Here is a 72,089-nt window from a genome sequence, read left to right on the forward strand (position 1 = left end):
ACTTCAGGGTTGCCTCACCACAGCTTCTCTGTGCTCTCAGAGAGAAAAGAGAAATACAACTGCTGCCTTTTGCCCCGGATTGCACTGTAGATGGCACTGTGAAACTAAGATTTTGGTAACAAAGATGTATTTTACAGCACCTTTGCAGACGTTAATTGCAGTGTAATGTGGCTTTCTTTCTAGGTCCCCGAAGTGAAGGAAAAATTCTGAGATGCAGAAAGGCTTATTTGCTGCTGCAAATGGGAATCTGGAATAACTATGAAAAACACACTGAAATAATTGTGTTTGACTGGAGCAAAATTCTTGCAAAGTCCCCAAGGTAAGAGCACTTTTTATCTTTCAAATGACACTGAAGATTCTCTGTTCTGGTTAGCAACAATATCCACTTGAATCCAATAGAGAATGAAGGCTTGACATTTCTGAAAGCAGCAGCTCACTGGCGCTGAAGGGCTCGGCACCCCTTGCTGCATCTGTCTGCCAAATTTCATTTTTTCTCTGCCTTTTCAAAGATCCTCTTGTATTTCTTTACATTAGCAGGCTGAAAACTTGTGTCCTGTCTACCTGCAAGGCAGACTAAAATCTGCAGATATATCATTTGGATGGTACTGGATGCTTTTAGCAGCCTTTCAGTTTGGATATGACCGAGTGGATGCTTTGTAGTGATACACTTATTCCTGGAATTGAATGCTCTTACACAGGGGTGAGGTTATCCTGTAAACCTGCTGAGCCCTGGTTTCACATTCCTTGTTTAATGTCTCAAAAGAGTCCAACTCAGCTGGGGAATACTTTTGAAAATAGGTTAGTACAAGACCATTTCCACTGGGACCAGTTTTGCTGCTGCTCTGGGAATGGTGGGAACACCTGGGTCCACTAAAGTGCTGAAAGAGCAGCTGTTGAGCACATGATGCGTGATTTGGGACCTGTCCATCATCACACCTGCCCCTTCCACCAACTCCCACCAGAAATGGCATGTTCAGAATGCCTGGGGTATTTAATTCCACAGGTTAAATCCAGGAAACCTGGAGGAAGGTTTCATGGTGATACATCAGAGTGACACCAGAGCTGGGGGTATCCACTGATACTTGGATGAGATCTGAGTGTTTGCATTTAGAGCAACAGAAGGATTGGATTGGAAGCTGAGCAGATGATGACATTCTATTCATGAGCTGTAACCTGTGTGTTTCTCATGGAGAGGCCAAGAAAACTAAGGTTAAATTCATCTCTCTCCTAAAAACAACAACAAAAAAAGGTTCAGTCACCTGGGAAAGGCTTGGGTGACCAAAATCTGAAATGGTACACTGATTTTAGAACTTACCAGACAGTTTTCTTAGGATAATACTAGACCAACAGCAATAGTGACATTTATGCTGGTTTCACAGTGACTCAATGCCATTAGCTGCAGTGACATTATGTGGTTCAGCTGCATGCAAGAGGTGACTTTGGTTCAGCTACTCTGAATTAGCCTGGGAGAGCTCCAGAAGAGGGGACTTATAGGGTGGGTGAGGAGCAGTGATATCTTCATCTTCTGGGCTTCACTCTCACAGGAGTCTCCCATATACAGCTGTAAAAGGCCATCAGGGTGTTTGTTCCTGTGTACAGCATCGAAACATATTGGGGTCAAAACAGAGCATCTTGTTAAAGCCAGAAAAGGTACCCTCTTGCCAAATCAGTGCTTAAAGTGTGGCTTCTTTACATAAAATTTTAATTCTCTGAAATCTGTAGATATGGTGAGCTGTTTTTTTTTTTTTTTTTGCAATATTAATGTAATTTTAAAAAATATTGTAGGCTGAAGGTGCTGGGGTTTGCACCACTGTATTTCTTTCTATGGTGTAAACCAGAATTTGTTGCTAAAATATATTCACATGCAGCAGGCTTCTGGTCTCTTAACTTTTGATATTAATAAGTACAGTTTTTATTTGTTTGGGTTTAATCAACATTTGCAATTAGAGAAAAAATATTGTTCTGCAAAGTGTGAAAAGGGAAATTGTGTGAGCAATTTTAAGTGAGAAAACATGGCCTCTGGTTTTGTTCATTGGTAGATGTTTATCAAATTTAAGCAACATCCAAGTGTGTCACCTGGTTGTGACAGTAGGGCTGTTTAAGGCATGTGTTGCTGGGGATATCTTTTTTTAAATTTATCTCTTCAGCACTTGAACATTGGATTAGCTGAGTAGTCTCAGTTTTTTTCAAGATATACAGATAAACTTTTTTAGAAAATACTTGGAAGACTCATAACTGGAATCTGCAGAGGAAGAGCAGTTCCCAAAGGACATTTTGGTGCAAATAAACTCATGATAGGCTTGCCCAAATCCCAGTGTGCTGATTAACTGCAGACTAATGTCACTGCCATGAAAACAGTATTTGGTTCAATTTATGCAAATCTATAAATTGCCTTTAATTAATTTGATGTATTCCTACTTGCGGAATTTGCTGAAATTGTGGAACACAGTATCTAAGGGTTCAAGTACATAATGCCCATTTATGTATCATGCAAGCAATAAATCATCATAACTCAGTTTAAAAAGATGATTAGATTCCCTTTCTATATGATGAATGGCATAACATAAGCTATTGAGGGATTTAATTGTAGATATTTGCAGAAAAATTATGGAGGATTTGGGATCTTAGTTCTAAGAATAACATGAATAAGAGTAACAACACCTTCTTTAGAGCAAATGTTTTCTGAAATGCAGTTTCCCACACCCTAGCAGAGAAGTGAGTCCTTGCATGTTTGACTGAGGTGCTGCTTCATGAGTGTTTTACCCTCAGCAAATTAGCTGATCTCCAGGAAATCTCCCAAATATTGTGTGTTTGGGACACCCAGCCAAGTCCTGTGCATGGCTACAGGGGAGTTGGTAGCTTTAGTAAATATGTCCTGAGAAGTCTTAAGTAAAAATGACTTTTTTTTTCCTGCCACTGGGGGAGATGTAGTTAAAAAATAATAGTACAACTCATAAATATGTATGTTTAAATTTGAATGTGGGTGGGTCTTAATAAAAGACAAAAAACCCCATCCCTTATCTCAGATTCATGGAACTGTATTGCAGTCATAATGTGTTATTATAAACACGTGTTTGTGGGCAATGTGATGTGTGCTAGACGTTGCTTCTAATTATAACATGTCCTTAACAAAGAATTGATCTCAACCAAGTAATAAATATGATTTTGTGTTTGCCTTGCAATAAGCCACATTAGTTATTCTTTTAGCTTTTCCTTCCCCACACCGTTTTTATGTTATTCCCTACTCTCATTGTTCTTTCACTCAACTGCTTCCTTTTCTGCCTCCAGGATGAGATTCTGTGCCAAATCAATGCTTCTGTCTGACTGGCTCTTTCTGGTCTATGTGTTAATGGTCTGCTGTAAATTGTTGTCCGCCTCTAGTCACCATCCCCGGGGGCACACAGGTAGGAGCTTTTAAACTCATTATGTGCTACTGAGACCAATTAATACCACTTGCAGCATGTTAGAGCCCACTTTCTAGCAATGGATAATTGATGAGGCTGTTGACAGCACGTTATAATCAGTGCAATAGGTTAAAAATACACCACCAACAAGGAAAAAAAAAAAAAAAAGAGTTATTGTAAGTTTTTATGGCTTTTCTCTAGTTATTTATGTACTGAAGCTCGCCAGGGGGTTTTTGGAGTGACTTGATGACTGCTAGGACTTTGGCATTTGTTTGTGTCATTTTTATCCTTATCCAAAAACATTCTGAGATGTATCTTTATCTTCACCCTCTTAATCCTGTTATCAACTGACTTTACAGTGGTATCATTTGCTCTGGTGGGCAATAAATCGAAGCCCTCAGACTCATGTTAGCCACTTCTTTCACTGACTGACACAAATTCTGACCTGTGCTTAGATCAGCCTCTGATACTCTCCTTCTTTTCCTAACTGACATTTAAGGGGATGCACAATTGTAGTAGGGAAATACCTACCAGGCATGATGTGTTATCATATTATAAATGCCAGAAAAAGCTCAGAACAAGCTGGATTGACTTCCAGCCTGGATTTTTGTAACAACATCACTGGTAGGATCATGTAGGCATCAGCTTGAAAGCAGAAAAAGATGTGCCAGTGCTAATGCCAAGGTATCTGTGCAAGCCCTAAGTAAAATGGGATAGCTGTGCTAAGACTGTGCCACCTTTGATCCCACTTTAACTTTGAACAGCCCCTGTCAGTGCTGCTTTTCAGGAGAGGCCAAAAGTCTGGCTGCAAACCCCACAATGGGTCTGTTCTCAGCACCATACACAGCTTCATGCTGGCTTGGGGATTTCTGCAAGTGTTACTCTCTGTGATGTGACCCTGTTCTTAAATCAGGTGCTACTCCTCAAATCCATATGCAGTGTTCTTAGCTCTGAGCCAGACTCTTGTGGGTCCAGGTCTAATGTTGGCATCCACTCCCCTCAGGGCTGGGAAGTGAGGATGCATTTGGTAGAGGCTCCATCCTCCAGAAGAGACAAACTATTGATCTCTTTCCTGGCTGCTTCCAGTGGTTGTCTAGGCAGGAGCTGAAGGCTCCTCCTGAGCTCACCAAAATATCTTCAGAACTGGCAAGCAGGACTGACTGACCTGCACATGGCTGCTGTGTCTCTGAGAGCTACAAAACCTCCTCCTTGCCTTCCCCCATCACCAGCTCTGCTTCCCCTGGCTGTGCAGCACTCACGTTTGCTGTAAAATACAGCCAAGTTTATGGAGAGTAACTGCATTGTGAGGCAAAAGCCTGGGGAGTGATCCCAGTGAATGCAGTGGTGGAGGATGACCCCTAATGCAGCTTTGTTCTGGGAATTAGTTGTATCCCTTCCACGAGGAAGGGGGTCTGTGCACAATCACAAGTTAATAGCAGAGCATTTCAGAGCTGGCTCTACAGAAAAACCTGGAAAAGAGCCTTCTGCAGCTTTTGTTATTTGGGGAGTGGTCTTGTCAGAAGAAATGTTATTTTTGTCCTTTCAAGATTCACTTTGCCTGAGTACCTAAGGGAAATACCTACAATAAGGCAGCAGTGATCTTGTGTTGTGGGTTTGTATGATGAACACAGTGTATTCTGTAAATCATGACCATGTTTTTTACATAGAATTTCAGAATGCTTGTGAGCAAACCGTAAATTGACACCAAGAACTCTTTCCACCCTATCAAAGAGGTACCACAAAAACAGTCAAGTTGCTTGACTTTAAGCCCATTTGTGTGCTCTGATTTCTCTGATGAGCTAAAAGAAGGTTCTGCTCCTCATCAATAGCTTGGTCCAACTGTGGAGCTGGTTTTCAAATGGACACCCTTGAAGCTGGAGCCTTCATGTACATTTTTTAGACTATGCTGTCCTGTTCTTCCCCAAATGTGATTTTTCCCTCCTTTGCACACTGAAGTGACCCCCATCCCACTTTGATTCCACGTGGTAGATGAAGCAGTGATCCCATTTTTGATTCTCCAGCTCCCTACATCTGACTCTTGGCACCACAGAGGCTTTAGGGGTCTGTCCTCGAGGGGCCTGTGTTTCCCAGCCTCATCTTATCTTTGCTGCCTGACACAACACATAGATTTGCCTTCTAATGGATAATCAAATCTCTGATGGAATCTATTATGTGAGCAAGGTGCTGCCTTGTTCATCAGACAAACAAATAATTCAGAGCTTTTAGCAGAGCCTGCTTTGTGGAAAGCAAATAATTAGCCTCATTTATTTCATACAAATTAACATGTTCTTGGGGAGCAATGGAGATAAAATTTTTGCAGTCAGTAGGCAGCATTCCCATTTTTCAAAGTAAAATGTCCTGAAGCACATTAGAGGGATGAATCCAAGCCTTGGGTTCAGCAAAGGCTTTGTCCTTTAGGTCCAGCAGCTGCCACCTGACAGGTACCTGCTGAGCTGGGAGGCATGAGGGACCCAGCCTGGGATGCTTTGAGAGGAGCTGGTTTTTAAGAACAGGTTGTGTCTGCTCCTGGCAATCAGTGTGCTTCAAGTGATGGGCTTGACATCATCAGCACTTTTAAATAAATGTGTACTCACTACAGCTAAGAAACTTTATTAACTAAGAGTAGACAAGAGAATTTAAGATGAAAAGTGGGAATCAACTTCTTCTTTTCAAAATACTGCCATTTTAAAGGAGCCTAGTCTGGGAAAAGACAATTATTGACCTAGGTCATGCTAGATGGTGCCTGAAAAAAAATTACATTTGTCAGCTGTCTGCCCTATTCAGGCAGGCACAGAGGCTGGATCTTATGGACCAAACCTATCCTGTTCCTGAAAAGTGGGAGAGAATGGCATTGAGAAATCCCTCCCACAATGGAGGCATCTTCCCTGTAATGAAGTGTAAGACAGACCTGGTTCTTTGTTTTGCTCTGTGAAATATTAATCACAAATATCCCCTTAAATACCTGTCAGAGGAGAGGTCAATCCTGCAAGCCAATTCTGCCTTGCTTTGGAGCAGTTTGGATCTTGAATCCAGCTTGGAGGCTGCAGCCTGTTTTTCATTGGAACAGTCAATTGCCCTGACTGACAGAGGCAAAAGGCAGAGGTGGAATTTTCCTTCTCATCACCATTAGATCACTGAAGATGCTGCTTGTGCAGATTATTTTAGCAGCCTCCTTGTATATCTGTGTGGAGAAGAAACATGAGAATATTCATGAGACTTTGTTTCTGTGAATACCCTTCTGAAGAGTTTCTCTTTTGCCCTGACAATAACTAAGGGAAGCATAAGCACCAATTTTACTACTTTTTTTCAAAAATGGGCAGTATTTCAGGCTCTTGAGTACCTAATACCAATATAATGATCAATTCCATGCTGTGCTGGATGAAAGAACATACATTTAGTGCCAGAAAAGGTTTGTTTCCACCTCACTGCTCTAAGTCACAAATGAAGAAGCATTGAAAAGACATTTTGTCAGGTCAGCTCATGTGAGGGCTGGCCCTGCAGACCCTGAGCTGGCACAGCCAGCTGAGCAGTCTCTGCCATGAATTGCTGGTGCAGCCTGGCTTTTTTGAGACTGTTTTACGTGATGATGCTCACCTGCAATGCTTCCAGCTTTGCTGAAGGGTCTAAATTTTTAGGCAGAATGTTCCACATCAACTGCAGTTTTCAACAACTTTAAGGACTTCTTTTCTCTACTTTCAGGGCTTTATGGATAGATTCTGTTCCCACTGGAGTCAGAGGAAAAATTCTTTACTTACACAGCCTCCAGGATTTAATCTCCTTAAAGGAGAGCTGAAAAATTTATATTAGAAATATTGCTGCTTCCAAGAAAATAGGGAAAACCCATGCTGCTTGTTCTCCCTTTATTTTGGGGTTGGAGCATCGTTTTTATGAGATGGATTCCCGTTTCCACCAGAGGGCCCTGCAAGGCTGTGGAAGGGGCTCCAGCACTGGCTTCCTCCTGATTTAAATCCCAATTCTGCATTTTGCTAACTAGAATTATGAGTCCTTTGTATTTCCACGGGTCAGACATGGTTACTGCACAATAAGCTTTAGCCCTTTGTTCTATTTAACTCTTTTTATGTCTTAATGTTTTATTCAGTGTGCTGTTTATGTGGTTTATTACCCAGCTTCTAAATATAGGGTAGCTACAATATACAACCCTGACTGTAATCTCTTCAAGTAATAAGGTAGGGAAGGCAATTCACTTGAGAAATAGGTTCCCTTTAAGACAAAAAGGAGCAGAATTCTCTGTGTGAAGTTTGCTGGTGTACTTATTTTTGAGGAGAAAAAAGCATAAGAAATATTTATTTTCATTTAAATTTTTTTTCCTTAAATAACAATGAGAGCTTTTGATATATATGGCAGACTTTGACAATGACTTCAAATTAGATGCATAGCTATGCTACCAGTAAGTAACAGTTCAGTGTTGATATTTTTTTTTTTTTAATAGGGGAAAAATGTAGCTTCTGGTGTAATTTTCCAAGAATGCACACTTTAACTGTGTGGAATGTGATTGCATATGAAAAGATTTGTGTATTTGTGGGAGCCGAGGGGTGGGAAGGGGAGAATTACAAACTAGTAAATGTGCAGGCTGATGTATCAAAAGTCATTGTTTCAAAAGGGGGTGTGGAAATTCTGTAATAAAAAGGAGAGAGTCTCATTTAATACAAATGGTCAAGCCCAGTTTGTCAAACTGTCAAGCAGGAGGCTGATACCAAGCTCTTTCCTGCAGTGAAAAAAAACAAAGTAACCTTATTTTACAGCCATAGGGGAAAGCTTGTGAAAATATTGTCTTTATTTTATTCATTTTACATTGATACCATAATTTTTTTTTTTACATGACTGCCACATGCTGTAAATTATAATCTTCATATTCCATTGACCAAAACTCTAACTAAAAAGCTTTCTTTTCACTGTGTCTTTTCTTTTAAATCTACTTCTCCCAAACTTAGATCGGATAACAGAAAAAAAATATTACATTGCAAATGGATTGTCTTATGCTAGTGTGTGACAGAAATGGTTACATAAGTGTGAATCCACAAATAGAATGGAAAAGATCTTGTCCTTGGTGTTCACTAAGTGAAGTGGTGCAACAAAAAGCTCTGTTCTGGGTTTCCATGGAGGTCAGCGTGCTGAGTCCTTGGGAGGATGGATGCCAGAGTGATGAAGGCAAGAGATTGAGATGAAAAGGACTTGCATCGAGTTTCTTGCTCTGAAATGATTAAAAGACCTGCCTAAGATGAAGTCCTGACCCCACTGAAGTGGGAGTTTGATTCTTCTGTCATTTAGTTTCCAGCCCACTCCGGATGCGTCTCAGCAAAGTTAAACTTCATAGTTATGATTTTATTAAAGCTTAAAGCAGTCACTCACAGAATTCACCACTGGCAAATCACTGCCATTTTGAAGGATGGAAACTGTTTTAGGGCCTGTTCTTCTATTGATCCCCACGTCTGTGCTCAGTGGCTGGGCTGCATTGCCACAGCCTCCAGTTCCATTAATTGTGACACCAGTGCAGAGCCTGCCCCCAACCTAAAGTTCCATTTCAGTGTAATTGTAAGGCCTTTCATCCCAAATGGGTGGCTGCACAGGCTTGAATAAATGTCCATGGAAATGGCTAGCAGTTTCTGGTGATTTAGACTGTCTGGTTTTGTCTGTGCTACCTGATGAAGGGTGGTTCAGAGGCTGCCTAGGGCAGACTCTCCATGGTGGCTTTCATTTGCCCACACCTGGCCGTGGGTGGGTCCAAAATGTTCACCTTGTATTTAAGAGCAGGAAATCTGTTGTCATCCTTGGCTGTAGCATCCAACATGCCCCACCTGTGCCTGATCCACTCAGACTCCAAGTGCCCAGCTCTGATCTCGTGCCAAGCACGGTGCTCTCCCCTCCGGAGAGCTGCCCCTCGACTTTAACCTTGAAAGTTTATGGGGTTGATGTTCCTGCTTTCAAGGACATCTTTGAGCAAGCACTTCTTCTTGGAAACCAGGTGATGTTTAATTAATAATGGAAGACCCTGGAGATGGATTTTTTTTTTTTAACTAACATTTAAGTGTTTTGTTGGCAGAGCACCTCGGGATTGCTGCTGGTAGCCCTTTGCTGCAGCTGTTTTTCAGTGTTTGGCAGCATTCTTGCATTCCTTCAGGAGAGTGACAACTGATAGCAGACAATGGATTCTAAAGCAGGAGATTAAAGATGTCTTGTAGGCTTCAGCAGCGTAATCTCTCCTCATCGCACTGGAGATGGAAGCTACACCTGACATTCATTATCTTCAAGGGTGGCAATCTTCAACAATACCTCCAGAAATGCCAAAAGTTATGAGTGAAAAATTCTAGAATCAACAGTTCTGTTGCTTACTGATTGGCCTGCCTTTATTTCTTTCTTTCTTTTTTTTTATTTCTACCAATTTTTTCTCCTTATGGATATCATACATATGCCTTGCAGTCCATGAATGGTCAGTAGTCTTCTGATATATGTTGTTATTTTGAGAAATAATGACCAGGTAAGCATGAGGCAAGATTTCTCTTAGCTTTATTTCCTGCTTGCATCCTCCTGATACCAGTTCTGTTTTATACCTGTATTTCCTTCGAGTAGCATCTTAAGATGCAGTGAATATTTTGGAATAGGCAGATTTCTTTTGATGTCTTTTTTTGCACAAACAGACACAAATTAGCTGGGGTGGAATGGCAGGCTCTGTGTTTAGCAGACCTGGAGTGTGTTAACAGCTGTTTGTAGGGTGCTGCATCACGTTGGCTGGTTTTGCCTGATAGCAAAAACAAAACTGTGATTGTAAAGCAAAACTCAAAACGTACCAAAGTAGTCTTTTGGGTTCATTTTATTTTCAGGTTGGGTGTAAAACCTTAAAGTATCTTTTGTGCTGTGTATCTCCCATCTTCTACAGCTTCCTTTCTTTTCTCAGGATATTTCCTTCTTCATAACAGGAAATAAGGCTGATAGAGAGCAGACACTGACCTTCCTTGTTTGTGGTGTCCTGGATTGTCTCTGAAAGGGACACGAAATCTCTCCTGACTTGCCATGTGGAGGAGGTGCCCTTTTCAGAGGACATCTTAAGACTGTGTGTCAGCACTGACACTTGTTACTAAGTTTTCTCAGATTTGTCTTTGGAAAATATAATTGATTGAAAATATTAAAATCAAGTCAGAATATAACTTGAGAAAAGAGCATATGATGTCAGCTGGCTTAACTCTCCCCAGCAACATGAGTGTCTGGCATGAATTGTGGCTATGCTAATGATTTCTGTCCAGTGAACCCTTTCAGCAGATGCTGGTGTTCTTCCAGATGGAAAAAATAAAGCAAACCAAAAACAACAACAAAAAAACAAACAAACCAACCCAACCAAAACTGAGTCAACTGGAATTTCTCATCTAAAAGAGTTTGAATGGAGAAAGAGGTCCTTGCTGTTCTCTACATGCACTCTATTAGAGTTAGTAGTGTTGTGTCACTGAGGAAAAAAATGTAGCTGATAATTTTATTTTCTGTGTTTCTAAATGCATATTGTTTAAAAAAAGTCTGATTGCTCTGCAAGGATTATCACTTGCTTGGTTGGGTGTCCAATTCTGTTGTCTGTTTTTAGGAATGGCTGCTGACAAAAGAGTTTAATAATTTATTTGCATAGAGTTAATTTTTCAGCCTTTGTTCCTCTTCCAAGGTTTCAGAAATATGAAGACAATATAATGAGTTTTATTATCAGACCTATGTTCAATGTTGTTTGAATTATATAGAAAAAAAGCAATAGTTTGATATTTCATTCAGAAATACTATGACAGATGGGCTATTTTTCTCCCCTCACCACACACTATTTTTACTATTTTATTTGGAAATACAAAAGACCCCACAACTTTGTGTTGACATTCTTTAGAAATTGAGTAAAATTGCTGCCCTCAGCAAAATGCAATTTACTGCAAGGGATGCCACAGTCCCCAAATGAGGAGCCAAGATAATTAGTGTGCAACTGACAAATAACTCTGCAATGCTAATGTAATGAAGCATCCTTTTATCAGGCTGCATCACATGGTATTTTGTGCCAAGCTAGAGAGAAAAAAGAGTTTACTCTGAAAACATGTCCTCTTCTGGGGCAACAAATCTAATCCAGCAATGACTTGAAAGAATTTTCCTGACCCTTCCCTGGTGTCAAGGGATTTGGATTGACTGAATTCTGGATCAAACCCAAAACCTGAGTAGGGTTTTTTGCAAAATCATTTCCATTTTTCTTCTGGCTGTAGCCAGAACAGCATCAAAGCAGCATTAAAAAGAACTATGGCTGCAGAAAGACCAGTTATTCAGGGAATAAAGGTGATTCAGCATTTTTTCTGTTTTCTCTCCAAAACCCAGAAGGGTCCTTGCCCCAAATTCTGCAGCCTAAATAAACAGTGATCTCTTCTCTGGCAGCCAAATCAAAGCCATATAAGGTGTTTGTCAGCAACATGACCTGCTTTACAAAGGAAGTGTGATTATTCTCATTTAAGAGATGGGGGATGAAACACTTGTGTGCATGGTGAACACTTCCATGTCTTGGGAGCCAATGGGTCTCAGGTGCAGAACTGAGCCAGGGGTCAGGTTTAGATTATCCTGCCTGGGACTTGGTGGCTGGGCTGTGATTTATGTGAACAACACACTTAAATACCATCACTGCTCTGTGCTGGCCAGCACAGGTACCACCTGTCAGAGCTGGCAGGTGACTGGAGAGCTCCTTCCCAAACTTATTTCCAGTATTTCTCACTCCAGAGTCTATTAGCTGAGTTGGTCAAAAGGCGCTGCAAAGAAAGGACATTTATTCTTATTTACTAGGTTTTGCTTACTATATTTTTTTGGTGAAATATGACGTGACCTTTCAGTCTGAGATCTGTTAGATGACAAATATTATCAGCAGGGTCACTCCCTGACCAAGGGAAAACTGCCTGTTGTGCAATGATGAATTCAGTCAGGGGACGAGCAGAGGAAAGATGTCTGCTTTGTGGCAGCCTCAGCAGATGGTTGTACTGAGAGGATATTGCTAATTGCCACTGCTCTTATATTAGCATGGTGATTAGAGACTGGTTTGCTACTTGGCTGTGGGGGATGGGGAGAGAAGAAATGGGGTCCTTGTGTCTCAGGTGAGTGAGGTGAGAGGTAAAGGACACAGGCCTTGTGTACCCATTGGCTGACCCTCGTTTCATGCAGAGTGAAGCACAGGTGACACCAAGGTTCCTGGAGCTGAGGGGCAGCATGTACTGGCCTCCAGCAGAGAAGGGGTCAATGATGTTATAACACACTGTAAATAAAGCATTAAACAAAATAATTCTGAATACAAAAAGGAATTGGTATGAAAATCACAAGGATAAACACTATGCTTCAGTAGGACTGTGTGTAAAAATCTAATTGCAAAGTGCTCTCTGGGGCAATGAGAGTTACTTAGTCTTTTTTTTGCATAAATTTGATGACTTAAGCTGTCTGCTTTGTGAATGGCCTGCATGATAGAGTGAACAGGATGTGAGTCTTCCAGGAAGAAGAAAGGCAGAAATCCCTTTCAGTGGAGACAGGATCTCATGATGTCATTGTGCACTTGATAGGCCAATTGAAATTGAAAAATCACATTTAAATTTCTGAATGATGAGATGAGATGCAGATAAATAGGTCTGCACTAATGATTACATGACCTCTTGGGTAGAATCAAATAATAAATAGTACATTTTCAGTTAAGTCTGTGGTCCTGTATCCAAACAAGTGCTAAAGTTTAAAATGCATTTGAGAAGTAACATGGTAGAAATATGCAAAGCTGAGTTTATTCTTCATGTTAGGTGCTGTGCAAGTCTTGTTTATAGGGATGTGTGAATTACCAGGGCTTTAATGCCCCAGTTAACTTTTTAAACAGGTAAATGGATTTATTGTGTTTTGGTATAAAGGCAAATCAAGGATATCTCTTTATTGCCAGAACACAACTATCCCAAATGAGTCCTCCTGAAGTTATTTACTGGGAGTGCCCTGGGCTGGGTGTCTCGCTCAGACAGAGCTGAACTGAACATATGTCAGCAAATCAAAGCAGATACCCTTGCAGATTCTCTGTAAAAGCTGACTTGGAGCCTGGTGCAATGTACAGCCTGTAATCACAGGGCAGCCCTGGCTTTTGCCTGTGACTCCAGTAGAGTGATTTTTGTAGCATTCAGGACTTTCTGGAGAGTGGAGAAGTTCTGGATGTGCCCCTGCTTTTCTGGGAGGTTGACTGTACAGGGAGGACAACATGTCAGGCTTTCAAACTGTTACAAAACTCCCCAAGATAATCAAACCAGATGAAATGTGGATTATGATTCTCCCATTCTGCCAGTGGTGTAGTAGAATATCAGGTACTGCTAAGTGTTTATCAGTCACAGTTCACCTGTTTCCCCCCATACACCAAAAATAAAGCATCATCCCCTTCTTTGTTGACTGCTACACCACTGCTGCTCTTTGGGAGAATTCTGTGTAATGGGATTTAAAGAGGAGTTAAATTAAAAGTGGACAAATGATCACTTTATGTTTCTTGTAGCAATTTGACAGGAAATATGAAGGTATGAAAAATACAGAGACTGACACTTGTTTCTCTCAGCAGCATCTCAGAGTCTCACAGAGCAGAGCACTGATTGTGCAGCTAAACTGCTGAGGAAAGCTTTGTCTTTTCCTCTTTCCTGGTCCCAAGTCAGCCAACTTTCCCCCTACTTCCTTCCCATTCTCCTTGATTTAGAGGAGTTTGTGCCATTGATGTCTTGTTGTAGCATCCTATTCGCATCAGAAATTTATCTTCTTCATAAATTGCTCTGTAGACGGTACCCTAACAATTTGGGTTGGCTTTCAATTCTTGTCACTGTCTTTGCTTCATCATCCACAAGTAATGATGTTGATAATGAAAATGTTATGCTATCATTTACAAATTCTTAGCCTGTCTGTTATCTTTGAGGAGATGATAAGTAGATAGCAGAATATCAAAGTCTCATTTTGCTCTACATGTATTCTGAGCTCCCAAGTACTGAAACAAGGCAGATACAGGCTTTTAAAGTTAGATTTAACAAGATATTTAGATACCTATCGCAGCAGATTAACAGCCAGTAGGATTTTTCAAGAGAGTTTATACAAGGTATGTGCTGAACCTCCATTTTAAACGCAATGAAATTCTAGATCTGAAGACTTGGGATTTGTGCTGGTGTAAGATAGATAAGATCCTGCATGTTACAAAGCTGAGTCATCAGTCCTCTCTCAGCTCCAGCATCTTAAACCAGCTGAAGAGCTGCAGGGTCGAAGTGGATCGAGTCCATGGAGTGATTTCTCAGGCAGCACCAGGAGCAAGTCCAGGCAGGAGGCGCCTCTTTTGTCCTCATGCAGAAGGAGCAGACTCTTACAAAGGCTTCTTCTTCACGCCTGCTTTATTTTACTTTCCCTGCAAACCTTAGCCTTGCTGGGCATTGCCACGAGGTGCAGAAGGAGCATCCCTGTGCCCGTGGCTCGTTCTCCATCCTCTGCTCGGTCCCTGTGCTGAGCCCCGCTGGATGGCAGCAGCGCGACAGCCACAGGGTCTGGCTGAGCAGTGCCACGCTCCCACTTGGAACGTATTCTCCCAGATTTCCACGGGATTTTCTCCCTACTTAATCTTTTATTTGCCTCTGTGTGTCCAGGAGAGGCACAGCTCGGTCTTCAGTTTGCTCAGTGTCCAAGCCCGTGTGCTGCTGTTCCAGATTTTCCAAGAGCAGGGGCCAGGTCAGGCAGCGAGAAGGGGACGTGTCCCTGGTGTGGTCACACTGCAGCCAGGACCAGCCCAGCCCGCTGCTTCTCAGGCAGATCTGGACTTGGGAAGGGAAATGAAATTAAGCCTGAGTGTTTCCTTTCCAAGTTTTATTAGGCTGTATAAACAGCAATTAAAACAGGCAGGTATTTACTGCCTGATAGCGCTGACAAATAATTTAATTTCGCACTGCTTAAAAAATGATCCTCATCTTAGCAGGCTTTGTAATTAGGTTTGACCTTAAGCAGCCCTACACTCCTCATGTTAGTATCCTCATGTTAGCAGCAGTATCCGAATTTCAGAGTCTATTTAAAATGTAAATTATGTTTCTTAAAATGTGTAACAACATCTCATATAGCGTCAAGATGTTTAGCATTTATGTTATAAAGGTACATAATAACTAAATGTTTAATAACCAGATGTCACAATTTTATGCTGAGTGCTCGGACCTGCAATATTTTATGTGTGTGCTAGTATTTAAATGAGATCCAACTCAGCTCCAAGGCTAACAATCTATTAGGATGAAAGTGTGGGCAGTTCACCTCAGTGTCACTGCTGCATTTTTTAGCTATTCATGTGTGGACTCTGTACTGTGAGAGAAATATCTTGCTGTCAGCTACAGTATTTACTAATGAGCCAAGAACAATTTAAAGAAATGCATTGACTCTCAACATTTAGTTTCAGGAGACCAGATGTTAAAAACGAAAAAGCTTTGTTTTGTTGACTGCAGTTCAGGTTCTACCTAGATACCCAAAATATTACTATCATTTGAATTTTAATTTTTGTGGGACTTTCTCATGTTGAAGAGAGACCGTTGATTGTACAAATCTCTATTTTAGATCACACCTGCTTCCTTTGGAGGTGGTTCTAAGTTTAAGAGAAAATGCTTGTGTTTACTAGGGTGTGAATATGACATTAAGTGGTTGCAATAAAGATAGTGCTGTTTGTTGCAAGCAGGAAATATGAGATCAGAACAGACTATTTCCCTAGAACAGCAGTGCTATAAATGCTGAATTATTAACAGTAAATCCACGGTATTTCCTTTTGGATATGTAGAAGAGACTTAATCCCAGCCACAGGTCTTTATGATGGTTTTAGGCAAGAATATGGAGACAATGAAGTGAGGAAAATTGCTATTTGGAAAAAAAAATGCAAGCTTGGAGCTGGTACAGACATGACCTCTTTTATAGCCCTTCATCTTCGAATGAAACAAGATTTTGGCAACTTGTTCACCTCCTTCTGAACTTGCTTGCAGATACAGTGACACAAAACTGTTTCAAACTTATCAACACCAGCACTGCCTGAATGCATTATCTGATGCTGCACTATTGGGGCTGTTTGATTTACATGACTCTCCCAGCTGTTGGATTTATCTGGTTGGCTTAAAAGCCGAAAGGAAAAATTGCTTTAAAGGAGAATTTTTTAAAAATAAAGAGATACCTTAGTTTAGGTTAATTGTGCCATCTAGGGAAGATATTTCATTAGCATTATTAATCTAGGTCTGTGCCTGGCCCTGTGGGAGAGTGCTGTGCATGCTCCAGGTGACAGAAGATGGAATATCCATGGAGAGGACAGAACAGCTCTAGCTGGCAGACACATAAAATAATCCATATGAAACTGGAGAGTTTTAGGGAACTTTGGAAGTTTTAAGGGCACATCTTAGAAGTGCACAGGGATTTTGTCCTGTACATTCATTATGAAATGATACAGTTTAATCAAGAGATGATTTATGCACTTGTGACAGTGGTATAGACAGGCTGCAGTTAAGTTCATCCTGATGTGAGTGTCTTGTTCCAAGTGTTGGGATTGGCTGCAGATGATAAGAATGTGATTTCTTCTCTTTAGTTCGTTGCATTTCAATTTGCTCTTATTATGATATTTGTCAATCCAACAGTCCAGCATGTTCTGAATTAATTATGAAATACCTCAAAGTAAATGGAGCTGGGACTACTGCAGAGATCAGGAGATTTCTGTGGTTTGCTGAGTTTAGTGAGGCTCTGTATTTCACAAAGCTTTCCTAAAGAGGAACCATGTGCTCACCTTGAATTTCAAACACTTCTTAGCCCTGAAGAACTGAAAGTTCTAAAGGAGCAGGAGAGATGATATTTTACAGTGCCTCCACCTGTCACTGACTCCCTAATAATTTTTGAGAGTGCTGGGCCAGCAGAGGTTGTGCCAGTGCAGACTGTGACCCAAACACTGGGGTCCATCCCTCCCAGCACTGCCTGTGCTGTTCTCAGGTTTCTGTTGGTTTCTGTTCCACTAGATTCTGATTATTAGATACCATCCCTTTGAGATATCATGCATTAGATATCATCAGCAAATGCTGAACAGGAAAGGTCATTGTTTTCAGTGTTCCCTTAAGACTCTTCTGAAAATCCCACCTGAAAAGTCTCTTATTACTCACATTTGTTACATGAACAATGTCATTCCTCATCCTCAAATGACAGGGAAACACCAATAGTAGCTCACCTTTAATTTCTTTAATGTTGTTTTGTGTTCAGTGACAAATTATAAAATATATTTAAAATATATAAAATATATATATATATTTATATATATATATTTATATATATATATATATATATATAAATATATAAAATATATTTAGCAGGATCCCATAAATAACTGCAAGCTGAGAATAGAATAATGATGGAAAGCAACTAGTTAGCCAGATCATATAACTGCAATGCTTTGTACTGCCAGGAAGGACTTATACCAGGTTGCTTGCAGAGTTGCTGTTTTAAACCTTCTTGAAACCTGAAGGTGTGTAATTTGAGAACTTTTATGGATTTCTTTATATAATAGTTCTAAGAAGCCTTGCCCCCAGTGACCTAATTATGTCACCTGCATGCTGCACAACTTTGTACTCAAGCAAGACTGCCACAGGCATGTGAGCTTTGCACTGAAATTTTTTTAAAATTGGACTTCATCTTTTCTTCCCCTCTCTTCCAGTACAAGCTGCTTGACTTTAACATTTTACCTTAGGTTGGATGGTTCACTGTTTTTTTTTTTCCCTTGGAGTTTTGCTTATGCTTTTGTTGTGTGTGTTTTTGGGGTTTTTCCCTTTTTTTTTTTTTTTTTTCCCAAAAGGCCAAGGATGCAATGATAGAACTAATTTGTATTTTTAATCTGTACCTTGTAATTAGAGCTGGAGGGAGATGCCAAATGAGTAAGAACTTTTCCTTTAAAATCTCTCCAGGCACATAACTGAGTTTTGGGAGAGCTTTAAAGGAAAGTACTAATGAAATTCCTGCAGAAAAGGAAAAATAAGGCAACAAAATTAAGACTTAAGCGTGCTATTTTTATTCAGGACAGGGGTTAAAAAAGACTCTGGTACCCCCTGGGCTCACTCTCAGATAAAACATTTGAATCACTAATTATTATATTCTTTTTGTGTGGATGAGTTTCTGCCCCATTGGTTTCCCCAGTACTGAGATTTTTAGGCGATTGAAGATGATTTTGATGTTACTTGGAGATTTTGCATTGTTTTACCTCGGCTTTGTTTGAAAACCAGGCTGTTTTTACTGTGAGATCAGTAATTTTCATGAAGTTTTGTTTTTCTAGAGGGCAAAGCTCCAAAGCACAATCCCCAACTTATTTAAATACTGGAAACTGAATAGCTGTGGAATTGTGAAGGTTGAAAAATACCACACCTTTCACTCAAGCAGAACAATGAATTAGAAACAAAACACAGTCATGGTTATAACCTCCAGGAGGGTGCTGGTGGTCAGAAAGGGTGGAGGTGGAGGAGCAGGTCTCTTGTGAAGCTGAAAGAGGGGTTGCCATCCTTTTGGGCAGGATTCTGCCAGTAGATCTCCAAAGGTAGAGCAGCACAGAGCTTTGTGCCTGGATCTGCTGATAGGATTGCTCTAGCACAGAGGATTCTTTGTTTCTAGGAAACACATATGCAAAATTTTCATTTTATGTTCTCTTCTGAGAATACATGCGTGTGACTCCATTAGCACAGTCAACTCCAATGCCTTCCTTCTGCCAGCTGATCCTCTAAGGATCCACTGTCTTCTGCTCTCAGTCACTTTTCTCCTTAGTCTTCAACAACCTTTATTTAAAAATACCAGTTTATAGAATCACAATGATGGCTCTGAGCATTTCTCTGAAGCAGAGACATTGCAGAGCTAAGCCATGTTGTTCATTGGCACTTATGCTGTGCAGGGGATGGATGATTCTGCATTTCATGTGCAAGAAGGAACATAAGCCTCAGCTTGTGCTGGCATTCCCAAGGACAAATGAAAACAAATGTTGAACAAGATTTCTTTTGATAAAGAAGACACCCAGTTAAAATGAAATTCAGGCCTTTTACTTATGCAAGACTAGCTTTTAGTCTTCCTATAGAAGAGGTATCCAGGTGAATACACTTGGTCTTAGCTGGCATTTCTTAAAACTGGATTATTCCCCCCTTCCCTGGTGGGGGCCATGGATAGTTGACTTTCCCTCATCTCATTTTTGTATGCAAAGCTGGCTTTCTCTCCATACTACTTAGTACCTATCCTCTATCACTTGAATTTTCTAGGGTGGTTTGAGTTATTTTTTTGTTTTCTGTGGCTTAGTGAAGGCAGCTTTCTCTCCTGTTGTAGCTGGATGACCAGGCTGAAGATACAGGTGAAGTATCATCCATAGTCTGAAGAAAAGACCACTAGCTATCAGGATTTGTGAACTGGAGAGTAAATTATGGGGATTTTTATATTTCTAAAACTGAATTTTGGAAATGAGCAATATCCCCCATCATCCAGGGTGTTCTCAGCTATACCTCTAACTTAAGTATATTAGTTTTCCAAGTGATGTAAATAAAATTAATGGGCCTGACTTTGTTTATGGGCTGTGTCTCTGTGCAGGCACAGCCCTGGTGCAAACACTCCCATCCTGGTGTTAGCAGGCAGCTGTAAACCTCTATTCCTTATGGCTCCCTTGTAGCTCTGTGCTCTGATGCAGCTCAGCATGCAGATTTTTGAGTAAGGAGAGGCAATAGTTTTCAACATAAACAAGTCCACTGGGTCACATTAACCTCCTTCAGTCTCTGTGTTAAATAATTAAAATAAACTAGGTAATGTTTAACTATACGTATTTAGAGGCTTTCTGGAGGAGCTTATTAGTTCAATATTCTAACACAGTGTCTTAAACCTTCCTGAGCTCCAGGATCCCTTATTAAATATTTAGTGCATATTGCTGAAAAAGTCAAGATTTGCTTTATTTCTTAGAAGAAATGTCTATTCTAAAAACTCATTCAGCCTTTAAAACACTGGCCGTCTATAAATACTACTTTTCTCAAGTTGTCATTTCTTGCCAGCAAGGAGTATTTTTCATTTGTACCAATCTTAATAGCACCCCAAGAATTAATACTTGCAGGAGGCTCTGCAGTGCATCCTTGCTGTATTCTGTAGAATCACCTCAAATACCTTTTTAAGCAATTCATTTGACAGCAGCTCCTTTGGATAGAAAGAAGATGTGTGTCAGCTGCTGACTGTGCTTCGGAGACATCAATATTTCTCCTCTTCTGCTTCTAAAACTGTCAAAATGAAATTAGTTAATTGGTGGGTACTTTAGTGTAGTTGCTGTGGGATAGTAATTATTGGTGACAAGAGCTGCTGGATGTGCACTAATACAGTACAGCAAAACCTAAAATTTGGAAATGTAAGGCATTATCCTGCACTGCTATTATGACTAGTCATTTTGCCACAGTCTGACTTGCTACAGATTCAAACCTTCAAGTTCAAGGACTTCTTGCCAGGAGAGAGAAGGTTTTGCTTTGTGCAGAGCAGAGTTTTATAAGAATTGCCACATAGCTAAGCAACAGCAGCTTAGTGGATTAAAATAGCATCAGTGATATCTCCAGTCTCTGGGGTAATGAGTTCTAAGCAAGGCAAAGACCTCCAGGAAGGGATTTTGTTTCTGTGGAGTCTCTATCAGATGTTAGTGAATAATAAACAAATAACAAATTGTTTCACTGAGTCCATTCTCATTTTGGCTAATTGCCTGTCTTGGTTCAGTACTTCTGAAGACAAGACACAAACCACGTTGCATTTACCTTTACACCCAGGTCTGACTGCTTACTGAAAGCAACAGATCCTGTATTTTCTCTCTGCCTCTAGCTAGAAATGGTCACTCCCTGCTCCAGGATTGTCTCTCAGTACTTTAATTCATCACTTTCCATGTTGCTGTGTGCTCTGAGGTGTCAGCTGAGAGGAAAGGGTCCTTGCTCAGCCCCCATGAAAGCAGCACCTTCCAGTGTGAAGGTGTCTGAGCAAACCATTTACAGAATCCTGCAAACAAAGCTCTTTTCCACTTCTAACAGACTCCCCATAAGTGGTCTGTGTGCCATAAAACATGAACTACCGAATAATCCACCCCTATACAGATGCTTAAAATCACTCAGAAGCTAACAAAGTGTGTTGGACAGGCAGCATACTGGATCTCTAACTCAGAATCTATTCATCCTGGTAATTTCCATCCACCTCCCATGTGAAACTCACCTGTGCTTTAAGCTGTGAATCATGATCAGTCACAGCTCTGCTCTCATAATGCTAGGAAGGAGAAGTATGAGGTGAGAAACTCTTTTAAAGAGGGTAGTCCCAATTTTGACAAGGTGTTTAATGCACAAATATGTCCATTTCTTCATTTGCAGTATTTTCAGGTTTAATGGTGTCTAGATTAACAGATTTTTCTTCTCTACTGACTGGAATTTTTTCTGAAATTTGATGGACATGTAAAAAGTTAACCCAAAAAAAAAAAAAATCCTTCTGGTTTGAACTGACAGGAGTGTTAGAAGAAATAGAAATCTATTCTCTCTTACCCAACTTCAGTGCTTTTTGAATAACAATATATTACTGAAGTTCCTGATGAAATGTCAATGATTTTAAAGAAATAAAAGGGGAAATGAATTATGATTTTCAAAAGACTTCACCTTTTAATCTTAGAGAGCAAAATGCATTCCTGAAGGAGAAATAATGCTGTTTTTTCCCTAGACCATTGCAAATAGATGTCAGGTTTGTTGCCTGATTCCATGTCTAATAGTTAGTGCAATTTAATGAGTACAAACTGAAAAGTGGAATGGTTCTCAGTAGGAAGGGAGCTCAGTTCTTCTTTTGACACACCCTGCTGTTCAGTTGCTTGTAAAAGATACCCACAGGTGGCAATTCAGTGCTCTCAGTGCCTTGTCTGTGTGAAAGAATAAATGCGAAGCCAGGGCACACTGGGAACAAATCCACCCAGGCTCACAGGCTCAATAGGTTTCAAGAGGAGTGAAAAAGGGCAGCCTTTTAACTAAAGGAGGGTGTTGGTGGTCTGAGATTTTACTATTGATATTTCAGGTACTTGATATTTAAGTTAATTATACCTAAAACTTATGTAAGGAGTGAAATTTATACTAAATTCAGTGGTTCAGGCCTTCAGGTACCCCACTGCTGCAGTCAGTTTGGAAGACATACTTTAAAACTCTTTTCTGGAAATCATTTGCCAGCTGGCTCCACCAGAACACTGTACTGTGGGCTCTGTGGAGAGACAGCAGAGAAATCCTTGTGAGGACTGAAGGGGGCTAAGAGAGAGATGGAGAGAGACTAATTTACAAGGGCCTGTAGTGACAAGACAAGGGGGAATGGCTTCAAACTGAAAGAGAGCAGCTTTAGATGGGATATTGGGAAGAAATTCTTGACTCTGGGGGTGGCTGCCCAAAGAAGCTGTGGCTGCCCCATCCCTGGAAGTGCCCAAGGCCAGATTGGATGGGGTTTGGAGCAACCTGGTCTAGAGAAAGGAGTCCCTGTCCATGGCAGCCAGGTTGGAACTGATTTTCCAGGTCCCTTCTAATCCAAGCCTATCTATGATTTGATGATTTTATGATTATCACACTTTTCTTCCACTGTCTCATCCACCACCAGTGCAGAATGTTTGGCTCAGGGACTCTCATGTGGATGTTCCCTTCCTTGGGGTTGTCCTGGTACCTGGGGAATTTACTCACCCCATGTGAAACTGGGGGTTCTGGCAATGGATGTGGTTTCTGGGGCTTCCCTGTTTTTTTTTTAGGAAACTTGCATGGCAAATTTTCTTCAGGTAAAAGCAGGACACTCTAAGTGAAGTGTCAGATGTTTTTAATATCTGAAGGTCTAATTCTCTCTGGTGCTGAGCCTTGTAAATCAGTGCTTTGTATAACTTGGAGTTAGGATCACTCTATACATGGCCAGGTCCAATTATGAGCATGTTTATTGTCAGCTCATTGGTCTGGTTTGCTGTGTAGTTTTGAATTGTGATTAAAGATAAATTGTCATTTTGCAGCCTCACAGAACATAGAGTGCTTGGAACAGAATAGTGAGAAACCTGTTTTCTTGTTTGTAAGTGAGCTCTTCTGGGGTTTTGTTGCTGAAGCTGGATCCCTTCTCAGCTAAGGCTACTTCCAAAGTGTACATATTTATGATAACCTCAGGCCATCTGCCACTGATTTCAGAATGAGTTAAAATATTCATTCTAGATGTATCCTGCCTTATCACAGCCACTGATTCACAATGGAATGTGTCTTTTGCTGTATTTTCTTGTTTTAAACCCAATAAGCTTTCTATACTCATTTTAGAATCTTTTAAGTCTTCCATGTTTTTTGTCTCTCCCTTAACCTTTGCCCAAAAACAAAGGGCAAATTTTACCTTAGATTCTGTACTGCCATTTTTGCATTCTCAGAAGCAATTTGTAGGAGACTGCAATTAAAATTATTACATATTTCACCTGTAGTTCAGGAGTAAAAAGTAAATGACTTTGTTAGAAGTATTTAAAAAGAAATCTTGTAGGCACTTAATCACACATGAAATAACAAAAGACTTCTGAAAAGCTATTTCTATTTCTGCATTGTCATGTTGAATACCACCATGCCTGTTCCCTAACAATAAATTTTTAAAATATTTGTTAAGCAAAACTCATATTTTTGTTAAATGCAGAAAGGTAGACAATTTTACATTACAGGACTCAGACTATTTCATTAAAGAAAAGTCATGACAGTTCAAACGGGTCAGTTATTTTCCTAGAAAGTTCTGTTGCCAAGGTAGAATTAAAGTGGGCTAGCCAGCACTATCACTGTGCTGACAACTGAGTTCTCTCCAGGTAAGTGGTAGTGCAGAAACCAGCCTGTTAATTATATTGTTTAATCTCAGCTGCTCAGGTTTGCATGCTCAGAAGGTGGATAGTCACTATAAAGAAAGCCTTGTAATTTCTTGTGCTCAAAAGAGGCGCTTGCAAATAATTACGAGATGCAATCACATAAGATCAGGAAGCCTTGATGGATTGGTAATGAGATACAGAGCCTTTCACCTCAAGGTTGTTCCTAAGCCAGATCTGCCTGCTGCTGTTGGGAAGTGCCCTCAGACAGGTGCTTGGTTTGCAGTGAGGTGGAGCTCTCAGGGCTGTTGATAAGTACAAATTCACTGAAGAAAAATTGCCGTGCCTGTGGTTTTCTCTCTGGCTGTCTCCTTCCCTCTTATCCAGATAGGAGAGAGAATTTCTGCAGTTTTCTTGGATTGTGCTGAGGGAGATTAATGTGATTCTGGGCAGCTCCTGCTGCTGGGAGCTGCCTGCTGGGCAGTGATGATGCTGCTGGACACGAGTGCTCTGGCGTGGGCACTGGAGGGAGCCCAGCAGCAGGAGGCAGGACAGCAGCTCATGTTTAAAGCAGAGCCTGCTAGAAGTTCACATTTAAAGGCTCACAGAACAGTGTGAGGGAGGCAGTCCATCCCACACAGCATCCTGAGAAGCTTTGAAAATAGCAGGAGTTGAGCAGGTGTGAATGGAAGGGAAGTCTTTTTCCATGGGCTATCCAGCAAGTGTGCTGCACAGGGCTGTGTGGAACTAATGCAGCTCTCACTGTCTCCTGCTGCTGGGACTCACTACAGATTAAACTGACCTTTTCTTGGCTTCTCAGGACCTTCAAGCAAGGGCTCTTGCAGAGGAATGTGCCTTTATGGAGCTGCTGCTGCTCTGTAGGAACAGCTATTGCAAACATTGGCTGCTTCCCACCCTGTCCCTGCTGAGGCACTGAGTTGAAGGAAGTATCAAAAGGACACTGAATATAATCTCACAATGTCCATGGATTTTCAAAGCTATCTACTATTCTGACAATTTATGTTGCAAAGCAATGTGTGTTTTGAGATCAAGAAAAGCCAACCACCTTGGCAGAAACTGTTTTCCAGTGAGTTAAAGTCAACATAATTTTTAAGGGTAGAAAACCTCCTCATAAACTGTGGGTTGAAATTTTTTTTTTTTTGAGAATATGATCAGAAGAAACCTGGTAATAGTTTCCCCTTTTTCATATGCTGACTTCAAGAGGAAAACCCAACTGCTTTATTTAGAGTACCATCTTTGTGGAAAGAGTGAAACTAATGACAACTGTGCCAGGTCACCTCTAACTTTCTCAGATGGGAGATGGTGGAGCATTGCTGTTAAAGTCAATGGCTCTTGGGGGAGCCTCACCAGCACTGCAGAAGGTAATGACATGTCCTCTCCTGCCACCTATGGCTGCTCCATTATCCTTGAAAGCAGCCATGAAATTTGCACAGCTTTAACAGGAACATCTGCTTCTCTCCCTTGGTTGTTTCCTTCACATCTGCAGCGGTGGTGACAGGGCACGTGCTCTTCTTCATTCACCCTCGTTGCTCTGACCTTTCCTGTGGCTCATTGTTTATGCTCTGTCTCCTTAATGACTATTCTAATTCATCTCTGCATTTGCTGATAGTCTTATTAGGGCCAAGGGAAAATTCCCCAGGTGAGGAAGCCTGTTGTTTTCTGGTAAGAATGCAACTTTGTCAAATCTGACAAGCTGGCTGGGATACTTTCAAGGGACAATTTCACTACATTGTTTCTGCAACTTGCCCAGTTGTGACAAGTGTTCCTGCTGAAAAGAGCAATCCCTCTCTTCTGTGGTAAATGAAGTAAATCTCCTTTTCAGACTTACCTGCACGATTTGCTTTTTTCTGACCAACATCTAGAAAAATGTCTATGTGTCTTCCTGCTACTTAAACATCTAATTACTGTTATTTCAAATAGATTTCATTGCCAACATAAGAATGGGACATTTAAAAGCCCATGGGAATTTGAGACTTTCCCTTCAATTCTAACTCCTCTGAGCTTCTAATCCAAATATGCTTTGTCAAGTGTCCTGGAGCTAAGCCAGTGTCTGTCTGGTTTCCTACAGGCACGGGGAAATGCTATTATTGCATCTGCTGCATCACAAAAGAAATGTGCTCAGTTACTGGGGGGCAAATTTCCATCTCATGGTCAAAACCCTCTTTCTAATACGATAATCTGCAAGAGTCAAGAGCTCTCTTAGTCCTTTGAGGGATGGCAGTGAGGATTGGATTTGATTCAAGGATAAAACTCTTGGACTTTCTCCCAGGGTTGTGGTCTCTTTCTGTCGAAGCTGTGACATGGTGTTGGGGAGGCTTTTGATGCTACTGTCCAGTTTGTTCCTGTGGTACATATTACAGGATATGATGGCTTCTGTACCATTATAAAGTAATGTTGAACTTTTCACTTCAGGCTGAATGGCTTAGTTAAAATGGAAAATCTACCTAATTGTTGTGAAGGACTGTCAATTTTAATAAGAATGGAAGAAGAGCTGGATTCTTGGGTGCTTGGAATGGGATGCATGGAACAAAAAATAATGTTTTAACTGATAGTTCTTTCATTTCTGAGAAGGGTCTGTTAACACTCTGTCTTTACTGAATCGAGCTGCCTTTTTGTAGTAATTCACATTTTAAGCCTGGGTGAAATGACTTTATTGTGGCTAGCTGCCAAAAGAAAAAAGCTAAATTTATGTAGAACTAGCTGTACACTGACTTCAAAATCAACTTTTTTTCTGCATAAAATAATAGGGTTAATAATATAAATGGCATGAAGGAAATTAGGTGAGAGATCAGCACAGTTTGTGTGTTGTGGCAGCACCCACTTGTGCAAGCCCAGGTACTGAGCAGAGATCTCCACATTTGGCTCTTTGAACTGCACCCTTCTGGGATTTTCTTGGGTTACAGCCTGCATTTGGAATGTTAAAATTTTAGTCTTGCACCTTTATTCTTAGGTAAAGGAGATTAAAAAGTGAAAGTTGAGAGGCTCAAGAGAGCTGCAGAATCTTGAAAAGAAAAAGAAGTATTAATGGTGATGCTTTGACAGAGAGTCATCAGTATAAAATAGGAAATGTACAGACCCTGACAACTTCTGAATTCTGACCTTTAAATTATTATTCTGTTACTAGCAGTGTAAATTAGGATCAGGAGTTTAAATGTGGGCCTATGGGAAGCAGTTACCAGGTTGGTTCTCACTTTATTTCATTGTGATTATATTTTACTGTGTGTCTGTTACACTGCAGCAAGAAGTGGTGGGCAGTCTGCAGTGAGGGTTTTGTTTTTGTGTAAGAAAACCCCCCATGTTTCAACAGTGCTGACTAAAAAAAAATGTCTGTTGACATTCTGGAAACCTCACTTATGCTTTGCACTTCTGGATCTAGCAGTTAAACCAACTTCAATTAACTGTTCAGCCAGGTTGGATAGAGTCTGTACATGCTGAAACCACTTGGAAGTCCTCATGCCACTCAGACTTAAAAATGCATTTGTTCCATTTAGTTTTATGACCTGCTATTGCTTAACTGGCAGCTGGATCTTATATTTGGACTGCTGTGATGCTTTCCTTGTCTATTCCATCAGATAAACCCAAGGTAATCATTACAGCTGTATAAAACCTGATATAAAATGAGACAAACTTTGAAAATAATTAATCAGTAGTGATCAAGACACAGGGCTTTTCCCAGGGATTAAAGAGCAGCTGAGGAGCTGGTGGCCTGGTGCCCAGTGCATTAACTGGTCTGATTGCTTGTGACATTCCTCAGAACTCCATTTGCCCGATTTGCCTATCACATGAAAACTTCATCCCGCTTCTGCAGTGAAATCTATCATTCAAATTCAGTCTTATCTGCTGGTTCTGGTTTTTGCAGAAAACACTTCTTCCACTGGCAACAAATGCTGCTCTATGATTTTAATATACACAGGGCAATTAGTGGAAAGAGGGATTCACAGGCCATCTTTTAAATTAAGAATGTCTAGCAGGACAACCAGAAGTGTTTCATAAACCACACCATTTAATGATAACTCTTATGTTTAGATCTTTCGGGAACAGATTGCCAAATGAGGGTTAATTAATGAATAGTTATTTATTTGCCTACCTCTAACTAGTCCCATCAAAATAATTTAAGGAGGGAAATGTACCTTTGCATTATAAAAATAAACCCCAGAAAACCAGAAGTTCTTTATGCTTTGTAAGTGCGAGCTCTTTTGAGCAGTGAAATGAGTACAGTGCATGTTTCCTTGGTTGCTCTCCCCAGTTTTACTGATTGTATTTGGACATGAGAATAAAGATTCAATTTTCACTTGAAACAAAGAAAATGCTTTTCCCCCAAACATCTACTTTGTTTTCTGGCAGCTTCCATTTACTTACTCTGCAGAGCCTAATGACTTAGATGACAATTAGTGTTTCACATTCTCTAAACAAATATCATTCTCTTCTGATGAACGACCTTGAACTGGGTTAAAAATACCTCTGGTATTTAGTAGATTACAAATGTTTGTTTTACACAAATAAGCCTGAAATGATCATTAGATATTTCAGGTGCTGGAGGGATGCTCAGAAAGGCACAGGGCTTAATCCTCAAAATATATTTTGTTGCATGCACGAGACAGGCTTAAAAGGTTTTGATTTTTTGTTTTTTGTTCTTTTTTAAAAAATTTCTTTAAAATTATGACAGAAGTTAAATGAACTTCTGTCATGCCGTAGATGAGCAGCAATAAGCTGCTCTGAGACAACAAGCACAGCCCTGAGACTGGGTGTGGAGAGCAACTGCAAATGGCAGAGGGCTCCTGGTGCCTGCGAGGGCTCTGTTAGTGACACCTTGGGCAGGATGGCTTCATTATTGATGTGGATGGGACTGCCTTTCTCAGTTTGTGGTCCCAAATATGCAATTTTTGCTTTTCTATGGCAAGAACAACCCTTTTGTAAGAGGAAATCAGCTCTCACTTGAGGCAGAGAATTAAATTTTTGCTTACAAAGTGGTGAGTAACCATAAGCCTGGCCTGTATGGATGTGAGCGTACCTGCTTTCTTCAGGCAAGCAGAAATCTCTCCAGGGAACTGGTTTCATTCTCTTTCCCTTCTCTCATGATAAATTTGTGAAGGAAGGAACAAATGAGAGAAAAAGAGTGGTCTGTGTGTAATAGCGAGAGTGAATGTTAATGGGACACCTGGGAAATTCTTCTACATTAGAGAGCACAATGTTGCTCATTTGCTACAAGTTATGATTGAAAACCAAATCTTTCCTTTGCATTTTCTACCCTCTGCCTCACCTAAAATAGCCCTACAGCAGGAAGCTGCCTGTAGGAAATTATTAACACTGCTTTACACTGAGATGCCTTATGAGGTTTTAGGTCTTGGATTTTGTCTGTACAAACAAATCACACAAAGTGATTTGTGTGCTTGAGGCAGATGAGTATTGGTGCCCAGCTGAAAGGCAGCAGTCCTCATTGATCGACTTCACAGAGCCCCCTGGCAGATAGAGACACATGTTTTAATTTGTTTTTGCTTCCAGGTCACCCTTCATCCACCTTCCCATTTGCAGCAGTTTTCCCCTCCTCCCCCCCTGCATTTCCAGCACCTTCTCAGCTGTTTTGATTTATTGACCACTCAGATTTAATGCTTCATTCCTTGGAGAAGTCTCTGTGCTTGTGTCTGATCTAAGGTCACCTGTGCTACTTATTCCAGGGGACTTTAATCTCCATATGGATGTGACCTCTGACACTCAGCACAGAATTCACTGTGTTACATGATTCTCTCCAGCTGTGTCAGCAGCTTCCTCCACCTGCTCTCAAGGGTTATAATTTCATTAACTCTTTGGGTCTCATTATCAGGGTTTGAGGTCACTCACCTGTTTTCAGATATAGAGGTACACCCACTGTACCCCGGTGTTTCCTTCTACTCAGTTGCTTGTTTTGAGAGTTGTTTGGCTTTTTACCCCAAGTGTTACTTCTCACCTGAAACAAGTTAAAGCAGTTCAGGGCTGCTTCCCTGATTCCCCAGTTAAAATCTTCATTGTGATTTTGCACTTACCACACTGCTGGTTTCCCCAAGAGAAAAAGCACAAATGTCTTGATGAGAACAAAATCTGTAACTTTATAAATTGTGAGAAAAACTCTTTGGTTTGAAACTTGCACATTGTGGAAGCTCCATCCTCTAGTCCTACATCTGTAAAATGGCTGTATCTTTGCTTGCTTTTTCCTTACAGATGTTAGCACTAGGAATCACAATCCTGATGTGTGTTTGAGGATTCTAAGAGTAATGGTTAGCAAACAGGATTCTTTTTTCCTTTTTTTTGTTTTTGTTTGATTTTTTTTTTTTTTGTGTGTGTTCCATCTTACTTTGCCTACTATCATGGGCAGGTGATTATGGGAAAACATTTCTTGTCTATTTATTCCTAGAACAACTGAACTGGGCTTTTGGAGCAGTTCTGGACTATCTCTGAGCACTCCCTTACTGCCCATAAGTGAAAAGGTTGAACTTTAAAAGTGGAACTGGACAGATTTGTGTATTCAGAGACAATTTCTGAGAAAGTGTATGTGTATACATGCATCTACACTGTATACCCTTGAAGGAGGAGAGCATCTAAGATAAAACCTTGTGACATGAATGTGAAATTATGAAAAAAATACAGTAACTGATGGAATGGTAGTAAAGAAAAAGCTCTGCTGATATTCTCAGCCTCTAACATGGTGTGTAAATTTTACTTTCCAAGTGACTTTTAGCTTCTTTTCTTGAGAAGAGTTGTCATCTTTAGAAACAGCCCTTTTCCACTTTTACCCCTCAAAAAACCTTGCCCTGTGAGCTGGATTGGTTCTTGTAAGTATGTTTGGCAAAGAATATGAAAAATAGCAAGTGTTATTGCCTCTAATATTTGTGTTTTTCTAACAATATTTGCCTTCTGGTGTCTGCTTCCTATGCTCATGTATTTGTAAGCAAAAGCCAGCATGAGATGAAGGCAGATGATAAACTGGCACCAAGCTTCTTAAAGTGCTTTCCTCTTCCAAACAGCATCAGTGCTGACTTCTAAACTCATTTGTTTCTCTTAATGTTGTCTGCAATATTTAGTTCCATAGCTGTTCATCCTCCTATTGACATCCATCCTCCTACCCTTTAAATAAATGATGCAGTTGATTTTGTGCAGACCAAGCTTGCTGGTTTTGAGGCTTTCTGAGGAATGTGCTGAGCTGGGCTCATCCTACTCCAGTTTTGCTGCTCTCCACAGCACTGTAGCTCCTCTTCATCAGAGGTGGCAGATTATAAAACAGAGATGAAAACTCCCTTTAAATTTGTCTTTTCCTTATGTTTCTTAGCCAAGAAATTAGAAGAAAGAGGCGTTTGTTCAGGATTTCTGGTAGAGGCGTGCTGCCTGCATGTATATTGCATTGAGACAGCACTCCCTGGGAGTGATCAGAATTAGTCACAGAGATGAAATGCATGTGGACAGAATTGGTTAGCAACCTTCTGAAAGCCTCCTTCTTTCTTTGATATGTTCCCTGTGGTTTTGAAGTGCATCACTACCATGTTTGATATTTTATTAACAATAATTGTATTTCCCTCTTTTCTTTTGAGCATTTCAAAGAGTTTTAGAAGTATTAATTGGTATCTGCCCTCTGACTTCTATGAGGAAAGTGAAAATAAGGTCTTGTCAAATATGTTTGTTGAAAAAAAAAAAATAAGAATAATACTGAGACTATTAAGAATACCACTGAGAATAAACAGTTCGGTAGTGATTATTGAGTCATCTGTACTCACAACACTTGTATTGGCTTGTAAATGTCCAAGTCCAATAACTTTCTGGTTTGTACTTGTTCTTCAGAGAGGTCTGTGTTCTCTGAAATCCTGGGGTGCTGCCTTGCAGCTCTACACAGCACATTCTTCTGGGATAAAAATCCTACAGATGACAAATAAATGGTCACAGAAGCTTCATGTGGCCACTTCTTGAGGTCATTAAGAAGCATTCTAGACATGGGCACCCGAGGGCCGCTGTTATCTGTAGGTATCTCATTATGGAAGGCAGCAAAATTCCCAGCAGGGAGAATCCTGGAGGTCGCTTCCATCAGGGAGCCCTGTCCCATTGTGTCTGTGCCCTGTACTGGGAGACAAAAGTGTCCCTAGTGAACCAAACAGCACTGGTGTTTCTGGGGAAGAAAAGCTGTAAAGAAGCTAGGATATGGGTAGCAGCACACATGCCAAACTGCTGATAGGAGGAAACACAGAGCTGTGTGGTTTTCAACACCCATCCCCTGTCCTGCACCATGCCTGGCTGGCCCGTGCTCTCCCTTCAGTATGCAGAAGGTGCTCTGTGACAGAGACCTTTCTGTGATGGTGCTGCTGATAAAATGTTTCTCCCTCTGGAGAGTTTTCTTATTTAAAAGGGAAGATGTAACCGAATTTCAACCCCAAATACCGACAGCCCCGAAGTCACAGATCTGAATAGGTTTACAGGTGATGAGCTATGAATTTATGGGCTTTGCTCTCCACAGCTTTTCTCCCTCCCATTGCATTTCTCCCTGAAATTGCTTTCTTGATGTGTCCAGCACAGAATTCATTTACTGTGATCTTCACATTTTGAAAACTCTTCACTCCCTGCTCTTCTAATGACTTGGCTTCCAGAGAATCCATCAATTATAAAATATTTTAAAGCATTTCATGAGTGTTTCTGTCAGTATAATCTCAGCTGCATGTTAAGTGTACTTTAAACCTGAGATGAAGGTTTATTTAGTGCAAGATGAATATTCAAACATGCAGGAGAGAATTCTTATATTCTTTCTTTTTGCTGCTGTTGGGCACCTGAATGCAGATACAACAGGTTTCAGTAGATCTAGGGAGGAATAGATTGAGTTAGGGCTGGTTAAGATTTTCTGTGAGTTTTCTTAAATGTGAAAGCCACTCTGCAAATGAGTGTTTATCCTCTAGATTTCTGAACACTGGCAAAAACAGCACTGAAAGGCACCACTTTAACCCTCAGCATTTGTTCAGCACCTGCTCACAGATGTGTCTGAATATTAAGGAGAAATTCATATGGTGCTCAACAGCATAAAAAGTGTCAGGATGTGCGTGAACAAGCAGGAGGAAATATCGATGTGAGCCTGTAGGAGGGGAAAGACTATTACAAGGGCAATCCAATTAATGCAAATGATGCATGCAGATGTCTGTGGATTTTTAGTGCCTCCACTGCTGTACTCCATAAGAGCTGTGCATTAGAGGTAAGGGAGGGGAGTGCTGCCTTCCCTTGTGTGGCAGTGGTGGTTTCAAACCTGGGATCTCACTCCTGCCAGGAGATGAAGAGGGGACACCTTCCCTCAGCTGCTTGTGGAGCTGCCAAGCAGGAATGTGACAGTAAAACAGCTCCTAAACCAAGGGCTGCTTTCATGAGGTATCTTAATCTCAGCTTCTGCAAACAGCACTGTGTCTGTTGACTCCTGGCACTTCAGGGCACCACTGTCACTGCTTTAAACGCCAAACAAGATAATTGAAAGAGAGCCCCAGGTTTTTGGGGCTGTGTGCTCAGGGCTAGCGTGTTTGATTTCTTTGGTATTGGCTTAACAGGACTGTTCACCTAAAGGAAGCAGGATTTGAGGTGGAAAATAGTCATCCTTGCAGCTACATATTGATCCTTGGAGCTGGATCATGTCCATCCTTATGATGTACCTTCTGGAAAAAAAGGTTTCTTCTCTTATCTCAGCATCTGATGTCTGGTGAATAGTGACTTTGCTTAAGGGCAAGGCCTGGCCACTTGGTTTTTCAGATAAGATACATGGCAAACACAAATATGTGGCCTGAGCAGCTCAAAATTTTTGTTTTTATTGCTTCCTTTATAAAATCTCATTCTCAAGAGACCAAGCAAACTCTGACCTTGCTCTCCTGAAATGAATAGAAACTTTGCTGTTGATTCCAGTGAATGCAGATCACTACAGTGGGCACTGTAGGAAACCAATGGAAATTTTCTCCTGTTTACTCCAAAGAGTTTTGATTCAGGCTATAGCACTAAAAAAACAGATAATGAAATAAATGTTAAATTTATTTAATAAACAAATTAACAACCTCTCTCTCAATAATGATCTCATTTTACAAAATCTTTTCTGTCAGAACTTGTGCCACTTGTGCTTTTCTCCAAGCATTGTCATGTCAGGTATTTTGAGGAACAATACTTTGGGATGAAGTGGCAAATTTGCTTTGTCTTTTGTCTATTGACTTACAGAGAAGCTGCTGTCCTTCTGACTAGTAGCTGTTTTCATTTTTTTCCATGTTTATTATTATATGAGTATTAGGTACTTGCATGAAAAGTCAGAGTCTGCCAATAAACTTATTACAGTGTTTCTGTAAGGTACTTTTATGTTATCTTCAGCATTTTTCCAGTTTGCTGTAAAATACCTTATGCATTTTTCTACTGCAGCACATTTTGCTTAAGAGTAGTGTAGCTCTGTCCTCGGGGAAAAAAAAGGAAAAAAAAAAAAACCAAAAATCTGTGTAGATATAATTTCTTAAAAAGTTGAGTGCTCAAGTAGAACACCACATTTCCACTCAAAGATTGAATATGCATTGAATATCTTGTCCATTGAGGTTGTTATGAATACAAATTTGGCAACAAAATCCAGGCAGCCAAGTGTTTTCACAAGTATTTCAGCTGTGCTTGAAATACTTGTGAAACCAAAACATACACAGCAAGGAACACTGCCAAGCCAACTTTTTAAAAAAGTTATATGTATGTATTTAATATTTTTTTTTTAAAAAAGAACCCCCATAGAAGCCTAAATTGCATTGCTAACTCTTTTTGAAAGTTAAGATTTCACACCTAGTCAAGTCATAACATTTTCTGCACAAAAATTACAGCGATCTTTATCCCTCAGGAAAATTTCATTTGTAAAGGTGTGCCCAATGTTAGTTAGCAGAAGACATTGTAAAAAAACCAAACCAACCCAAAATATCCACACAAAAACCTCCAAACTGCACAAACACCGAATGAGGAGGAAGGATGAGAACTCTCAGGTTTGTCACTTGGAGGATTGTCTGTTTGTGGAGAGTTCTCTCCCTTCCCCCTGCATTTCTTTATTCTCTGTGCCTTTGATATCAGCCACACCTACACCAATACCTGTGCTGTCCGTATTCTCATACTTTGTGCTGCTTTGATGGTGACTATTTTTATTATTCTCAGCCTTGTCTCTCTGTCTCTCTCTCTTGTGAAATAACTCACCCTGCTCTGTAGTGCTGTTAATTTACAAGGTGCTTTACAAACACAGATAAGAGCCATCCTAGGCTCTACTCTAAATAAGACAAGGCAAATGCAAGATGAAGCACTTGAAGGTTGTTCAGGAAAGTGAGGACATGGAAATGACTTATGCAAGGAGCTGAGGGGCTTGTGAAGTGGAGCTTCTGAGAGAAGGTTGAGGCAGGATGGAGAGGAAGTTTGGCAGTGGAGGAAAATGATCAGCTGCAAGGAGCAGTGAGGTGAGACATGAAGGCAAGAGTAAGGAAGAGAAAGGGAGGGGAAAAAGCAGCTTGGAGAAATAGGGGACAGTGGATCATGAGAAAAGCAGGAGGACAATATTTATCAGAGGTTTGTTCAGTATGGTCTGGGAGGGAACTGAAGAAATCCATACAGCTTGGGTGTGTTTTTTTTTTTTTTTTTTTTTCTTTTTGGATAAAACTTGACTATCTATGACAGCTTTACAGCCTACCTTGTTCTCAGCCTGTCTGTGATGACAAACATAGCAAGCAGTGCTTACATGTTGATGTGTTAAAAAGTTTCCCTACTACTTAAGATGTCTCTCTTGTATTAAATATTATCCTACCCACTGTGTCCATTTATGAATGAAAGAATTAAATATAAAACCTGATGGATGTTGGGAAGGAAAAGGAATATGGGTGTGCTTTTTGCCTTCATCATCTAACTGATTACTCCAACCTGTTCTGACTTTGTAAGGGTGAGGGAAGATAGATTGGAAAACTGACTTACAAAAAGTAATTTCATAAGAAAGAATAGTATATAAACTCAGGGAATGAGCCAGATCCTGTTGGAACCTTGGTTGCTGAGAATTTTAGGCTTTCTGTGCTGACAGACACTGACTCCCAAGAGAACACTGCATTTGACCTGAGGCCGTGGAGAAGGCTTCCAGAATTGAACGATGGAACTTGGATTATGGGTGTGTGGTTTGAATAGAAGTGTGTAATATCACATGGTAGAAAACTCAGAGTTTAAAGTTTTAGAATATAGTAATATATATAAAGCAAGATGGATGTTTTAGGGGGGAGGATCCTTCCTCTTCACCTTCTTCTCCATGGGCTTGGGTGGTTTTGTGTAATTGGATAAAAAGTCCACATTGCGAGCCACAGGTGGTTGGTTATTGGGTTAAAAGTAAAAATAATTTAGGTGTCATTTCTTAATTGGACAGTTTATCCTTAAAAGGCCTTGTAGGGAGAGAGAGATGGAGCTCCATTTTGTAGTTTGTTAGTGAAGTGCTGTAGAACTCATGGCTTGTGAGACTGTGATGTAGATAAGAAATAATAAACATCTGAGTCCAAATAAGAAATACCATTTCATGATTTAAGCCCGACCTTGGCAGAAAAGAAGCAAAAGAATTGGCAAGATCCTACAAGACTCTTTGCTTCTCTGCATTCCTGGGATTTAAGCTGGCGCTGAGGAGATTCAGTATCTTGTAGGGCTGCACAACCTGGCTCCTTAAGGCACTGATGTGTTTTTTCTCTCCATCCCTTACCTCTGGAATTGTTAGGCCAGCACCAAGTGAAGCAAGGGACGTGTGAAGTCGTGGCCGTGCACCGGTGCTGCAACAAGAACCGGATCGAGGAGCGCTCCCAGACCGTGAAGTGCTCCTGCTTCCCGGGACAGGTGGCCGGGACCACGCGGGCTCAGCCCTCCTGCGTGGAAGGTGAGAGCCACTGCTCACTCCTGGCTCCTTAGGATTGTTTGAAAGGTTTAGTCTCCTTGATGTCTGACTTCCCACTGCCTCAAAAAGCGTAATCCTTCCTTTTGTTAATTTCGGAAGCATCTCTGTGCGTTGATGATAATGAGCCTGTGCATAAATCTTGGTGTAATTAATCCTCTTAATATATGTACTGGTCTATTTCATGCCTGTGCCAATAAAACTTCTTAATTTTTTCCACACAAGAATTCTCCTCTGAAACTAGTTTGAAAACAGCATGAGCCAAAAAATTCAAGCTTATGATATTAACTCTTCCAGATGTCTTACGACTTAGTAGCTTGGCTAAAAATTCACTGGATAATAAATGCAACCCTAAGACTGGGCATGCAGGTGGTGCTGGGACATCTGACATGGAGAGCTTTTCTCTGGATCAATATTTCACCATTTAATGTGCCTATTTTTTGTAAAGATTGCTGCTCTTGTTAAGTTAGTAAATCTACTCCAAGACAGACTTATTCTTAATCTTAAAGTTACCAAAATCCCTCATTTCATAAATTCATAAACAAGATCCTGTTTTTATTCTTTTGCACATGAAATTGCAACTGGTTCACTAAATCATAAAACAGAAAGCTTCAAAGTCCAATTCTAATCTAATATTCAGAAATATTTAGTGTCAGACATAAAACTCTTAATGTGAATCTGTTTTTTGATTTTTTTAAAACCTATTATGAAGCTGTCAAAACATATTTTTAAAAAGTAGATTTTTTAAAAAAAATTAGATGCCTAGTAATTTTATGCTTTGTAATTCAGCAATACAGTTAAGTCTAACAGTGCATTTTCTTAGGGAGTTTTCTTGTTACATCAGAAGAGTCTTCTGCATTTTTAGGTGACACATCAAATAGCAGAAATACTTTTACATATAACAGATAATAGAAGACAGGCCTTATTTTAAACTCACATACAGACTGCAAAGGTGACACTTGTCATTCTATGGCAGAAATATATAAATACTGTAGAAATTTGATTCAGCCAACAGTTGCTGAAGGATTTTGACAGCTGTTTTTTTATTCAAGTATAGTTGCAATTAAATGCAATGAAATATTATGAATGTAGGATTTTGACTTTTCAAGTGGAAGCCTTTGATTCCCCCTCACTCCTTAGGATAATGCTTTAGCAGGCTTTGCTTATTTTTGCAAGCATCTGGGACTACAGTGAGTTGCTGCAGCACAGAAGCTGAAACTCTTTCCTCAGCCTCAGGATTTGATGTGTTTTCTCCTGCTCTGTACATACCCTTCAGTAGACTCCTACACTGTGAAAGCAAGAAACTGTTTGAGTCTCCAGTTTGCATACTACAGACTGATACAGACATTTAGGGTCTTTTCCCAACACCTTTGTCCTGAATGCAGGCTTGTTTAATTTGCCTATAATTTGCCCTGAGTTTAAAGGGAAGGATACACCCGAAGCATAAGAAAAAAAAAAATTAAATTATATATTTTATAAAGCAATTGGCTTTCAACTGTTTTTTATTTTCATTGAACTACAGACCTTATCCAGCAGTGGTGATTAGGGCAGCAATTGTCTCTGCTGCTGATCACTGCTGTGGTTGGTACCTGGTGTTCCCACCTCAAATCACCCAGCCCTGCTTGCCCCAGCAGAGCTGTGGCTTGCCATTCCTCATTCCCACTCCTCCAGGAAGGATCATGGTGCCTCCTTCCACCCCACACTCCCTTGTTTTGTATTTTTCTCTGTGCCCCAAGCTCTGTTGGGTGCTGCCATCTTCTCTGGGTGTTTTTCACTCCACCTTTACTGGACTTATCAGAAATGATCTCTCACCTCCCAGGAAGCACAGTCAGGTTTCACTCATTTTTTGTCCACGATCTGATGCCCACATCCAATCAGTATCAATGCAAGACTCAGATGACTGGTGAAAGTTCATACATTTATTTTGTAATGTTATGAGACTGAAAGATTAGTTTATAAAAGGCAAAGCAGTGTTCCAGAAGTGTATTTTTTCATAACACTTTTTGGTAAGCGTGCAAAACAAAAGTAATTGAATGAACCTTTCAGTAATATCCTGATGTCAGCTTGCCTGCTTGACACCCCAATTTAAAGGTTGCAGAAGAACAAATATGTCTTGAAATTAAAAGGAAAAAAAGTGCTTTACAAGAAGTAGACTCCATTATTTTTGTTCATCTCTTCTGAACGTGTTATCTTTTAAGGCATGTGATTCAAAAGTTTGTGCACATAGTAGCATAATGCAGACTAGCTGAATCAACATCTTAAGCCTTATTTTATTTTGAAATCCAATATAGATTATGTAGGATTGTGTACTGATATATTTCATAATAATTTTCTGGGTTTTCATGAGTGCCATGAATAATGCAAAACTGAGAGATGCATGCAGGTGTTTGTGCTGTTGTTAATAGCAGGTTTATAAAGTCACAACTACATTTCTAAAAATAATAGGCATGGTCTTAATAGAAATTGGCTTAAGGGTAGAAAATGAATAAATTTGCCCAGTTAAGGTGTACAACTGTAGCCTTTCAAAACATATTGCAAAAGTGGCAGTGTGACTGCAAGTGGATTTTTAGTCAATATTCTAGTGCTTGCCAGAGGTTCCCCCATTCTTACCTGCAGTATTTGCTGACACACCTCTTGGGTTTACATCTCTGTGCAATTCTATTTTCTCCCCCAGTGAAGGAAGAAACTGGCATTTCTCTGTCCAGTCTCCCATGTGCATACATGGATTAAACAAGAAGCCTCAGCTTCATTCCCCCTTTCAGCAGTACTTGACTGAAGCGTGCAAATGAAGGAGAGAAGTCATCTTTGTAGTCAGTGGAGATGGAAAGGCACTTCTAGAGGTCAATTGAAATGTTGGAGTCAGTCTCTGCTGGTACCTGCCTCTTTACCATTTGGATATGACATTTATCATTCTGAGGGCTGGTGAAGTGTTTAGTCACTTTTTTACCTCAAACACACTCCATGTAATTCACTGTTAAACCAGTAATTGTTGATTTTACCTTTAGAAATCAACTAATTGAACATGGCATAGACAACCTCCCTGCAAAAAACGAAGGGTGGTAAAAAAGATATTGTTTCTCTTTCCTGCTTCTTTTTTTTTTTTTTTCTAGCTTCCATTGTCCTGCAGAAGTGGTGGTGTCACATGAACCCCTGTTTGGATGGAGAGGACTGTAAAGTGCTACCAGACTATTCAGGTTGGTCTTGCAGCAGTGGAAATAAAGTCAAAACCACAAAGGCAAGTACAGAGATCACCTATATTTAAAGGTGCCAGTCTGCTGATTGCTCTTATTGCATTGTGTCGGGGTGTGAACACCAGTCTTGGCCTTCTCAAAGTTTTGAAAAACTGTGATTAATTAGTTGCTCTCAGAGAGGAAATATTAAGTCAGAGCTGCCCCTCCACTCCTGCAGTCAAACTGAAAATGGTCCTGATTCAGTCTGCAGTGAGCCAAAGAAACTGTTTCATTGTGCTCAGTGCTAGAGGGATAATCATGTTCCAGAACCAATTCTTCAATTTGCAGACTGAGTAAAGGGATCCAAGATCTTTACCATTGTCACATAAACTTAGATTCCTGTGCTGGATGGCCTTTTACTTTTTGAAAATACCATTCTGGCTTGGGAGTTGTTGGGAACCTGCACTGATGACGCTGTGCCACACTGAGCACCACTGGAAATCGGGCTGGATCAGAATATTTCTAATTACAGACCGCCCTGTAGCTGGCCTGATATATTTTTTTAAACCAAACCTTTGCTATGTCATCTTATTTCTTAATTAATGGAGAGAAAATATCATGTCTTCTGTCTGCTTGGCAATTTAAAATGAGTTCAGTGCATTGAAGTTCAGCAAGTCACAGCAAACTGCATGTCTAAATACATCATAAACCAGGAGTCTTTAGCAGGCAATGGCAAGGAGAGACATATGCTCAGCTTTTCCCTTTATAGCCTCTTCTAGCTGGGGAAGAATGCTGTTCATTAGGTTACAGTCTGAGTTAATAAGCAATACTGTCACCAAATATTTAGTGAAGGCTGCCTCTTCCTTCCTCTGGACAGCTGTGGGGAAACTAGAATGGAAAGACAAATTCCTTCATCCCAGGGAAAAGGGAAATATGGTATAACAAATATTTTTATTTTGAAAATGAACCAAATATTTGTCTCAGATCAATAAACAAAATATTTCTTAGGTATGTTATTAAAATTTTACACAAAGAGGGCTATTTGAACTTTCAGACCCATAACCCACACTGTTCAGCCACCTGTGAGCCTCAGCAATGGGATGCTCAAATCAGACACAGCAAAACCCTTTGGGACAATTACAGAAAGTGTATGCATCCATGATTTTTTTCCAATTTAATAGTTGCCTTATGTCTAAAACACAATAGTTGGGATCCATTCCATGCTATTTTTTTTCTATGTTATGCACCAGAGATGATCTCATTACAATTGAAATTTGTAATCGATTTTTAAAGCTTTTTAAAACCCTGGGATCAGTGGTACATGGACAGTGGCTTCCACAGGTTAATTATACACTGAAAGAGGAAATGTCATTTAATCAACTTTAAGTCCTCTATCTTTTCATTCCATGAAAGTAAGCAAAAATAGTGTAACTAAAATATTTGAAGCAGAGAGGAGACTGCTGACACTACTCAATATTTAGATGAATAGTTAGTGTCTGAGTGGGACAGTTAAAATGTGCAAAGCTGAGGAATTTGCATCTTCCATCAGTTCCCTCAGGGAAGGAAATAAAAACTTCTCTATGCTGAGTGTCTGTTTAGTTTTGTGACACATGTAGACACTGCAGAGCAGAGCTGACAAAGCTTTCCTCCTTCCAGCTGCCTGTTCTCATCCATTTCCAGGACAGGAAATCCAGCAGGACCCTCCTCACTGTGCAGCCAGAGCTGCTGGGTTTGTGCCCTGTGTGTGCATCAAGGCTTGAACACATCCCTGCAGCCCCTCCAGGGTCCTGGGAGAGTTCTGCTGGCTGGGGAGATTTCTGCTGCAAGAACAATTTATTCCCCCCATGTGCTGCCTGGTCCCTGATTCCCTCCCAAAGGATGGACCCCTGGGAATGTGCAGCAGTTTGCATGAATGGTCCTTTGGGATGTAAATCCTACACTTGTGCTGGAGGCATTGGTGTTGGGAATGACATGAAGCAAAGTAAAAGAGGAGATGTCCAGGGGATGTTGGAGGCAAATTTAATGGTGAACTGCCATTTCTTTATCTGCAAACCCCCTCATGTCATGTAATTAACATTTGTATAGAGATTCTGCTTCTCTGTGTGGTTTAAAGGTGTGGCTGGGGCAAGTTCATTCATTGTCTATTTGTGTGCACAGTTCTTTTGCAGTAACAATGCACCTGATATCATCCTTTTTTTGGTCAATTCTATATTAGTAACTCATTCCTCTTTTATAGGTAACACGGTAGCAAAGGCTAAACCTGAGGGTCACTCCCAGAACTGTGGCATGTGGGACTGTTCCTTGGCTGTTACACAGAGACCCTTTTTTGTCATGCTGTTATTGACTTCATCCTTTGAACTTGCAAAGGAGTTGGGAAAAAGGACAGCACTTCTCCTTTCAACTGTGTCTGCAGTTCCTCAGCCTGGATTTTGCTGCTCAGTGGTACATTATAATTTCACAAGAAAAAACAGGGAGATTTGGTTCTACCTGAAATGCACCTTGGATTCCCAAGGATCTGAGACCTGGCTGAAAATTGTGGAAGAACACACCTGAGCTTCTTGTGGTGCACCAAGGATAAGACTTTCCTAATGACACAAAGATATGTAAAATTGTTTTAAATGAGTTTAGGTCATGAATGTAACTTAGGGGATCATAGAAAGAAAATGCTGACATTAGAACTGGTACAGATGATCTCTAAGGTCTTTTCAGCCTATATGATTCTATGGATTTGTCTGAGGTGTTTCTTGCATACAGTACAACATAAAAATACAAAGCTTATCCCAGTGAATTGATGGGACCGTGTTAGTAAATTATGTCTTAGTGTATTTTCAACTGTAATTTAGTACCTATCAAGGTGGTATGAAGGTGAACAGATGGAACTTATAGAATTAGTAGCAATTATTGTAGGGCAAACTTTGGTTATAGCTGTGCAATTAGATTTATTTCCTTAGATAGTTCCAGGTAGTTTAACCTTTACATTCATAAGTGATGGCAGGAAAGCATGAGGAAGAGATAAAATTTGAAAGCAGGCATAGTTTTTCTTGTCCTAAAATAAATCCATTCTCTAGGGGAATAGCAAAGTATACATATTCCTTGCCTCTTTGAATCTAGATATGGAAAAGAATTTAGCCATTAGCTAGAAATATTCATTGAGATGCCTCAGAAAAAGGAGAGCAGGCTTGTACTGCATAAGGAAGGCTTACTGGAAGGGGAGTAATTTGTTTGGATTTTCATTGCTTTGGTTATATCCTAATAGGTAACAGACTTAAAATTCATAAGCAAAATTCTAGATAAAAGTGAATTTTCAGTTTCAATTAGTTCTTGTTTAGAATGATTATAATAATTAAATGTCCAGTTCCTTGACAGACTGAATTTCTAAGTAGTTACATTTTGAGACACATAATTGTTCCCTATTATTGTAGATGCATTTCATGCTCGTTTTCTTATTTGCTTGTTAGAATTTTTTGTCATCAGTCTTCATAAATAGAATAGAGGGTAGAGGTGAAGCTGTAGCCAGTCTGCTCCTCCTGACATTGCAGCAGGCTGAAGTGCAGTGGTGCAGATGAACTGCTGCTGACCCAGAGACAGAAGTCATTGTTATGCTTTATGTAAATATTGGAGTAACAATGCACATCCAATTTTTATGTAGACTGAAAGGTGAAAAAAAAAAAAAAAAGAGCTGTCTAGTACTAATGTAAGTCATTGTGCATAAGGTCTCCAGTGTATGGGAAAGATCCCATCAGCAGTGGGAAGCTGTTCAGGGTCATAATTATTAACTTCTGATTTGCTGGAGTGAGTGGGAGCATTCAGCCAGTTAATTCCACCAGAGTCAGTGGTGGAAAGATCTGACCTTGTGTTTTTTGGTTTTGATTTCCTCGGTTTAGGTCACTCTCAATTGTGTATATGATTACAGCTGGGATCATAGTGGTCATTGTACTCAGTGATAAGCAAACAAGCGATTTTGTGCTCTGTGCTTGGACAGCTGAACAGTTAATAGAGTCTGCTTGCCCTAATGAGTTCTACATTCCCAATATTTTTCCATTGTTTTGATTTTCTGATTAAATTTCAAAATTACCTTTACTATTTCTATTGTTTCTCTGCCTATATATTCATGCTGTCATCAGGGAAGATCCTTTTCATTTGCTATTTGTATAGTGTTGACTCATAACTGGAATTTATTTATTTATTTAGTTAAGTGCTCTATAGTGATGCTTAGTTAAAACCATTGCTGAGATGTTCTAGGTGGGAAAAAAGAGTTTTAAAGAAAAGTTTTCTATTTTTGAAGTTAAATACAAAAAAAAAAATTAAGTTACTTTCCAATGGTCATACACTGGATTTGTGGTGGAATTGAGAACAAAACCAGAACTTCTCTAATTCAGCCCTACTCCAGAGGGGTGCAGTATGTCACATGCCCTGAAATAGCCCCCTGGAAGGTGCTTTTGCTGTCACTGAGGAAGGGGGAAAACTACAACATAAATTTGGTAGCATGGGATTATGAAATATGGCCCAAATGAATGACTTGCCTTCCTAGAAGCCCAGGCCACGACAGAGGATTTTATATTCCTAAAGAAGCTTTGTTCCAGAGGATCTTGGGTCAATTTACAGCCTTTTCTGACTCGTTGCACAGATGCTGTGTGCCTGCCTCTCTTTTTGGAGCATTGCTGCTGCTTCCAGTGCTGTTGTCTGGCATCTGACACCAGCTCTGCCCTTCTGCTGAGAGACAGCAGAATTAAAGTCTGTGCCAGCTGCTCTGCCAGTGGAAGAGATCCGTGCCTGAGATCCTTGGTGTGCTCTCTCTGGAACAGTTTGTGTTTAACTACTGGTTCTAGAAGAGCAGTTTTTGCAAGCAGCAATCCTCACCATCTCTTTGCAGCCACTGTTGAGCTTCTGGGGGCTAAGTCCTGTGGGTCATCACACCCAGGGTTTTGTTTGGACAGACACTCCCCTGTCCTGGTTCAGAGAATAATCCTCTTGTTCTAAAAGTGGCCATGTCTTTCCATACAATTTCAAACAGAGATGATTGCAGACACCCATTTCTCTGATGATATATTAATATCCAAGCTGAGCTGATCCATATACCTATATCTTATTTCTTAACTGTGTTCTTTTTGTCCCTCATCAGGATGACCCCCATGCCTTTCCTTTCATCCAGGTGACATTTGAGTAGGCATAAAACTGTGGCTTTGTCATGTCCCCTTTCCCCCCCTCTGCCTGTCTTTGTAGCCTCCCTTGCAGTTTTGGTGAATATTTTTGAACACAGATTGCCAGAATTATGTGCTCTATTTGGCATTTACCTTTGCTGGTTTTTGGGAATGTTGAACACTGCCAGGACTGACTGCTGAGGAGCTCCATCCTGTCTCACTTTGAGCAGGAAGTGCCACTATTCACTCCTCAGCCATTCCTTACCACTGTCCTTGTCTTCTCCAGCTAGAAAAGTAAATATCTGCAGCAAAAGAAATGCTTGAATATATAGATTAAACTAGATATATGGGATTTTATTTATCTAGAAATTAAATTATCATAATATAACCCCCTTCAAGGTTTCCCTTGCATCCTACAACTCTGTTAAATTTATGATAGATTTTTTCCATTTTCCATTTACCTCTGAGTCTTATCTCCAAGGATTTTTGTTCAAATCTGGATCTAAAGAGAGTGGATAAATTTTTTACACTTGCTGTAAATTTTCTCAAGGGTTAGTTTATATCAAACCTACAACAATAGAAAATGGCTTTGAAGACTCACAGTTTGCTTGCAGACTGAAAAGACCCTGAGGTAAGAGAACAGTTAAGACTTCTGTCATAACAATAGATGCTTCTATATCTATTGAGATAGAGATGATCCTGTAACAAATATTTGGGATAAATTAGTACCTCTAAACTGCAGTAATGTCATTTAAAGAACTGCTTTTTGCAGCACAGTGTCTCTCAGCAATGCATTGGGGTAATAATTCTGGACAAACTCAGAATGGATGTGCTCACCTTGGAATTTGGAATATATTGGTTATGTTCAGGAGGGTGGTTTTTTGAAGGTTAAGGCTGCAGGGATTCTCACTGCCTGGAAATGAGAATCCTACACCTGAAAATATGAAGTATGTACAGTTTTTCAATTTGGTTACCTTAGAGTTTAGTTGAGAAACTAGAATCTCATTTTCAAGAGCAGGATTAACTAAACAATGATAAAACTTGGAGCCTTTTTTTCCAAATGATGACTTTGCCTTGATGAAAAAGCAGCATATCTCCAAATAATTTCCTTTATGTCTTTTGCTGCTAAAGTTACTTAAAAAGAAAAGCAAAGAATAAAGTGCCTGGGCAGAGTTAACACCTTGTATTTCAGAGTCTAGAACTCTGCTGTGTGGATATGTCTCAGTTACCAGATTTTTCTAACTTGGATGAAATTTCACAAATGGGGGTTAGAATAACAGCATGTGCCAACCTTCAGGAGACCTTTTGCATTTTATAAAGTACCACAGCATTATTATGGTTATGAGGACAAAGTCACCCACCAGGAGAAATTGAGTAAAAACACTTCAGGGGCCATTCTGCCCAGCTCTGTGTGTGAGTGTGACATTCCCATTAATACATAGAAATCACATGCACTCAAAAGAAGAGCAGTTTTGGCAGCACGTTTTATTGGTAGCATATTGTTATTACCATCATTTATGCAAAATGATAGTCTGTGAAATGTTGCCCGAAAAATCACTACAGGCTGCTCTGAATGGGGAGGCTCAAGCCTGTGAAAAGCCACTGTTGCATTTTACCAGCCCAAGATGGGTCCTGGAAATGAATATATATTTCTGGTCCTTTGAGATGTAATGACTTGTATAAGGTGCAGACGTGAGGGAGACTTAAGTGGAAAATCAGCTCTGTTTTCACTCTCCTGTCCCATTCCATAACAGAGAAGAAAACACTTGTACATTCAGTATTTGTACACTTTTCTAGGACTGAAGCTCAGAGATTTATAAATCTCTTCTAGCCAATGGAAGTTTTCTATTTTGGAAGGTATCTAAGAGCATGGTCAGATCACACGTGGTCAAGCAGTGATCTTATCAGGACACTGGGCTTTAGCTGAAATGTGGGTTCCCTATTTCCTTGTGGTTATAAATTAAAGTGAGGTACCTCAAGCTGCTGTGAAGGTTGCAGCTTTTAAAGCCCTCTTAACTCTTTCAGTTGTCTGTCTCAGCCACAATCTGCACTGTATCTGCCTCATAGAGGTTATTTAGGGACACTGGATAATCCAGCACTAGCAGTAACTTCTTAATTTTGGGATATAAAAATACCCCAAAATATTCACATCTTTGTGAGTGAAATTTTGCAAAACTGCAAATTTTGCACCACTTACATGCTTGGTGTTTATGCACTGAAGTCCTCCAGCAGAGAAATAGGAACACAAATGTTTTGTTTGCTCACTGGAGCTGTGCTTCACGTGATCACAATCCATGCTGCCATGAGGTTGCATGGGTTGGTACAGGAATTTACACAAAATTGTGTAAACTGTAATAATTCAGCATCCCTTCTGCTCTTTAGTGTTCTCTCTGGGTGAAGGTTTGGGGCTCCCATTCGTGGCTCTTGGCTATAGAATCCTGATTTGTGTTCTTTGCAGCTCAAGGTTGTGGGTGGATGTACTTTTTTTTCAATTTTTTAAAAAAACTTTGAATCACCAGAGAGTTTTTTCACAGAAATGCCTCCCAGTCAGGGAACTTCTTTCTGGGTCTTCTGAGTAGAGGGAATGGTTGGCTCCAACATGAAAAGAAATCTCTGAGGGGCAAAGTTCATCCAATGCCACAAATGCTCTCAGTGAGCCAGAAGAGTGGCAATGTGACATGGGTAAGATAACTTTACCTCAAGACACTTCATGTTATTGATACAAAGCATTATTCAAGACATTTCAAACACTGTTAACCCATGGCCTTCATATGGCTGAGGCCTTAGAGAGCCACAATAAATTGCAAAATAATTTTCATGCAACTTAAAGGAACATCTATGAGGCCATCCATGAGCCACTGTGAGAAGGAGATGAACATTATAGCAGTGGAAAAACAGCCTAAAAGGCAACACAAAAGTAGGTTCTATCTATTATCTATTAGGTTAAATCTATTTATCTGCTGTACAGTACTATGCAGATCCACCCAAGCTCGTCGTGCACTGGGTGATTTTACAGTTTACAGAATCGTGATGATTTTTTTCTTTACCACATTTTTCGACAAATATTCCCATTGCTTAAAATTCACTAGAACAAGTAATTTGCAAGCAAAATTGTCAGCTGTTTGCTTACCCTTTAAATTAAGTAGCTCACAAAGTAATCTACTACAGTGGTAAAATCAATGTGAAATGCATTACTCTAACTCCCAACAAAATAAAATCGGTGCTTTGTAAAACAGCCCTGCTATTCACAGGACTAAACTCTGCTGTCACTCGGATTCCTGTGGAACTCCTGGAGCTGATGAGTTCACACGAGCCCAGATGAATGCACAATGATGTTCTCTATCTGCCTTTTGAAGATGTGCCTGCAGTCAGCAGGAGGCATTAGCAAATCCGCGAGGAATATTGCAGGAAGAGCAGAGGAATGTACTGCTGCTTTCAACAACTTCTACAGGGCCTTTGGAAAGTCATGGGAAAACTGCTTCATCCTGCAGTAGCCCATGGCTTTCACAGCCTGAGGATTAGGCCCTACCCCTGCAAGGAGCACAAGTGCCTGCCTGTGGCTAGCAGTGAGCTCAGGGCTTCTTGCCTCTGGTTAATGTGCATTTTTTACACAGGGATGGTGCAAGATGTAACGTGGCTGTGCTGAGTGTCTAAACATGTATTCCAGGCCTTGTCAAGAAGAGGCCATGGGGGTACTCACACCCTCTGATGGATCAGGGTGTGTGTGAAAGGATTGGGCTTTGCCCCCACATGGTGCTGTGTCCAGAGACATTCTCTCTGTTCATGTGCTAAGAATCCAATCTTCTGACAGCAGGAAAACACAAACAATTGCAGAGGGGATGTGAATTCCTGCAGCAAGGGCTAGAAAGAATGTTTTTTGTCACTTAAAGCAAAGCAGACAAGGTAGCACATCCCACAGGACACTAATGAGCCACCTGATAACTCCAAGTGCACACCTGACCTCTTGACACGGGAAGCGAGGATGACAGATGTACTGTCAAAATACAAATCTATCAACTTCATCATGTAAATCTACCCACAGATGCTTTACAGTAGAGATCTGAGGGCAAACAAACATTTTAACTTACAGAGTAACCTTGTAAACAGGAACTTTTTACAAAAGACTCCAGTTAATAATTTATGAATTGTAACAGTGTCATGAGAATAGGATACTGAGCATTGATTTTTGGCATTGAATGACAACAAAGCCAATTCTCCAGTTTCTACAATAATGATGCACTCACTGTTCTAGTGTTGGGGTGTATTGATATTCATATTGCAATTGCATGAAATCCTGTCTCTCATCTTTTATATTATTCATTTGGTGCTTTTCATCTCTTTCTCAAATGTGTTGAGTTGTTCCCTTAAACACACAGATTCCTATTCTGCAGATTTCTGTTCATATTCTGCAGATTTCTGTTCAGTCACTTCAGGATGCTGAGTTTTGCTCTTTAATTAGGTCTGTAAAGAATTTAGTGCTTAGATCAGGAATTAATTTTGTTTTCTTGTTTATAAGTAATTTATTGTGACCTCTTGAAATGATAGCATTCACCCTATGTGAAGACAGTTAATTTTCCAAGATGTGACAAGCACAGTTTTTAATTAGATAATTATGGTGACAAAAAAGGAACTTTCTTTTATGAAGCACAGGGATATTTGCATCCTTTTAGCAAAACCTTCTTTTTTTTCCACATGAATGAAAATTAAGCCTAGCAACAAACAGATCTGGAGTGTTGAAGTTCATGCAAGAAGAAATTTTTTGAGCTGTTTATAATACCTTTCAGGACTCTTCTTACAGAGCTGCATTTATGGTACATGTTTATTTATGATTAATGTATCAATATTTTAGTTTTTATTTTAAATTAAATATCTTTAATTTATTTTAAAGATATTATCCAAATATCTGTAAGCATTTTTGCAGAGAAACCTTTAAAATATGGGTTGGGTATAGCTCTAAATGCTGTGGTTTTTTCCCCCTTGTACCCTTGAACAGTGATGGCACAAATCCAGTCCCTTTTGGATGTCTTCTCTTTGGGGAAAGCCCTGATGGATGGGGAAGGCTGGCTGGGCTATGGGGGGAGGTTTTTCTGTGTTGTTTTGACATGAATTCATAAATGGAATCTTGGTTTATCCATTGCAGTTCTGGATTCACGGCATGCAAAAGGTGTGGGGTTTTCAACCATGGGGGATCTAAAAGCCCCATAAGCACCTTTGAAGATATTTTAATTTATAGTTCTGATAAGACTATTTGAGTCTGCCAAATCAAATCAGATTTTGCTGCTCCTTTAGAGAGAGGTGCTTCTGTAGATCTGTGGTTTAATGGGCTGATGGCAGTTTCAGAGATGCTACAGTTTTCTGAATTGCTGCAGGTGCACTGATGGGTGAGACCCTATAGGCCTATTCTGAGCCATTAATGCTCACCACATCAAGACTATTTCAACAGAGTTATGTTCCTGGATCATTGATCTGCTGATCCATAGGTGTGCAGAATTATGTTCTGTCAGACAAGCTGAAAGAGGCAGGAATGTTTTCTGTATTCTCCAACAATATTTATTTTTTCCTTATGGGAGGCCCAATTCAAGGATTGCTTTGGAGATTCTAGAGGTGTTTTTAATAAAGGAATGACATTATTGAGCCTACCAATTGTGCTTTACCTGCTGGATAGGTAGAAATATATATCTGCTATTCATATATATATATGAATAAATAGCCTGTGAAATGACGAACTATTTCCTTTCTTAATGTTTTTTCCCACTGCACGTTATGTTCTGGAGTGTGATTCCTTGTATCCTCAGATCTAGGATAAATCAATGTTTGATGACTGATGAAGTCACTCCTTTAATTTTTTAAAATTTTTTTTTTATCTATCAAGTTCATAAATGTCCTGTTCTGCACCTATGGGGTTTGGCTGTCTGCTGATTTCAGGGAGTGGCCAAGCAGGAGGATGGGACAGAGTACCACCAGCCTGAGAGGAATGGTGCTGCTGCTCTAGCCAGAGTCCTGCCATGGAGATTGTGTTTGAGATCCAGCTGCAGGCTGTGACACACAAACAGCGCCAAGTTGTTGAATGAATGCAGATAGGTTGGTAAATGCAGTGGATATCCTGGTGTGCACCTTTATCCATAGAAATCCTGCGTAAATGATGGAGCCCAAAGGTTTTCCATCAGTGTTGGAAAGCAATTCTATCTCTGCTCTATTGCTTGTGACAGTAAGAGCTAAGAGCTGTTCCCATCCTGTCCCCAGGGCACAGGTCCAAGGGAGAAGCCAGACTGGTGTTTCCCTAGTGCGGATTCCTGCAGCCCAACTGCCTACAAGCCAGTCTGCTGTGTAGCAAGCAGGTAATGTGAGATGTAAGAGCTTTGCCAACTTGTCTATCAAATATTGACTGTGTGCAGCTACTGTGAGGCTTTACAGGCAGTGGAAAATTTGGCTGCGTGGTAAAAGCTGCTGCTATGCTCATTCAGCCCGGGATGGAGATCGAAATTTTCCTCATTTCTGTTCTCCTCTTCCTTCCACTCCTTATATCCAAACTGTGCATAAACACACATTCAAAAGGCAATGGAGAGATAGTCATTAAAGCCTCCTGCACTGCTCTTGCAGGGACAGAATTAGATGAGAGTCATTTATCCTTTCAAAACAGCACAATTTGTTCTTCAGGAACGTTTACAGTATTGTGCAGCTGAGGAAACTCTCCATAAGAGCATTTGGTTCTTACAGACAGGTGCTGCAGAATGGTTTCCTGTAAAGGGCTAAAGGTTTGCCAACTGCTCTGTAGCTGCAACCAGCTGCCACCCTGACACAGCAGAGCCACCCTGAGAGGTGTGGGAGGCTGGTGGCTCACTGGTACCCTCTCAGTAGTCTGTGAGGGAGCTCAGTAGCTCACAACAAGCCACCGTGGGGCCCCCTGGAAAGGTTTCCTTTCATGCTGCTGGCAAGGCTGTTCCACTCTGAGGCTGCAGCATGCGTGGCACAGCAGAAGTTGCATTATCACTTTTGCTGTTGGCCCTGCTTATAGCTCCTGCTGGGATGGATTTGCATCGGTGGTAGGTGAAAGCATGACTGGCATGTAACAGAGAGCCAGTGTCACGAGGGAGACAGGTGGAGATTTTCCAGTGGCAGAGGAATCAGCTGCTGGCTTTCATCCCTTTCCAGCACTGGCTGAGCCAGTTGGGTGCTGCAAAGGAACAAGGAGAGTCCCATTTATCAGTATTCTGCTTCTGTGTGTGGCAGGGAAGGGTTGAATGCACAATGCTGTGCTGCCATCAGGTTGCAGAAAGGGAGAGAAAGACAATGCTAGATGAGGAACAGTGGAATGTAAACACTATTTTTTAACCCCTTTCTAATTTTTCTCAATTATCTTAATATTTAGAGGTAGAATCATAGCATAACCTGAGTTGGAAGGACGCACAAGATCACCAAAGTCCAACTCCTGACCCTGTACAGGACAGCCCCAGAAATCACACCACGGGCCTGAGAGTGTTGTCCAAACACTTGAATCTTCTTCAGTCTTGTAGGTTAGTGTTAACTGAAGGTGAAATGTACTACTTTATTACATATTATGAGTGACAACCCTTTCATTTTCACGTGTTTACTAAATAAAATGTTGGATTTGCAGAGGTATTCCTTTATAATTGAAAGTATTACTAAAAATATTAAATGAATTTATTAAGCTTTATAAGCCAAGGAGAACATTTCTTACTTTATATTTGGTTTCTGCAACCCAAGCAGACTGTCTTCTGTGGCCCTGGAGATGTGTCTGCAAATCTTAATAAATCCTCAAACTTCAGTTAATGTCTTATGTGTATTAGTCACATGTGAGTTTAATCGCCATTATGAGAGCCTATCCTGGGTCATGCAGCCATTTCCCTTGGAAATAATTACCCTCAGTTGCAGCATAATGTGTTAATAGAATTGCTTTAAAGCAGGAGAGCAGCCCCATTAGCACTTGTCAGTGCTCCGTGTATTTTCAGGATGTCTCTCACTTCTTTTGTGAGCCATTAGAACCGCAGGGCTGGGATGCAGTAAATAGTCTGGTGCAGGCTGGCAGCTGTGAGCGATGAACTGACAAGTGATTTATCCAAAAGGAGACACCTAACACTCCAAAGGGGGCTGTTTCCCAGCGTGCTTGGTGCAGCTCGGCAGCCCTGGTGAAGTGGTCTGTGTAACTGCTCGTGCCTGGCTCTGCTCGGGGTGTCAGAGCTGCTGAACCAGGCAGTGCAGCTGTGCATGCCAGCAGTGCTCTACAGCGAGCTTTTCTTAGTTCAGATCGCCTCAAAACCAGAAAATGGAAAGGAAGCGTGAGCAGGAGGCATCTCAAACACATAGGGGAGTGTACTGGGGCTGCCTCTGTCTGCCCCAGTAGTCCTGGACCTGCCTGAGCAAGCTGGAGCTGCTGCAGCCGGTTGGAGTGAGGATGTCTGTCCCAAACCTGCACCAAACTGCCAAAGGTGTGTCCTGGGGAGCTCTGGGCTGAGCGCCTTCATATGGAGAAAGTGACTGACCCCGTGTCCCACACCCTGTGGAAAACAGAAGAAATGAACAGTGCAAGAGGTGCAAGAAAAGGGGAATTGGCAGCTCATTTGGCTGCATGATGGTTTTGCTCAGAAACAGCATTTATTTTCCATGGCATCCGCAATCTTCCTTCACAAAATTCTCTGTTCATTACATTAAATTAAAAGCAAATGTAGAAAATACGTGACTATGGTTCAGTATATATTTTCATTGCTTTGCTTTTGCAATTAACTTGTTGGCATAAAAGTCATTATCTGATGACATTTGGGAACAAAAAAACCAATATTGTCTGGGGCAGAGGAATCATACCCATCTTTGCAGCAGCCGTTAAGACAAACACTTCTCTGGTTCTGTGCAAACAACCTGATCACTTTTTTGGCAATTTAAATCAGCTGATACCATCACCATGCTCCAGACTCCGTCCCAATGCCAAAGGTTGATAAGTAATAAATGTTCAAGTCAAAGCTGACCTAATGCAGGCCTCCCAGAGCTTTGAGAAAGCTCACAATATTTCAGCCACAGCAGGTGCATTCTGTAATCCTTTATTAAAAACTCCTGCCGCACATCCCCCCAACACGTGGTGGGGTCTTACGCAGATTAAATTTGACATGCTATGAAGTCACTACAACCTTTTCCTTACTCCTAATTAAAGGAAAGAAAGCCAAGAAGAGAACGAAATACTCCTAAAGAGAAATGTGAGGCAGATGGGTAGAATGATTGTTGTGTGTGGCAATCACTAGGCTTCAGGTTCACAAGATGGGGAAGGTGCTCGACCTGCTGTTCTTCCTGTATGTGTGCTCAAATTAAATCGTAGGCTTTCTGTGAGAGGTAACTGACTTTGTTTAATTAAAAGCCTGTCTCCTGTTCTACCTGGACTTCTAATTCCAGGGCGATGTGTAGGCACACGGTGCTTTGTCTTCTCAGGGTAATTAGACTTAGTAATGCAGCTGTCCTGTTTACAGTGTAAATCCCCCTAATGATAAATGGAGTAGACTTTTGGAGAAGCCCTGATGATACTTCAGACAGGGAGAGCGGATGATCTTTGCAAATAACTGGTGGGTAGAAAGTAAATCATTATCTGCTAATAAGCCCCTGATTGCTGGGTGTTTTATACTGTGGAAGATTAGAGAACTTGACTTTGCTTTATTTTAGTCCTGGCTGCGGATCTGAAGCACGAACAGGAGTAACTGGTTTGTATATGGGTGAGATTCTGACCTTGTGTCTTGAGAATCTCTTTGAGAGTTCACACTATGGCAGAAGCTCTTCTGTGGTGCTGGTGAGAAAAATGTGACAAAAAGGCTTTAGAAATGGATAGTCTGTAGTAATATGGGGGACAGAGTCTGTGTTGTGAAGCACCCAGTGACCTCAACCAGATGAGAGGACCTGCTTAAACACTCTATAGCCAAATAACAGAAGACCTCGTGTCCCAAAACCCCCACAGCATCAGGAGAGAGAGCTGATTAAGGGTGGAATGAGGACGTGCTTTTACCCTTGTTTGCAGGTGTGTTCCTGAGGAGAGCAGTGTGTGCCAACTGCAGTCCCTGACTTCTGCTGAGACAGAGCTGGGGACCAGGAGGGGGAGGTCACTTCAACTGTCAGATTTCAGAGACCAGAGACTGCTCAGCAGGGAAGAGATGAGGAACATATGGTGTGGGGGGAGGAGGTGACAGTGGCAGTGAAGATCAAGAAATATAATGAGAAACAAACTTTTTGTGGGGTGCTGCCTTTAGGAATGCGGTGTCAGAGGGCAGGAACTGGTGAGAGTGGGGCTGTTTGTGAGGAGGGGAATCAAATGGGGTAAAGACAGGAGCTGTGAACAGGGATGAGCCTTGGGAGGGAAATTGCCTTCTGTCAGGCATGTTCTTCCCATGGCATATATCAGCCTGGAGGCCAGGGGAGCTGTGGTGTGAATTGGAGGAGCATCTTAAAGATGGATGCTCTGTGTCCATTGGCTTCTCTCCAGAGGAATAAAACTGGGCCCTCTGGTCATTCTCTAGGTCTGGTTGTGATTCAGGTATTTTCTGGCACAGATAATTGTACGAGTACAGCCCTGGGAGGAGGGAATGGTTATGGGGAGAGTTGTGCCACCAGCCCATCGTGCCTGGGGCTCATTCACTGGGACCTGGGGGCAGCTCTGGGAGGAAGCAACTGGTGAGGAGTTCCTTCAATGGACTGAATCCCATTTCTCCTTGCTCTATTATATTTCAGCTACAAGGGATGAGTTGGGTGGCACTACCTTTGCTTGTTCTGTCACGCTGTCACTGCAGCTGGTGTGGCCTTGCACAAAATAATTCTCTCCGCAATGTCTGATGCTGATCCCAGGTGTGCTCAGCCCACCAAAGAGAACTTGAGGAGCTAATCATCACCACGTGCACTGACCATGCTCAAGAACTTCCAGACATCTGAATATCTGCTACAATTTGTTGTAGAGTTCTTGTGGCTGTTATGGCACCGTGGGAATTGTTTCCTAACTGCTGAGGAATTCAAGATTTGAAAAATGCTGTTATCTCAAATTTAGACAGCAACCCAAAATCTCAACCATTCTTATTCATCAGCTGAGGGAATTTAAAGGAAGGAACTGGCTTAGTTGAAAAAAACTGTTTCAGTAAATTGCAATTACTGCAGTTTGGGTTCAGACTTTTTAAAATGTAAATTAAGTATTTGCTGATCATTATAAATTTCAAAGGAAGAAAGCAGGTCTATGTGAAATTCAATCTGTTTCAAGTAAAAAAGTATATTAAAAAGTAGTTTAGGTTACTGATTTTTTTTCTCCCCAGCTCACAAATTTTTGAACAATTCTTCATTTGTAATGTTTTGAATTAAGTGAAATGGCATTTTCTGATGTTTCCTCAAAAAATCCCCAGATTGTTTTAATGATCTAACCAACAACACTCTTCCGTGGCTTTTTGCCAATATGTTGGTTCATGTATAATTATACTGGAATTACATTAAAAGTTTATTTCATAATGAAAATAACCTCAAGAGAAATGAAAATGGATATAGAGTTGCAAATGAAACACTCTGCAAAAAAGTGAAATTTGCTCTGTGAGGAAATCTGTGCTCCACTTTCAGGTCTGAGGTGGTAATAAATTGAACACAGAATGTTTCACAGACAGTGTCAGATATAAAATACATTAATCTTGTCAGAGAGTGTACTAACTCTCCCAGATTTATGATCAGGTGCACTTAAGTGCTGTTCTTCTCATTAATCTTGATTTACTAACAGTAGCCTTCAGAACAAGGGGTCAGAAGAGACAAGAAACTCACGGATGTGTTGCTTGGATAACTCACCTTCCCCTGCTGCCCTGTGCCTTTCAATGACACCCTTCCATCTTTAATTACTGAAAGGTCTTTAATCTTGTCTGACTAAGGGCAGAATAAGATGAATGGGAGGGGTTGCCTGTGCTACTCTGGGTTTGTTTTTTAACAAGAGATGTCATGGATGTTGGTGGGAACAGCCAGATAATCACATCTACCATTAGCAGGACTTGATGCTGAGAAAGTTCAAGAGGAGAGGGATGCACTGGGAATGGGGGAAAAGAGCAGGAGAATTATTGAGTGAAAACAAACATGTAGAATACATACAGTTCCTGAAGAAACTGCATTTTAAAATCTGCTTGACCCATATAATGTGTATAAAATCCTGTCCATCTGCAAAAGAATGTCCCTTTGTAATTCTTAAAATTATGGAGAGTGGGAAAACCAAGCTTTTACAGGAAATAAGCTGGTAATTCCACTAGGTGATACTGGAGAGAAATCAGACTGCCTGCAGGCTGGTGTGCTAAGTAGGATAACATCACCCTGGATTCTTGTCTAGGTGATAACCTGGAGGAGTAAATAACAAACCTCCCAAATCTACTTGTAATTCATAATCGGAATGGAACAAAAGAATTCATCTGATGAAGCTGCAAAACTGCCAGATGTGAGAAGGTAGGTGTATACCAAATGGAAATAATTTCTAACTTCCTCTCTGGTATGGTTTGTCATCCAAAAACATGTCAAGGACCTGTTGAAGCATTCAGCACATTCTTCCTGCTCGTGCTTTTCTGTACTTTCTCTACGGGTACTAACCTGCTGGAGCATCTGTATGTTGTGGGCAAGGTCAGTGGTAGTGTGGACTAAAGGACTTTGTAGTTTTTCCAAATGGGAGTAGAAACTCATGACATTTGATATGCTGAGGGCTTTGGGAAGAGTTTTGCCATGAAACAGTTATCTGAGTTGTGAATTTAGGTCAGGAAGTAAATTCACCTTAAAGAAATATGCCTGAAGTGTACCAGAGTCAGGACTTGCCTGATAGCCCCTAGAAAAATATTCCACAGCTATTGATAAAACCCACCTTATTTTCTTCACAGCTCCCCCAGATGCTTTATTCTGAGCTTTAAGAACTCTCAAAGGCTCACAGATGCCATGGGGGTTTGTGGATGAGAATTCAAACTTTGATGTGGTTGGAACTTGAGACACTAATTGCTTTGAAAAATAGAACCAGGGCCTTAAGCTGGCATCAGATACTGGCTGGGAGCCATGGGAAAGACTTGAGCACAAACCAGATATGCCCTTGGCAACATAAGCCATGAAATAAGCAGTTGTTCCCCATTCCCAACCAGCTGGAGCTGGTGTACAGTTTCCACACTGAGTTTCAAAACACACTGAGTTATTATAATCCAGCCCAGAGGTGACAAATTCATGGATTACTGATGCCACCTAAGCAGCCAGACTTTGCAAGGTGTCAGACCCAAGGCACAGCCCTGACAAATGTGAGCAGAGTGCTTTTCCACAGAGGGGGAGATGATGTTTCCACGAGCTGTTAAAAGAAATCCTTCCCCTCATCCTGCATTTTGGCTGTGCTTGGATTCATTCACTTCAGCCTCTTTGGATGCAGTTCAAGCCATCTGCTCCTCTCCAAGAGCTGTGCTCCTGGAGGTGCTCTGGTGTGCTGTGAGTGTCAGTGGTGGGATTTGTGGAGAATGAGGACACTGTCCTCTGCAGGCTGCTGGTACCCAAGCCTGCAGTACCTTCTCCATCTCTCCCAACCATCCTTCCTAGTTAAAGAGAGGAAGAAGGGTTACATGGATGTCTGTGGGCTGTTCAAGGATGGGAGAACAGAGCCTGCCTCCATGCTTAGGTGTGCTGGGCACCAGTGACAGCAGCTATGTTGGGGTTGAACTGTCCACTTCTGGTGTTATTGTTATGAATGGTTTCTTCAATTTTTGTTGCAAAGGCTGCAGACTAATGTTGGAGTGGAAGGGAGGTGGTGACAACAAGAACTGGGTGTCAGCAGAGCCCTCTGTGCTGTTTCAGGGGTTGCATCCCCGTTCTGTGCAGGATGTTGGCCAAAGTGAGACAGCTGGCTGGGAGCAGGGAGGTGTCAAGAGGAGAACACGTCAGAATCTTCAAGGTCAAGGATCAGCTTTTGAAAGGGTTGAAGAAATTATTTATCATTGAAAGAAGGACTTTGAAGACTTGATTTTTTTAATATTTATTTTGAATCCTGGCTTTTTTATTTTTGGAATAAAAAATGAACTTTGCTGGAGCACAGAAACACAGACATCAGTTTGCCAGGGAGAGACATATGTACTTGATTAATAAGCTGACACTTCTCCATGACTCTTTGCTTTGCTGGCTTACAGATTCATGGAGTGACCTTCTTGGTAGAGATTAAGGGAATAGGCAGAGTGAGGGCATCTAAACAGTAGAAAAAATACATAATGATATTTTTTTTTTTTCTGACTGGTTTGCTCACTTAGGACAAGTTGAGGCTTCTTTGAAAGGCAAAGCAGTTTCAGTTTTCTAACCCATGCTGGTGTGTAGTTTAACCTCTGATCTCTGCTCTCATTAGTTGGTAATAATTCCAACAGAGTCTGAAATTCCTAGTCCTTCCAAAATAAAAGTTTCAGAGTTTGTATTGAAAATATGGTGCAAAATATGTTCATCTCATAAGAAAATCCAGATAATAACATGACAGCTGAACATCTTCATGTAAAGTTTCCATGTGGTGGTAGGCAGCTGATCTATAATTTCATTGAGAGTGTCAAAAGTCTTTCTTTTTGGGAGAGAACATGCTGCTGATCATCTTATTTTCTTGCTGTATGGGTTTTCTTTATGTGTTTATTTTTAATTCTGATTATTCAATGCAGGAATACTTTCTGCATCTGAAACTGAGGAACAGTTAACTCCTCCTCTTCATTCGTTTGGTATGTACTAAAATATATCCCAGAGTGTGGAATGCGTCCTAGACTTTTTGATGAGAAGGAGCAAAGTTGAGAGAGGTGTCTTTTCAAGAGTCTGTAGCATCGAGTCATGTCTCAGTGAGGCAGTCATGACTAAATGCAGCAGCCAAATTGAAATCCTGCCTAGTCTGACTTGGTTTATTGGCATCTGATCTTGCAGTCACCTGACAGTGTCAGGTTTCCCCCTTTTCTGCTCTGTTTAATGGTGTTGCAGAATGAGCAACTGTCTTCAGAACTGATTCAACAAATGATGAAGTTGGAAGAAATATTTTATGCAATTTGAGAAGGTTTAGGGCATCGCTATCATAGCAACTTCATCCCAGTGGTTTCTATTTCCTGAGCCCAAGTGGGATTGGCTTCTCTCTGCTCTGCTGGACTCTGTGCAAGATTTGCATTTCTTTTTCAACTGGGTGCAACTAGTTTAACAAATTAAGTATAGGTCAAAGAATTTGATGTTCTTGTAAGGTGACAGAGTCAAATGCTCAAAGGCCTTCCTCCCACAAATGTCACCAAGGCCAGAGCTGTGGGTGGAAGGAGATGGCCATCTGTGGCCAGGAAAACCAATTATTCAGCACAGCCCCAATGTTTGCTAAATTAGCAAGAGTTGGTAGTAACTGCAAATGCACCATGCTCAGAGCTTAGATCTACCAGTGCTTCTCTGTGTATTGCCCAAGTGTCACTCAGAGTGAGATGCAATAGCAGGTTTCCAAGTTAAAAATTCAGTGTTTCTTTAAAATATGTAAAGCATAAATTAACACATATAATGAAAAGCTGGATTATTTTTGTTTCTTAGAACTGCTGCTCAGAATGTTTCTTTGTTTTGTCAGATTGGAAAGGCATCAAATTGTTTTATTCATTATTTCTCCCCATAGGTTACTTTCCAACTTCGTGTCTTTTGTGCTGTATAGTTTGGAATCTTTTCAAATTGCAAAGTGCAGACACAGAGACTCCCAGCTTGTTTTGACAGTGTCTTGCGTATTTTATGCACCAAACCACCAAACAAACACCACCCCTTGACACCCCCTCAAATATAATGATCTTTGATTTGATTCACTCCATGGACCTAGAATTGATATGAAAACCTGTGCAAGGATTAAACCATGTGAATAATTTTTAAATTGTGTCTAAATACAAGTGCAGCAGGGTTCACCCCTGGAAATTCTCAAAAGAGCTTAAAGGAGACCTTTCATGAATAGTTTAAGGAGATATGGTTCTCTGTTGGGATTGGGGGAACAGGCTGGTAACCTTTTCTGTCCCCTTGTGGATCTGTCTTCCATAATTATCTAATTCACTGCTTTAAATTTATTTCCAAATAAGGAAGGATTGTTTTTAGATGGAAAGCTTAGTAACACTACAGCTTACTTGGTCAGAGAAGCATGAAGACAGGATAAAGGAGAATATGTCTAGTGCCAGAGGTTTCCCAGGAGTTTCAGTCAGACCTGGGTTAGGCTCAGCTTGGAGAGGGACCAGCAGGACACGAGGCTGAGCTGGATTTATGGGTGTAGTTATCTAACAGTAGCTTTTGCCTCTCAAGGTCAGCCCACCTGAAGTGCATGTACACAGTGATGTTAGAGAGGAATAAGCCATAAAACCTTAAAGTGTGCAGCAGACTGAGGAGATGTCAAGTGGATTATTACTTTGACAGACTCAGGAGACCAAAGCACAGGTGCAGCCTAAGAGCAGCTGATAAAGTAAGTGCTGACTGCTAATGAGAGCTCCCAAAGATGCAACTGCTCATGCTCCATGCCTTGGGCAGGAGCTGCTCCTTCCAAGGGTAAGGATAAGCTAAGACACTCCTGAATAGTGGATAACCCTGCTAATCCAAACACAGCTTGCTCTCTCCATCCTTGAGGAGCTGTGTGATTTTCACCAGAGCTGCGTAATCCCTGGTATGAGAGAGCGTTCCTTAGGAAGTTTTGGAAGGGCTGAGGACAGCATCCTGTATTACAGCAGCCTTGGTGGACTTCAGCCATCAGTAATGGAAAACCTGTGCTCCTGTGGGCAGAGAGAGGACTGGGGAGAGAAAAAGGTGCTGTGGTTTTTTGGTTTGTTTGTTTCCATCGATAGGGATAAAGGAGTTGGTGTGCTATATGTGCACCACCATCCTGGCACCTGTGTGCCACAGGAAGGTGGTGTCTGCTGAGCCTTTTCCTGCACACTTTTTCCCTACTTCCCCTTGTAGGAGCTGGTTAAATTTGTCAAATAAAAAACCAAGACACTGAGAGATGTTTTTTCTTTCTTTGGTTGTTCCTAGGCGTAGGTTTCACCAGCAGTAACTGTACCATGTACCTCACTGACTAATTTGATGGAATGAGCTTTGTAAAAACAGATTAAACTATTTCCCATTCACTTCAGGAAGGGATAATTAGGTGGGAACAGAACAGACAGGAACAAGTCACAAGTACTGCGCTATCAGACACTGCCTTTGATCATCGTGTTACTCCCAGGTTTGCAGTCACAAATTAGGGTGTTCTATTTGCAGTGGATGGGGCTTCAAGCACGTTGTGCTCAAAGCTGCATTTTTCCTTGATTTCCTCTTCAAATACCTTTTTTTTCATGCAGAAATTTTCAGGCTACTCTGGACTCAGAGAAACTGTGCTATCTCTGAAAGGTGTTCACAGGGGAAAAGGCAACTTTCCCAGTCTCCAGGAACATAAAGTTTGCCTTCACTGAGTTTGAACTAAAAAGTAGGCTCTCATTTGTGGTTCTTTGAGGTGCTTTCTCAGAACCAAAATTAATTATTTAATCTGTTCTTTGAGCCCTGTCTCTGCTCTATATACTAAGTTTCCTTTCTACATGGCTGTGACTGTGAAGGCTGTGTGGCTTGTGAAGGTCTAATAAAATAAATGTAGCAACATTCAGCAAATCCACTCAGTGGCCAGGGCTGTGAGTGGTGAGATACAGCTGGGAGTCCTGGAACTGAACTGGACAGACTTACAGACCTGTCTTGTGGTTTTGATCTGCTCCCTCTCCAAGTCCTTAATCAGTGGGATAAGGAAAACCTTCATTTCTGTCCTTTAGGTGTGTCTTTAGGTTTGTCCTCAGGGGAAGGTCTTGATGACAAATGCAGTGAGTCCAATAAAGGAATGAAAAATAACCAACTTCCTTTTGTAGTGTGAGTTAGGAGCAAGGTGAAGGAGGGACTCAGCTTCATCCTATTACTTTTGAAATGTGAAGTCTGTTAAACTTTGTTAATCTGATTCTGCCAGGTTTGGTAGACAGATCCTCTGTTATTGAGTCTCTTGAAACTAAATGTGATGCCTTGGTTCCCTGGTGAGGGCTCTGGAGGGAAATGGAATCACTGGAAGGCTCTTGAGAAAAACACAGTGAGACTGTCACGGGGTGAAAGTCCCCTCAGCCTTTGAGAGAAGGCTCAAATAAATGCTTGAAAAGTAAATTTTAAAGGGAATCAAAGGCAGGGAGGCCTTCAAGTATTAGGAGAGATGGAGGAGAACACTTGCAATGCTTTGTCAGTCTAGCATATGGAAAATTTCCTTCTGGGACCAGTGTGGTTGGGTTTGAAGTATAGGGCTCAGCTCAAGCTGTTTGCATTTCTCCTTCAGTGCAGGGTGAGTGTGATGATGTCCTGTGTCAGTGTCAGCCAAAAGGATGACTTTCATGTTTCCTCCAGAAAAATACTGACCTATGTGCCCCAAGCACAGGTCATTTCTACTGCCAGTTCTCACCTTGGGAGTGAAGACTCTCCAAAATATTAATTTGGTTTGAAATGGGGAATATTTTCTGTCCAAACACCTGGGCTCTGTCTTTATAGAAATTAAATCCAGGCACTTAGGCCTTAGCAACATAAAAAATATCCCCTCTAGGTAGAGGTGTGATACAGTTCTTCATGGAATTTGTCATTTCACATTATTGCTGGGAAAAAAGGAAACAGATTGCATTGAAACCATGGGGAGATGCTGATGAAAGCAATTTGTGCTGTGGGAAAGTGAGATATTTGTGGTGGAAGTGAGAGGGCTGAGGGCTGGAGCAGTGGGTCTGAGGGGCACAGCAGCTGCAGGGCTTCCCCTTGGTCAGGTGTCCCCATGAGCTGCTGCAAGGAGCAGCAGGGCAGCTCTTTGTCCACGGTGCTTTCCATGTGTGAATTCCAGCCCTCAGGTTCTCAGCTCCCTGCTGGCTAACACAGAAAGCTTCAGGTGCCCACTGGACACGGGGTTTTTCAGGAGTCCCACGCTTTCCTGTGCCTCACCTTGCTTGGCCATCTTCAAGCCAACACTTCCTTGGGTGGCCAAATCCCTGGGCAGGAAGAATGTCTAAGGCAGCAGGTTGACTTTGTATCATTTTCCATTCTTTTTGCTTCATTCCCATGATAGAGATTGCATTAGAAACTGAGAGGCTTATAAATTCTGAGTTACAGCTGTAGGCAGTTCATGAAGGGGAAATTGGGACTGGGGAGGGTTTGAAATTTGCATATCTACCACACCCACTGCCATATAATTTGCATTTTGTTTGCATATATCATGGTTAAATAATACCCATGCAGTACTTTTAAGGGGTAAGGACTGTATCAGTTTGTCTATGATTTATAATAATTTTTGCTTTAAGTGTAATTTTATAGAGTAGTTTGGATAGCATACAGTATGAACTTAAATTTAATTTCACAAAAATTATCAAATGACACTTATCAGCCATAAATATAGAGTTCTCTTTGAAAAGAATGTTGCTTTCATAAAGATCTTAGATTAACAGCATTGCTGTCTGCTGGTTAACAGCTGAAGAAATGTGGTCCAATACAGTAGCAAATTTTCCCACACATTGGGATTGCAGGGGCATCTGCCCTGATCTGGGTGGGAACTCAGGAGTCGTGTCTGCCCAGTGGTGTGCGATTCCTCCAGCTTTAGGGACTGTGAGTTTGGATAGTGTTTTAAAGCCAGTTCCTTCCTTGTTTGCATTGCATGGATGATTTTGCAGCAGCAGAGTGATAGTGTCAGTCCTTCCCAGGATGGCAAATGGCTGTAACATAATTATTAGATAATTGTGACTAGTGTCTCGTGTGGGAAGAGAGAGACTGAAGTTATCTCAAGATGCTTTTCATATTTTTTTTTACCATGAGCTTGTCACAAATTCAAATGTAGGAAGTAAAACCACCTGACGATCTTTGCTTTGTGCCTTTCCCAAAGGCACAGGAACCGCAACATCCTATTTAAAATTTGTTTCCCCTTTTAGTTTTGCAACTGTTCTTCAGCTGAAAGTCCAGTTCTGCAGAGCTATTTCTGCAATTTTAAGAAGCAGAGAGGTGCCACACTCCTGTCATTGCATTTCCCTTGACTGGGAGGACTTGGAAATTCCTTTAATCCCATCCCAGGAAAAGCCTCCTTCCTCAGAGATCTGGTACCATATGTTTCTCTGCATTTTTACCCACCTAGTCATCTTTCAGCTGTAAGTACATCTTTGGTCTTGTATTAAAACCCTTGGACTACCATGCACTGCCACCTCCTCGTCTGCACACCCTCATGAATCTCACTCTGTAACCACCCTCTCTGCTCCTTTTCATTAAAGGCAGCTCTTCCCTGGCAGCCCAGCCATAAATCCTCTCTGAGGCTGAGAATTTTTCTCTGTGGCAGCACAGAGATCTTGTTGTTCCTTTTGGTGGCAGTGGCCTCTAACCTGCAGCGCTCCAGCCCCATGCAGCAGCCCCTGCCCCTCGCTGTGTGTTGGGCTGCCCACAGGCTGCCTGCAGGGCTCAAGTTTGCCTTGAACCGTCTCTCAGCTAAGAAATAACAACGTGTCACTCTGGCAACCTGAGCTTAAATTGGTTTGAGTCTGTAAGGAATGCTCTTGGTTTCTCTCTAGCCTCCCGGCAGGGGCAATAATTCAGTTCTGAATGTGCAGTCTATTATTACTGTGGGCTTTTGACACATGGATGTGAAACCTCCTCTTAACCTGGCTGAGCCTTGCCAGCATGATGGACACCAGGAAGGTCTATTCTGTTTTGATCAGCACCAATGTGCTTGGGAGCACGTCCTTAATCGGCCGCCTTTGGCAGCACCTGAGTGCTCCAGCAGGGCCCCAGGAGGCAGCCTGGGATCTCACCCAGATCCCATTTTATCCCTAACCTCAGGCACTTGCACAAACTTTATCTGGAGGGGAGACTGGAGATGTGCTGTTACACAAGGTGCAGACACTGTATTTAGCAAAATGGACCAAGTGTGGGTTTGTGTACTTGAGATCCAAGAATTTTCTTAGAACTTTATATACTTCTTGTTGTTTTATAGCATTCAAAAGCAATTTGAATCTCTTCTGCTTCTTGATCTTTCTCAGAGTCTTCCAGCTTTGCTGCTTTGTTTCTGTGCTCAGGTGTGGCATCCAAACCAGCGTGATTACTGCTTCCCTTTGTCCAGGTTGCTCAGGTGGCCTCCAGCCCCCCCTGCAAATTACAGATGGGTGTCAGTCTCCTGTCTTTGTCTTGATGGGAAAATAGGCATACTCATGTGAGCTCAGAACAAATCCTTTGTCTATCATCTGTGTTTGCACTTGAATGACTCTTTTTAAATTCAAGATGTGAACTATCAAAGCTGTGGAAGAATACATAGGTTTGCTTGGTGGGCTGCTAAACAGGATTTCTGAGTAAAGCCTCGGTGATTTAGGAGCACCTTTGCAGATCTGAGCCCTTAGAAATAACGGTATGGAATGTACTGAACAAAGAGGCACAGCACTGAAGGCATCACCCTGTGCCTTTCTACCCTGTCATCTGCTGGCTGTGGTATTTCCAAGCTTGCTCAGGTGTTGCTACAACCTTTAAATCCCCTTGTTTACCTGCAAGTGTCCTTGATGCCATCAGCAGCTGCCCGGCCTGATGTGCTCCTGAGCCCACAGCGATGGAGTGGAGCTGCTGTGTGCCTCCATCTGTCTTTCCACATGGCCGAGGCTGGGGCTGCATGTGCATGGCAGCGAGCGAGGCTCAGAGCAGTCTGAAAGGCAGCCAGGCTCTCGGTGTCTGCTGAGCAACAGGAGCAGGAGCCACGAGCACGAGCCCTTCCACAGTCTGAATGCAATGGAGCAAGACACCAGGTCAAGGAGAGACATGTGCAGCAGAGGGGGATGTAGGAAAGAAATCCATAAATATTCAATGAAGGAAGAGGGAAAACACGCTCTGATTACAACTCTGGCTCTAATGTATGCAAATGCAACAGTTTCCACCCCTACTAAGGAATCATGTATTACATACATTACATGATGTAGTACTGTGTAGCAACACAGTTTATGACTCCTAGGAGAAGAAAATCACAATTCACTGCCATTAATAAAAATAATAGTGCTTTCACCCAGAGGAGCTTTCCTTGGAAAGCCTGCACAGATTCTATCTAACCTAATTTAGGCAATGTCATGAGTTGGAACAGATCGCTATCAAGTCTGTCATGCTTGTCATAACATGGCACTTGAATCGAAGACATCCCTTCCCAGGAGAAATCCCTGTGAAAGAACTGTATTATTTAATGGAGTTTAAGATTCCTTTTAAGTTTCAGAGCTTGTTTGTTTAAGAATGGTTCCAGTAGAACTCAACCGTTAGCCAGGTTTCATTTAAAGAGAAATGAGTTTGCACGTCCATGATTATGGGCTGCTATTCCTCAAAGTTGTAATTAACTGGGGGTGCAAAGGGGAAGCTGCTGAAGAGGAGCAGAGCACACACCACGTGCTTTGCAGCTGGCATTTATTTTCCTAGGGACAATGTTTCCTGGAGCCTGTGAATGGGCACCAGCATTTATGGGAAGAGACATTCCCCTGGTGACAGCCACCTGTCTCTGTCACACCTTCCCTCATCCCTCCTGCATTTTATGCAAGCTGCTAATTAGCTTTCAGTTTTTAGTGTGTAATGAGGCAGAAAACCTAAGAAGGAAATGAGACTGTGGTCTCACCCCCCAAAAATCCATGGAGTCAAACAGCATCTTAATGAGTTGAAACCCTTGGATGGTCATGGGCACAGGCTCACGACTGCTCATTTCATTTCTGATTTCAGGCAGCAACAATGGCTGTTGGGAGGTGTGGAAGTTCCCATCGGCTGCTCCAGTGCTGCTCCCACTGCCAGGTTTTCCATCCCCATTTGTCCCCACGTTCCTGAGTGCCTGCTGGGTGCCAAGGAAGGTGGATTGCTCCTTCATTAGTGGCACGTGTGGGCTGTCTTCATTTAGGGAGGCTGCTCAGGAACCTCCTGTTTGCAGGAACTTTGGCAGCTTGTCACAGTGTGTCAAGATGTGCTTGTCTCCCCAGATAGCAGAGTTTATGCATAATGCAATAAATAGAGACGGGCAGAATTGCGTTCTGTGCATTTAGCAGATTTCAGGCTGTGTGAGAGAGGAGTTAAACTAATGCCTTCCTGTCAACCTTTCAAAGGATTTAATCATCTTTTTTTTTTGTGTTTACTTTCTTCAGTCCCCTCATATTTATTTGTTTATTTATACAAAATCTTTTGGGTTTTACATCTATCTGTTAAAAATGAGTCAATGCCTTTTTTTCTTTTTGGATGCTTTAGGAGATGTTGGGGAATACTTGAAAAAGAAATATATTGGGAGAGGCATGAGAAAGGTGTTTAAGGAACTGAAAGCACAGGGAAAAAGAATAATTATTTTCTCCCTTGCCGCCCTGCCTGTTCTCAAACTTCTGTGACCAGGCCACATGGTGGCCTTTGGAAGCTTTGGTGTCTGATGCTGAAGTTATGTTCAAAGCAAAGCCTGCCCAGCCCTGTGTGAGGCACAGGGCTGATCAAACCCCACTGAAGTCAATGAAAAGGCTTTCACTGGAGGCAGTGGGCTTTGGCTCAGATGCTAAAAGCATTATCATCACTCTCTGGCTGATCCTCTTGATACTAGTTCTCTCATCAAACCCTCTGACAGAAAAGGAGAGAAAATCCAGTCCCTGCTGGTTAAACCAGCAGCTAAACACAGAGTTTTGACAGATCTAAACCACTCCTATGGAGAAATCAAAGTTTTTCAGCACAGAGGTACAAAACCACAAGTGTTAGAAGCTACACCAATCTTCAAAGCATCCGTGCCCCCCAAACTATTAAGGTGCAGCTTTTTCATGACCAGAAGAGCAGTAAATGCTGCAGGGTATTGCCTTGCATCCTGCCCAGCCTGTGGACATGGGGCCCTCCCTTGGGAACTGTGGCAGGGGTGTGGGGATGTGCCAAGATCCCAGGAACAGGGCAGTCCATGTGGGGGAGGCTGAAAGATGGGGCAAAGGAGAGAGGCAGTGGGGGATATCAGCTTGGGAGAGGGGGAGACTGAGTGTGGTGAGCCAGAACCAAGGAGAGACAGGGAAACAGAGCTCAGAGCCCAAAGGGAAGAGGTTTTAATGAATATTCAAGAAAAAAAAAAAATTACATGATTAATCAGGACTGGCCTTATTTCTAGTCCTGGGATCTTGGCACTAAATGAAAGTGTAGCAGAGGGAACTTGAATCCTGACTTTTGTTCCTGTTCTTACTGCAAAGGCTCAGTTCACAGGTTGAGTCACCAACAGTCAGGTGGTGGATGCAGGGACACAAACCCTGGCTACACATTTTTATGCAGCTTCTAACTCAAACAAGGAGACAGAGCTAAAAGACCCTCCTGATTCAATCAAATATCTCCTTCCAGCCAGCAAAAGTAACAGGCTTTGGGTGTTAGATGACCGGAGTGAGCGGATTAATCACTTGCTTTTTCTTATCAGCTGAGTTTCATCTAGAAATAAATCCTGTCTGATCTCTGTGAACATGACACAAGATTATTCCAGCAAGTGCAGAGGTTGGGATTTGTGCATTGAAACTGGTGGTGAGCAGGGCTGTGGGGGGAGAAGGCTGGGAGAGGATCTGTGCCAGGAGGGCTGCACTGGGTCATGGTTTTGGGAGCAGAGAGGGAGGATTGCAAAGGTGCCCCATGCTTCTGACCTGCAGAATCCAGCACACGACACATCCCTGGGACAAATTACCCCCAAAAGTCTTATGAGAAGCAGCTGAGTGTGCTAGGGGTGTTAACCCTGGAGAAAAGCAGACTCAGGGAGGACCTTCTCACTCCCCAAAAGAAGATTGTATGTAGCAGGGTGTAGCAAGTTTCTTCTCCCAGAAAAAGTAATAGGATAAGAAGAAATGGCCTCCAGTTGTGGCAGAGAAGATTAAGACTGGATATTAGGAAGCATTTCTTCACTGAAATGGTGGACAGTGTGGTAAGGTTTGTGGGAAACTGGACTGAGAGAGCATGGTGGAAAGAAGTGTGGGAGAGGATTTTGACTGAGGGGGAGGCAGTTGTATCCAACCCCTCTATCAGAATTGTGCCACAAGGCTCAATTTTCAAGATTCTTCTCATGGGAAATTCTGCACGGTGTTTTAATTAGCAATAAAAAGACATTTAAAGAAGCTTCAGGTTTCTTACTCCTTACTCATGCTTTACTTATCCATCAGACACACATCTCACAGCCTTTTGTTCTTGGTCTACATTTGCACTTTCTGTTGTTTGTCTTTTGTTTTGTTTTTCATTTTTTTTCCCTTCTGCTTTGAAAGAAAGAAATAAGGAGCAAAATTTAAAATTATCTGGTTAAAGAAAGAGACTTGGCTTTTCAGCTGATTTTTGTATTACCCTTTCCCCATGTTTGTATGGCAGTGGTGCCTCGTTCTGGGGGTTAAACCTTGTGACTCTCAGCAGAGCTTTTTGAGATCCTGCAGTGGTGGCAGACCTAGTCCATGCTGGTGCTGTGGCTTTCCACAGGGCTTTTGGCCACTGCTGAGAGCAAGCAGCAGGGCTTGGTGTGCTAAACCCATCCTGGACTTGTATGAAAAGATTTGCTTCCCAACTGGCAGAACCACTGAGATGAGAAACAGCCCTTAGACTGCAAACCAGGCTTTTAATTTACGTTTAATCCCTAATCCCCAAATCAGTTTGAAACAAAAATGTTTAATAATACCATCCTTTTTACTGAATTAAAAAAGGGATGTTTCCTCATTGGAACATTTCCCCTTTCCACAGCAAGTTGCTCTCTGGTTTGGAAAATCTTTCACAGATGTCAGTTAAAACGTCAGAGGCTTCTGATGTGTTTTGTGCCCTCTGAAGGACACCTGTGTTTATTTTTACCCTGACTCTTGCCTTGCTTCCTTTTGTCTGTTGAGCTCTCCAGCAGAAGCTGTCCCCCAGCCCTCTGTTTTTTGGTATCTCATGTGATTCTGCTCCATGGTGTTTGTGGCTGTCGTGTCCTCAGAACCCTCCTGTGCAGAGCTGGGGGTGAGGCTGGGGCTCACTGACCTGCTGCCATCCCCCAGCCCCTGCAGCAGGAGCTGAGAGAAGGCAGGAGGAGGAACACTGCTCAGTATGAGGTGGAAGAGGAGGGGATTGTGTCATGGGGGCAGAAAGGGAGCAAGATGGGCAAGATAAAAACAGGGATGAAAAAAGAATGGGTGGCCCAGCCCAGCTTTGGTGGCACTGGTGGCAGTGGGTGAACCTGTGCAGGTCATGTAAGCATCCAACTGGCCTTGCTTCTGCACCAAGCAAGCACCAGGGGCTTGGGAAAATGAGTGCAATGATACAAGCAAATAAAACTCACCTACCTTTTCCCATAATTTTGATCCTCATTCTGGCAAAACCTCAATCTTTCCCTGACTTGTCCAGTGAACCTGATTAAGATGACACAGCAGGATTTTTTTCCTTTCCAGCTGGAGAAATAGAATTTTTTCTCTGTCCAAATGGAATGGGTGATTTTCTTGTCAGTGTTTAAATTGGCCTTCTTGGGAACATACTTTGAGATGGTGATGTCTACATTATAGAATAGAGACAACTCTTGCCTTGACAAAAGGAAAGAAAGATGGTGGTTAAAGGAATAAAAACTATGTTCAAAAGACATTATAATAAAACCCTACAGACAGAAAGCTTTCTGACTGTGTCTTTCCTTAGGGTTTCAGCTATGAGTTC

General features: G+C 41.3%; 1 protein-coding gene across 1 annotated transcript; it reads left to right on the forward strand.

The window, feature by feature from the left end:
- The first annotated feature begins 239 nt into the window (after nucleotides 1-239).
- Nucleotides 240-40,412, forward strand: TAFA4 (TAFA chemokine like family member 4). The gene is made up of 4 exons (XM_053989504.1): nucleotides 240-319; nucleotides 3,289-3,404; nucleotides 36,980-37,135; nucleotides 40,261-40,412. The coding sequence occupies exons 1-4, from the start codon at nucleotides 240-242 to the stop codon at nucleotides 40,410-40,412; spliced, it is 504 nt and encodes a 167-aa protein (XP_053845479.1).
- The last annotated feature ends 31,677 nt before the right edge of the window (nucleotides 40,413-72,089 follow it).

The sequence above is a fragment of the Vidua macroura genome, chromosome 13 (assembly GCF_024509145.1).
Source record: "Vidua macroura isolate BioBank_ID:100142 chromosome 13, ASM2450914v1, whole genome shotgun sequence".
In the NCBI taxonomy this organism is placed as follows: Eukaryota; Metazoa; Chordata; class Aves; order Passeriformes; family Viduidae; genus Vidua; species Vidua macroura.

Bases quoted from the DNA above. Each gene is read 5' to 3' on its own strand.
- TAFA4 (XM_053989504.1), top strand. From the start codon at position 240: ATGGGAATCTGGAATAACTATGAAAAACACACTGAAATAATTGTGTTT. The intron at 3,405-36,979 runs GTAGGAGCTTTT...TGGAATTGTTAG, and splicing joins CCATCCCCGGGGGCACACAG to GCCAGCACCAAGTGAAGCAA. The intron at 37,136-40,260 runs GTGAGAGCCACT...TTTTTTTTCTAG, and splicing joins TCAGCCCTCCTGCGTGGAAG to CTTCCATTGTCCTGCAGAAG.